General features: G+C 34.6%; 8 protein-coding genes across 8 annotated transcripts; 3 read left to right on the forward strand and 5 right to left on the reverse strand.

The window, feature by feature from the left end:
* Positions 1 to 823: 823 nt before the first annotated feature.
* LOC21409227 (protein GRIP) lies at positions 824 to 8,565 on the reverse strand. Its single transcript, XM_024177054.1, has 22 exons — positions 8,384 to 8,565; positions 7,580 to 8,077; positions 7,152 to 7,267; positions 6,780 to 6,949; positions 6,498 to 6,591; positions 5,808 to 5,894; positions 5,592 to 5,672; positions 5,245 to 5,370; positions 4,746 to 4,854; positions 4,585 to 4,664; positions 4,087 to 4,215; positions 3,874 to 3,974; positions 3,505 to 3,638; positions 3,294 to 3,391; positions 3,080 to 3,199; positions 2,913 to 2,940; positions 2,727 to 2,785; positions 2,392 to 2,463; positions 2,252 to 2,299; positions 2,035 to 2,140; positions 1,888 to 1,946; positions 824 to 1,421 (listed from the first exon to the last, which is right to left on the reverse strand). Exons 2-22 carry the CDS (start codon positions 8,019 to 8,021, stop codon positions 1,311 to 1,313), a joined length of 2,370 nt encoding a protein of 789 aa, XP_024032822.1. The 5' UTR covers positions 8,022 to 8,077; positions 8,384 to 8,565; the 3' UTR covers positions 824 to 1,310.
* Positions 8,566 to 9,590: 1,025 nt separating this feature from the next.
* On the reverse strand, positions 9,591 to 13,049 carry LOC112095325 (serine acetyltransferase 2-like). Its single transcript, XM_024177055.1, has 10 exons — positions 12,677 to 13,049; positions 11,845 to 12,042; positions 11,693 to 11,752; positions 11,215 to 11,310; positions 11,104 to 11,128; positions 10,868 to 10,962; positions 10,167 to 10,333; positions 10,001 to 10,074; positions 9,849 to 9,908; positions 9,591 to 9,679 (listed from the first exon to the last, which is right to left on the reverse strand). Exons 1-10 carry the CDS (start codon positions 12,959 to 12,961, stop codon positions 9,657 to 9,659), a joined length of 1,083 nt encoding a protein of 360 aa, XP_024032823.1. The 5' UTR covers positions 12,962 to 13,049; the 3' UTR covers positions 9,591 to 9,656.
* A 9,940-nt stretch (positions 13,050 to 22,989) lies between these two features.
* Positions 22,990 to 25,783, forward strand: LOC21409229 (probable acyl-activating enzyme 2). Its single transcript, XM_024177081.1, has 3 exons — positions 22,990 to 23,322; positions 24,013 to 24,406; positions 24,517 to 25,783. The coding sequence occupies exons 1-3, from the start codon at positions 23,008 to 23,010 to the stop codon at positions 25,581 to 25,583; spliced, it is 1,776 nt and encodes a 591-aa protein (XP_024032849.1). The 5' UTR covers positions 22,990 to 23,007; the 3' UTR covers positions 25,584 to 25,783.
* Positions 25,784 to 26,100: 317 nt separating this feature from the next.
* LOC21409230 (protein STRICTOSIDINE SYNTHASE-LIKE 4) lies at positions 26,101 to 29,364 on the reverse strand. The gene is made up of 4 exons (XM_010114951.2): positions 28,813 to 29,364; positions 27,286 to 27,593; positions 26,761 to 26,893; positions 26,101 to 26,535 (listed from the first exon to the last, which is right to left on the reverse strand). The coding sequence occupies exons 1-4, from the start codon at positions 29,221 to 29,223 to the stop codon at positions 26,257 to 26,259; spliced, it is 1,131 nt and encodes a 376-aa protein (XP_010113253.1). The 5' UTR covers positions 29,224 to 29,364; the 3' UTR covers positions 26,101 to 26,256.
* Positions 29,365 to 34,436: 5,072 nt separating this feature from the next.
* Positions 34,437 to 36,761, reverse strand: LOC21409231 (protein STRICTOSIDINE SYNTHASE-LIKE 5). Its single transcript, XM_010114952.1, has 4 exons — positions 36,318 to 36,761; positions 35,641 to 35,948; positions 35,323 to 35,455; positions 34,437 to 34,715 (listed from the first exon to the last, which is right to left on the reverse strand). Exons 1-4 carry the CDS (start codon positions 36,759 to 36,761, stop codon positions 34,437 to 34,439), a joined length of 1,164 nt encoding a protein of 387 aa, XP_010113254.1.
* Positions 36,762 to 37,700: 939 nt separating this feature from the next.
* Positions 37,701 to 39,846, reverse strand: LOC21409232 (mitochondrial uncoupling protein 3). The gene is made up of 2 exons (XM_010114953.2): positions 39,435 to 39,846; positions 37,701 to 38,428 (listed from the first exon to the last, which is right to left on the reverse strand). The coding sequence occupies exons 1-2, from the start codon at positions 39,795 to 39,797 to the stop codon at positions 37,886 to 37,888; spliced, it is 906 nt and encodes a 301-aa protein (XP_010113255.1). The 5' UTR covers positions 39,798 to 39,846; the 3' UTR covers positions 37,701 to 37,885.
* A 3,927-nt stretch (positions 39,847 to 43,773) lies between these two features.
* Positions 43,774 to 50,270, forward strand: LOC21409233 (probable acyl-activating enzyme 1, peroxisomal). The gene is made up of 2 exons (XM_010114954.2): positions 43,774 to 43,982; positions 48,654 to 50,270. The coding sequence occupies exons 1-2, from the start codon at positions 43,782 to 43,784 to the stop codon at positions 50,214 to 50,216; spliced, it is 1,764 nt and encodes a 587-aa protein (XP_010113256.2). The 5' UTR covers positions 43,774 to 43,781; the 3' UTR covers positions 50,217 to 50,270.
* An 8,563-nt stretch (positions 50,271 to 58,833) lies between these two features.
* Positions 58,834 to 60,177, forward strand: LOC112095323 (endochitinase 3-like). The gene is made up of 3 exons (XM_024177048.1): positions 58,834 to 59,329; positions 59,450 to 59,603; positions 59,735 to 60,177. The coding sequence occupies exons 1-3, from the start codon at positions 58,834 to 58,836 to the stop codon at positions 60,162 to 60,164; spliced, it is 1,080 nt and encodes a 359-aa protein (XP_024032816.1). The 3' UTR covers positions 60,165 to 60,177.
* The last annotated feature ends 246 nt before the right edge of the window (positions 60,178 to 60,423 follow it).

A 60,423-nucleotide genomic window follows, 5' to 3' on the forward strand; every position in this document is an offset into this window, starting at 1 on the left:
ATTTAAATTTTTATATATTTTTTTTTTTTTTTTTTTTTTTTTTTTCTAAATATAATGCAATGTCAAAAGTTAACACAAATGCACTTGGTTTGGAAATGAACACTACATGCGACTCGTCCAAAAAAGAAAAAGAAAAGTTGTGGGCGGAAAAATATCTGTTAATCTCACTCCTAATTGTTTTACGGAACTTTATTCGGTACCCTGACATATTAATATGTTATATTTTTCTAACAATCATATTTTTTAACTTTGGTTAATTAAATCTGTATAAAATAAAATAAAATGTGCATATTTAATAGTAAAAAAAATTTAGAAGATGTTTAGTTCATGAATTAGAATCATGATATTAAAATTATTTTTAATTTACGTGTATTTTTTATGAGAAAATATTATAACGAATTATGAATCATGATTTAAATTATGGTATAAATCTCCTTACTAAACATCTCCTTAATCTATTAATACATCAAATATACTAAAAAATCTCTTTTATTTTATTTTATTTTAAGTGAAAATATATGAGCAATGCTGCAATGAGTCCAAGAAGGCACTACCAATTTCAATGAAAACGATAAATTTATTAAAAAAGACTTGATTTTATTGCCATCGGCCACCAAACTCCACACCAAGATCTAGCAATTGACGTGATTGACCAATGCTCTTAGCATCCACGTCACTCAAAAGTTAAATCAGGACAAAACCCAAAAATAAATAAATAATAATAATAATAATAATAATAAAAAGAATCCACAATATATGCAGACACACAAACACAGAATTCACACCAAACCACATTTAGATTACACCATTGGTATTAGCCCTCCGGATCGCCTTTCTTGCTAAGTTGGTCTTAGTTCAAATACTAGAGTCTCCCAAAATACTACTATTCAAAATCATGCATTTTGACCTGCACTCTTATAATAATTGTCAAAAATCAAAGAATCAGCTTTATGACACTTCTTCTGGATAACATACCGAGTACTGCCAAAATGTTCTTGGCTGCCGTATACAAATTCTCTTTCGAAATGGTTCTTACAATTTCATGCGGTTTCACAAAAACAATGGTATAATAATATACTACAAAAGAATTCAAGTTACTTGGACCCACACGTCCGCTTTGAAAGTGGTAACCGAGCAGTTAACTTTGCTGCTGCACCTGCATCTAGATTGCTGCTGCACCTGCATCTAGATTGCTGCAGCAACAGGCAGTTCTGAAGCAACAGGGATCCAGCTCTGCTGCAGCAGGATTGCAGTAAAAGACAGTTCTTGAATCTTGAGCAACCAAAGAATCTTCTGCATCTTTTCTGCAACTATGTGAACGAGAATCTTGAGAAAAGAGAGTGAGAAGATCCCAAGGCGTCACTGGACGGGCTGGGAACAGCCTCTGCAGAAGTTCGATACGCTTGTTGACACTTCTGTATCTGCGTTGGCAAATGAACACTGTGATTAGCTTGACATAGGTGATAATCTATACGTTAAAACCAGGGGAAGCTTGGATCCTTCCAGAATGATCTGATTCTTAACGCTATTAGTTTTGTACGATGCAAATAAAACATAGAAGATTGACCTCCAAGCATGAACTGCATGCTCGTTCCATCATAATGCAGAACAGAATGATTACTGCAGCTAAAATAAGACATGCATATGCACAGGCGAAAAAAGAATTGCAGGGTTTAAGAATGTCACGTTCTTATGGCTTTTATACACTTGTAGAAAAGTCCCTCAGAATTTTTCTTCCACAATAAACAACATATTGTACCAGCAGATTTTTAAGATAAACCTTTCTGATCCCCGCATACTAGACGTGCATTGAAACTTTCATGCAAAAAACAATTGCATATTATAAGCAGTTACAGAAAGACCAAGTATTAGGATAGTAGATTTCACCTCTTCGGGACTAAATTGAAGAAGCATTCCAATCACAGGTAGTAGAGCTTCCACTTCACCTGTGTTCAGATAACAGCAAATATAAGTGTTTTTCATATCGCTAATGTCTCAATAGTTGAACACGAGAAGGAATTTTCATACAGATACCTGTTTCAAGAAGCTTTAAGATGACATTTTTCAAATATGTCATATCTACTCCTTCCCTCTTCTGTGTCCTGTCCATGTTGCGAAGCTCTTCCTTCAACATGGCTTCCTATAGTCATATGTTTGAAATAAATAAATAAATAAATAAAGACCAAGCAACATGGGCAAGCACCAAATAAATAAATAAAAGACATCTGCAGAAGTACAGGCTTAATATTACCTGTTGGCTGTGGAGGCGATTCTCACGTTCCAGCTCTTCAATTTCTTCCTGATATATTCATTAAAAAAAATTTGCTGAACTGAAACAAAACATCAGAAGTGGACAGCAGAAAGCTAATTGGTCTAGATTGGGGAACATACTTGAAGTGCTAGAATGTGTCGTTGTGACTGTGCAAGCTCCTCCTCTCTCTGGGCTTGTTGCCTTGCCAAAAGCTGAAATTTGTCGTATGAGTCAGCAAAAATATTTTAAGATTTAATTTATAAATGATGTGAAGATAACAAAATATCCTGGAAACAGGTACTGGGTCTTTAAAAGTCTCCTAAAATATCTCCAAGATGAAAGCGTAAACCATGTTGGACATAACTTGTGTTCAGATATGACAGAAACTCGTAGTCGTCCCCATTTCAATTGAATCCCTATCAGCTAATATTTTTCTAAATTCGATACAACAATAGTTTAAGAGAAATTAGCATACCAGAATCTGTTGTTCTGCAGCAGAGGTGCTCAAACCAGATGTATCCGGTTTCTGCGAGCCTAATCATACCAGTTTAATACAATATACATGTTAGAATCCAAAGTACCCCTACTTCTCAATATATGCTACTATTGTCTTAGACTAAGAAATGGAAAAGATGAAATGGCACTGAGACTGTCCTCATACCTGTGTTGTAATTGTCATTCTGATCAGCCTGAGATTGTTTTGTAAGGCCAAATGAAACAAATATTAGTCAGAAAATAAATAAATAAATAAATAAAGACCGAGTGAAAGATTCGGGATAATGCATAAAGGTTAGATGCACCGAGATCTAAAAAGTGAAAGACACCTACTTTTGGTCTTGATTCCAAAGATCGTTGAAGATTCTTATTATCGTCTAGAAGTCTAGAGATTTCATTGTCCTTTTCCCCAATCATCCTATCAGCAAGATCGCGAAATGAATTGTGCTCTTCCTACATATTAAGAAATCAGTTTAACAAAAGAATCCCAGAGAGGAACAAAAAAATGATGTCAACGCCATAAGGAGCATGATGCTAATTTAAGTACCTTCAATTTTTTATACTGTTGCTTGAGATCTCCTAATTCCTTCTCTAGCTCTTCACCAGAAGAAGCTTCATTTTGAACTTTCAGTGCATCATATCTTGCTGTAAAAGTTTTGTCATGTACAATTTTCTATAAAAATTTGACCTATGAGCAGTAGTTTCAAAGGAAAAGCTAGAGGAGAAAAAAGAACACAAGAAAGAGAGAGAATATTTACATTGCCACATTTCTTCTAAGTTACGAAGGTTCCTTTCCCATGCTTCTCTATCTGATTGATGGCGGGCATTAGCGGAATCAAGCTTTGCTTCTAAACCCTTGATCTGCTGCTTGAAAGCATTAAGAGCTGTTTCTCTATGACAAACATGGAATTGAAAGCTTCAAAATAATTGTTACACTTGACAAAATAATGTTAATATATTTCTTAAAAATTCGATAAAATGTTATTAAGAGCTTAAGCATTTCATGGAAAAAAGACTGGTAAAATCTGTTCAAGGTATACAAGGGACCTCTAAAAGAAAAGAATTTGTATTAGTGGAACTGAAATTAAATGAAAACTGATAATGAAACTTCTCATCAACAGTTTTACCTTTCTACAAGTTCTTTATCATGATTAGCTAGAACGTCCTGAAGATCTTGAAGTGCTCTGTCTCTTTCAGCACATGTTAATGATACTTCCTTTTCAGCCTCCTAAAGAATGAAACAAAATTGAGAAATAAAAGAGTTAGCATTTTCCCACGTCAACCCCATTTTTCTTTTCCTTCATAAAGAGAGAAAAATTAAGAGTTACACGAGCATGTACTTTAAGTGCTTCCTCAAGAGCTTTGACTTGCTCGGAGTCTTTAGCAGCAGCCAGCTCTGCATCCTTCTTTTGCAAAAGTGCATGGGCACGCACTTTATAAGAGGAAAATTCAGTTTCAAGGCGGTTGATCTGCAAGAAAACCAACTCAAGCAACTTCAGATTTAACACATGGCAGCAATAATTTTACGTGTAGCTAAGGAACATCTCGATTCTTGACTTGTGAATTTCTATCACGGAAACAGAAGCCATCAACAATGCCATGTTGATGCCAACTTGAAATCTTCTCTTGCCTATAGAATTACTATGTAATTCCAGTTAAATGCCAACTAGAAAAGGCTTGATTTTATCATTTTGCTGGACCATTGCGATGACTGTGTCACCCAAAATGCTGTACGTAGGCAGCTCCATTTTCAATATTATCTTTTCAAGAATCTTAAAAGAATCGCGAGTAAACAAGGAAGTTGGTTCAGCAAACAACGAAATGTAGTATCTTGATACCTCTTTTCTGGCAGCTGCTAGTTCAGCATCCTTCGCATTAAGCGCTTGGGTTTGTGAGGATACTTCTGATTCCAATTGGCCTGGCCAATGTAAATGCATGGTTTAGAATTATGCATACAATAAATCAGCAGATGATAACTATACCGGGGATAGAAGTATACTTCTCATTTTAGCTGCTTCGATTTCTGCACGTACACAGTTATTCTCAGCCATTTCCAATCTCGTTCTGAGTGCCTGAGATGTAGCTTTCCAGCTTTCCCTTTCTTTCTCCTGGAAGTACAAAATATCTCTTATGGCTTGAAAGCAAAGTAACTCTTCAAAAGGGTAGCATGTCCTTGACAAAGGAGGGCTAAACTTTACGTTAGGCAGATCAATAAATGACAGCCAATTTATATGTCTAGGACTTTTTAAGTATTAATTCAATTTCAAAGTACTCAGTTGATATCGTGAATAGGTAACTCAATATAACCCTTTCTGGAAAAAACCATAATTCAAGTTCCAAAAGCATAATGCAAGGATGATACTGAAATTAGTTTAAATGGCATGAAATACCCTTAAACTCAAACAGCCAATAATATAAATTAACAGTCAACGCAAAAATTTAGAGGGAATCAACCAACACATTGTGGTTTAATGGCAGTATAGAAGTCAAATCCATACGTGTTCATCTTTCAAGTGAGCAATCTCTCCTCTGACAGTTTCCACAGCAGCTCTAAGTCGTGCTGCTTCACCCGTTGATGCTGCATCCATTTCTGCAATCTTTGATTCCTTCTCGGCAACCAGCATCTGGAAAAAAGTTTCCCTAGCGTTGAAGATCATCTACTATTGAAAAAGTTTGAAAATAATCTAGAACGATCAAGCATAAAAAAGTGCGTGCATTGAAAATTTATAAATGAGCAAAATCATAAAATAAAAGAAACAAACCAGTAATCCACATTTGTTTATGATTTCTCACTTTTTAAGACATAAAATCAAGACCTCAAATGCCATATAATAACAATTCCCACCTGAAGTGAAGAAATAGTTTCAGTTGCTTTAGTTCGGTCTGACAGTGCATCAGCCAGTTGGGCTTCCAAGCTTTCCAAGTTCTGAAGGAAACAGAGACAAAGCATGGATAAGGCATGATTCTTGCTGAAATCAACGAAGGAAGAAGGAAAAAGAAAAGAAAAGGTCTTGTATTTAACAATAAAAAACCATATTTTTGGTGAGTGTCAAAAGTGAACCTTCTGATGTTTAGCAGAGATTTCGGCTATTGAAGCTTGTCGTTTTTCTTCAGCAGCCTGTAGCGACCCCCCCAAGTCTTCCAACATCTGAGATGAATGGAAGTTAATCCACACAAAAAATAATAATTATAATAAACAGATATATAAATAAATAAACCTCAAGATATATTTGAATATTTTGCTACATGGTTAAAAATTTTAAAGATAAAAGCCACAGAATGTAAAATAAAAAACTTGGAAACAAAGATAGCAAATAGTAATCATGACAGTTTAAGACTAATAAGCAATTTACTATTTTAGGATACTTAAATGAAAAATTTGTACACATAATAAGTGCCAATTCTCAATGAGTTTCCGAGTTCTTATATTACTGTTTCACCTTAGGACTTTTAAACATAATGATCTGGAGGTAGATAATGCATAGATTAACTAAAACCTGGAAAATAAGACGCCTTAAGAATTGTGTTCTAAAGTAGTCGAAGAGGATAATTAGAGTGTCTCTAGTTTCGTACGGCACATTGAAATTGGAATATCAACAAAGCATATGAAAACATCCAGAGACAGAAAGAAATATATGAAATGTTTATCTACGGTAGATACATGAGATCATGCAACTGCGGTTCAAATTCTTGGCAAAAGTTTTGAGAAGCACAGTTTCAGGTTCTTCAACATAAGCATAGGGACTCCTACCTGATCCTTCTCCAGGAGTGATTGCTGCAATGCCGCGATAGTGCTCTCTTTAGGTTGTAATGAATGTCGTAGTTCCTCAATATTGTCCCGGAGTCTGAGCAACAGCATCATGATAAATGGAAAATAAATGAGAAAGGCAAGAATGGAATTTAACGGTTGTCAGGTTACTAATTCTCCCAAAAGCTAAATTATTAGGCCAATATTAATTTCTATGCATGAAGGCATAGAGAAATAGCACAGATCTAAGATGTGTGAAAAAAATCAGCTGAACAAGAGATTTACTTATTGTTTGCGCTTCTTAATTGCTGTCGCTCTGCATCCATTGCTTTCAATGCTTCATTTGCTTGTTGCCGGGTCCGTTCCAGATCTTGCTGTAATACTGATTGTTGGGACAATGCTCGCTCAGCAGATTCATTTACCTCACGTAATCGTGCCTCGAGATCGTCTTTCTCCTGGAAATTACAATCTCCAAATGATGTCCAAATTTAGTTTATGCATAGAGACGGGCGATAAACTTTTGCAAAAATGTATTTGTGATTCACAGGTTAAGTCATATAAGGTCATCAAGACATCATTTATCAAGATAGCATGATATGCTGCAGAGAAATTTCTTCCATAACAAGCTGATGAAAAATGTTTGCAGCGTCAATTTACCTTTTGAACATCTTGAATGCGTTGTTTGGCTCTTTTATGAAGACGGTTAAATTTCGAGTCAAGCTCAGAGTACTTCTCCTCACGTTCTTTTATTTCTTGATCTAGCTTCTGCTGAGCTATGAGAATGAAACAATGCAATATATTCAGACTAAAAAAGAAGGGCAAAAACCTTCGCTATAAGATACATCTCTTTTTATAAGCTTCAATGATTTTGCTAAACAACCAACAACCAAGTTCTTATTTCTCTCTTACAACTTTACAAGGCAGAACAACTCTGACTCAAATCATCCATAAAATTTGATTTTTTTTTATTCTTTCAAAAATTATACTTGTAAATGTTATACAGAACAAATTTGCAAATGTATATGTGATGCCATAACTTTCACAAAGGTAATGTACATAAGAATAGACTCAAACAAAAATCTGACCTTCAATAAGCTTCACAGAGAGCTCCTGGGCCTTCGCATCAGCCTCCGAATGCGCCACTTGAAGATGCTTCAAGGCCTCCTCGGTCGCGACCCGCATGTGCTTTTCTTCCAAAAGCTGTTTCTTTAATGATTCCACCGTCTCCCGAAGCTCCCTGACACCCTCTTCATCCACATTTCCCTTCACATTCTCATCGGATACGCGATCCACGGCCTGGAAATTCTTAAAGCCTTCAAATTGAGACTTCAAGTACTCATTCTGAAACCTCAGTTCAATAACCGTTTGGAGAAGCTGATCATCACCGTCCGTCTGAGATAGGCCGCCATCGGAAACTCCATTTTCCGCGGCAATGCGTCCGTTGTTGGAGCCAGACAACTGTTTATCTTTATCAGGTGTAATAGTATCTTCCATTTGAGTTTCTAGGATTTCACCAATACTGTCCATTGATCAAAACTAAAAGTACCCACTTGACTAAATTTCCAAACTCAAGCGATTATATGCTGCATATATATACACACACAACATTAGTGAAGTACTAAAGCTAAATTCACAAGTCAGTAAGAAAATTTGAAGCTTGCCCAGTTGAAAAGAAAGGTTGAAGACAAGAATTTTCCTATTTCCCAATGGAAAATTGAAATAAACATCTAACCCCAATATACAAATATCTTTTTCATTCAAAGACACAGCCATTAAGAAAACAAAATTGGATGAATCTTGGTTGAAGGAGAATCAAGACAAGTTCGGAATTGGAATCGATCAGATCCCAACTTCCTTTTTTTTTTTTTTTTTTTGGTCATGGTGTTTACCTTTGAGCGAGGAAAAAGAAAGATGAATTAGACAACCATAGCAGCTTTTCGATTCAACTTAAAAAAAAAAAAAGCTGAAGAATGAAGAAGATGGTGGCCTTCCATTCGAGATCTCAAAAGCGGAACCCAGAAAACGACGTCGTTCCAAGTCACGACGGACGGTCCTCTGTAATTCTGTTGCTCAATTCAATTCATTGCCAACTTAACTTAACAGCCGGAGACGGACTTTTTTTTGGATTTCTATAGGAGTGGCTTGATAATTTTGTTGCTCGATTCTACATAGTTTTCTACTTCTAACGCCCAATATTCACTGTCGTTTGAATAAAAAAGAATTATACTTGCTGTCGTTTATGGTGCACTTTTAAAACGACATTATTTCACTGTTGTTTCTGAACTATGCTGTTGTTTATGGTGTTGTGGAACACTGTCGTTTAACATTCCCCAGTGTCGCAACTCTTGGATTAATCTATATCGAGGATGAAAATAATTTCCTTGATACATATAAAATACCGAAACTGCCAATGACAGCATCCTAATAATTCACAATAGCTAACCGATGACCGACGGTATACTGATATGAAACTGAAGGTAGTCTGCCGCAATACCATTCCAGCCACCAACGTCAGCCTCCAAAAATGCCAGTAACAGTGGCATCCTACTGGTTTTAAGAGATCCAAAAGCCATCCCTAGTAGAGTAATTTTAGATTGGAATAGAGCAATGGTTCACTACTTTGATTGATTGTTTGTTGTGTGATCGTACTTCATCAAACATTACATTTATATTCCATCAACAGTACTTTTTGTCTTACCCAGATGCCAAAAAACGTGGCTCCGAGGAATACTTTGTTTAAATTAAAAAAAAAAAAAAAAAAAAACAACTTTTTTGGAAGTGGGAGAATTCAAATTCTAAACCATTGCTTTAATTTTACAATTATGTTGACGATGTCGTAACAGTAAAAATTAGGAGAAGCTCAGATTAACGTTCCGGTGCTGAAAATGATAATAAGGAATTAACTTAAAATGGCCACTGATTATTTTTTTCTAAAACAATAGTGACAACAAACACATCATTTCCCTTTCCCCCATGCATTTCCTCCTTTTGACCACCCATTAACGGTCTATAACTATAAAGGATGCATTGCAACATTTAGGGGGGGGAAAAAAAAAAAAAAAAAAAAAAAAAAAAAGAAAAAAAAAAAAAAGAAAAAAAAAAAAAAAAAAAAAAAAAAAAAAGGAAGAAAAAAAGAAGGATGTCCAGGTCTGCCAGCATCTCTCAACTGCCTCCGTTTTGAGCTCCTGAAAAGTGCTATTCTCAATATATTGTTGAGTTGATAGAGTTGACTTCCTCAGACTAATGGACATCATGAGATAGAAGGCAATAAAAAACAGCCATTTCCAATATTTTCCTACTTAGAACAGGTTCTTCGTATCAAATAAACCGAAAAAACGGTCTAGAGTTGCTAACCCGCAGATCTAACATTTCTATAGCTATCTGCCGCATTTTTGAAAAACCCTTTGGTAGCATCTGTACAAATAATAACAAGTGTCGCATAAGATATCACTAAACCGAAAAGTAGATGATTATGCATGAAATTTTTGTTTCGGGGGAGGACATACCATGCTTCATGGTTAAAGAGGGGTCTCGCTCGTCTACAAATCCAATCATCTTTGCAGGTATTCCCGCTACCATGCTATGGAGAGTGAAAAAAAAAAAATCAGTTCGATAACATTATAAAGCCAGGAACGTACTTAATATGCTAATACGGATAGGTATAATGTTCACCTGTGAGGAGGAACATCCTTCAACACTAGGGAACCAGCGGCTATCATGGCTCCATGACCTATCTTTATGTTTCCAAGCACAGTCACGCTGGCTCCAATAAGGACACCGTCTCCAACTTTTGGATGGCGATCCCCAATTTCTTTCCCAGTTCCCCCCAAAGTCACCGCCTATTGAACAGTTTTTCGTGATGAGAATTGTGAACTAGAATCAAAGCTCATTTCAGAGAAAAAAGAGAGGGGGGGGGGGGAAGGAAAACTAAAACGACAATAGTAACTAAACAGAATGCACGAAGCCCCAATCATATGTGCCACAGTTTAATCTATAGAGCCTGTCATACAAATCATTAGTGATAACTGACATGAATATAACAAAGCCTTCTGAGTATCTGATCTCAGCTATTGAGGTTTATGGATCCTTTTCTACCATTAAAGCTTCTATACCCTCAAAGAAGAAAGAGGTTTGTATGAAATGATGATTTCAGTAAATCTGCCTCCTTTTGATACGGGATCAAACAGGCTTTTGATAAAAGTAAAAGGCAAAAGGGTTCATTTTATGATTCATTCCAATTTAAAAAGTAACAACTCAAATGAACAGCCCTGAGGAGGGGAATCGAAAAGGGTGTTTGATTTCAACAAGCACGTGGTTGCTCGACATGAAGAATGACCACACCAGAAAAAGGAATGGTAAAGAAATTGGCTTACATGCATCAATGAAACTCTATTGCCCACAACCGCAGTTTCTCCAATAACAACCCCAGTCCCGTGATCCAATAGTATCCCCTCGCCAATTCGTGCAGCTATAGAGATGAAAGCGAAGGAGGGAAAATGAAAAATGAAGTTATTAAATCTGGTTTAAGAAAAATGTATATTTCTTTATGGTTAAAAGAATTCACTTCCGTTTTAGGATGTTCGGGAATTGCAAAAGTCAAATGAAGTACCTGGGTGTATGTCAACTCCAAAAACCTGGAAAAAAGTAGCTTGAAAGTTAGGAACAGAAAAAAGAATGCACAATTCAAAAGTAGATAACTTTGATCATACAAGCAAAGTACCTCGCTCATTCGGCTTTGTAGTGCCAATGCCAATACTTTTCGACCTTGATTCCACAAGGTGTGAGCTACTCGGTATACTTGCAGAGAATGGTATCCCTGTAAAACTACAGCTTGCGTTACAAAAACGATTGATAAGCTCAAAATGTTTAAGCATAAAGTAAATACAACTAAAACACAATCAGAAGTCATCAATCAACAATGTGAAAGATGCCAGCAAAAAGATATCACCGGTTGAAACAATCCAAATAGACATCAAATATTGAAATTTTCTTTTCATCCAAACTTTCATTGTATAAGGAAAAGGAATAAATCGTCATTAATTATGCAATCACAGCAGATGTGAAAACATATCAGAAATGCCTCATAGCAGTGTTGGACCTGACTGCCGTACTTTTTTGCTGCGTGATGCTTCTCTTATGTTGTCACACGGGTGATGATAAATAACAACACAAAAAGTGGCAAAGCAGAGCAAGAGTACCTTGAGGTACAACAGGGCCGAGCAGTACGACAAACAAGCTGGATCCCGATCCTTAAGCGCCTGCGAAGCGAAGATTAAAAGTTGTTCACACTATTAGCACAACAATACAATGAAATTTTGATACTCTTCGGAAGGCCACTGAAGTTAGTAACCTGCACATCTAGGCGAATGGAACGTTGAATATCGGAATCATGAATCATAACATCATAAAAAATGTCCATCAATTGAGTAGCTAAGAGAGTAGGATTTTGGAGTCTGTTTGCAAGAACAAAACCCAAGGCTTGCTCTAAACAATCATGGGCAAGTATACTTGCGTACAAGAAGCTGCTTAAAATTGGTTCATTTTCTGCCTGCAAAAGAAATTATAATAAGTGACAACTTGTATAAGCGAAACTGTTCTATTAGTGTTAATCCACAAATAATATAAACAAGGAAAACAAAAAAAAGACAAAATTTAGCTGAAAATGGACTAGTGTTTATCTTTCCCATGAATTTCTTCGTTTAGGAGAAATCATAAAGGTCTCTCTTTTATAAGCAATAATTTAGGATATTTCTTTCCATGTTGCGGCAATAATTTGGGATATTTGCAGAAGTTTTTAATGAAGCAGTAAAGAAAAAAAGAAAAAAAAAACAAACAAAAGGCAAAGTTTAGCTGAAAAGAGACTAGTTTTTGTTATCGACCAAAGCTTACTCTTTTATAAATTCATGGAGATAATCAAAGAGAAGGTAATTTCAAGCCTTCACTTTTATTAATTAAAACAAAACCCCACGAAATTTTTAAAGTAAAAAAAAAAAAAAAAAAATTTGGGTTAGAACAAAAACACAATCTCATGTAAAATTAAGCTAGTTTAATTCGCTAATTAATTTTTGAAATATTTTACTTTAATAAATAAATTAAATGCGAGTGTTTTTCGAGAATAGTAAAATTTAAATTATAAATTCGAATGGTAAAATGAATGGGTTGAGGTTACGGAAAAAACATACCTCCAACTTGGCCTCATGTCTGACGGCGTCCCAGATCGGGTCGGAGTCGGATTCGGCGGCGGAGTCGTTGAGGGCAACCGGAAGGACCGGTTCCGAGGAAGAGTTGGGAACCCCCAAAGCGTAGACGGGGAAAACCTTCTCCAGCCGGTAGGAGGGGATTTGGCGCTTTACATCATCGTTTTCTCGGTCTCGGTCTTGGTCTTGTCGGAGAGATGAAGAAGAAGAGTGTTGTGAGAGCATTTTGGGTGGGAGTGGGACCCAGCTCTCGTCGCTCACACACGCCATAGCTGAAGCTTAAACTAAGCTTTAGCAAGTGTGAAGACGAGACGACCGCCACCACTAAACCGCTGCGTTTCGTTTGTCTGTATTTATAGTTTCGACAGGGGACCAGATACACACATGTCCCCTGATAACATAAAAAATGCTAAAAACACTTTTTTTTCGTAAACAGAGCCTGGTCAGTAAATCAGGTGTTGGTGGTTTGAATTAAAATTTAAGATCTTGTTATTTTTTATAATTTATAACAATTTAAATTTTATTATTACAGTATTTTTTTATAAAAATTTAAATTTAATTTTTTTATTATAATATTTTTTTTTCACATAAATTAAGTTATAAAATAAATATATTTTAAATTTTATGAGAAAAAATACTGAATTAAAATTAAGATAGTTTGAATTCAGTCCATCAAAAAGAACATTTTCATTATACGTCCGTGTAACACTTATTTTTATTCAAGTAGTAATACTTAACAATCTGTCGTCATATTAAATTATACTTGCTTCAATGCTATCTTGTCGAAATAAAACGTTCCGAAGCTAAACGAAAAATGTTACATCTACTATTACCGAATGGCGACCAAACTTAAAACAATACTTATATTTTCAATGCCTATATATTATACAATTCTTTTGGTATTAGTTTTACTTAAAACTAAATGTGTAATAAATTTGACGTTTAATTCATAAGATAATAACTTTTTTAAATATTAGAAAACTAAAACTAATCAAAAAATTAAAATTGGCCCTTAAAAAAATTAAAATTGAGTATAAACCCAAATGCGGAAAGAAATTAATAACGTTTGTGATTTGACCTTGTTATAGTTCAGTGTATAACTCTTTAAGAAAAATACTTTTATGTCGACAAGGATATATCACTATTGAACACGAATAGTGACCGGTCCTACTTAGTGGATGGAACCACTTGTTCTTTAAATTGTATAGCATTGACAAGGTGATTTTTTTTAATCTTGTAACAAAATTTTTCTATAATAAAAAAACTAGTGACTAATGTTGAGCGTATCAATTATATTGATGCAAACTGAGTTGTTATCTCCTTATTTTTTGATGTAATTTCTTGTAATTAACTAATATGATAGCTTTTTTCTTTTTTTAAAAGAAATATCACAGCTCTATACATGTCTATATTAAAAAAATTTAATGTGTGATTATTAAAAAATTAATCTAATAATAAATATACCGTTCTTACCGATAGAATAAAATAGTTTACTCCCAGTAAAGACTTCTTATAATACATTCATGTTTTGATCAAGACAAGATCTACATGTGTGATGGATTGATTCTGATTGTAACACTTTTGGAAAACGAATAAGAATATGGTCTTATCTGGTTCTACTCTTTTCAAATAAAGGTCAATAGCCAAAGAAAGCTTTGCCACTATCATTGCCCTCCGTCTATTTCTTTCCTCAATAATACATAATATTTCAATGTTGGAGAATTGAAGCATGAATATATTTGTAGGTGTGTGTTTTTTTAGCATATTATTATATGTGTAGATTGTCCCTTTAGTTGTTGGGATCAAAATTAACTTTATCAAATCAAGAAGAAAAAGAAGATGCGATTGATAGATTTAATAAGTAGAACCATGCTAATGGGGACTAACAAGTGGGTCCCAACCAACACATTCGATTTGATTGCTGAGTTTTATATTAAAAACAAGGTGCTTTGGACTTTTTTGGCCAAATGTTTATAGAGTGCGTTTGATTCAAAGATTCGTATCATAGTTTGAATCATGGTTCGTGACTTGTTATAGTATTTTTTCTTACAAAAAACACACGTAAATCAAGAATGGTTTGATTCTGAATTCTTCAATCAATACATAATTCGCATAAAATAAAAAATAAAAAAATATACAGAATTGATAAATTTAATAAGATTTTAATAAATATCTTATTGCTAAAGATGAAGTCTCCATGGAATATTCTTTTCATGCCCAATACAGAATCCTCATAAAAAGTGTGGAAAAAGGCATTGCCAAATAAAAAATAAGACTTTGTAGAGTGAAATGTAAGTGGTAATTATGTTTTATTTGGACTCGACGGTTGAAAAAACATTTGTCCACAAATGCAATGTGGTGCTTTTTTCTAAATATATATATATATACACATAAGTGGAGATTGGTCTTTATATCTCTTAGGTTCACTTTTTTACGGTCGTTGCTTAGCAGCCCTTTATTGATGGCGGCTCAACTAAGGGGTTAATTGAATTGGTCACCACTTTGGACATGGAGAGATTTTTTTTACGGATAATTATTTGAATTGGTATTCGTTTTATGATTGATTACAAGAATATCCCCTAAAACCCTAAATAAACCCTATATAAATCTTAAAAAACACTGAACACAATAAAAAGCCCTAAAAATGCTAAAACCCCTAAAGAAACCCTAAAAACCAGAAATAAACCGTACAAAAACCCTAACAACCCTAAAAAACCCTATATTCCCTTGATGCTGAACTTCGTTGCACAAATACGTGAAAATTACAATTTAATATGGTATAACTTGAATTTCTTTGTAAATTTCTTTGTAAATTTCTCTCATGCCAATAGTAAGATTTAAAAATTTCAATGTTAAAATGCTAGGTCACTCTCTTTAAGCTTTATGAGAATACCTAATTATTTAAATAATTAATACTTATGTGATTAAAGTATTGTCTAATGATAAATTCACACTTTTTTTAAAAAAAATTTGAGGTCAAGAATCTAATCCTCGCAATTCACAAAATAAATAACCAATAAATATTTTGTATTAGTTCATTTAAAAAGGGTTAATAATGATTGTGTTTTGAGTATTAATAAAAAAGAAAATAAATTAACACTCCAAGTTTGCCATAAGGACATTGAGCGTTGCTTTATGCGTGTTTGGTTATTTGACATTAACGGCCTTAGGTTACTTAAACCATGATTCTTATTCTCATGTGTGAAATTAAATTTTTTTTTAGTGATAAGAAAATATTGTAATAGAATCAATGATTTAAATTTAAATATATGAAACAAACATGTCCTAAAAATCTTGTCCTAAGCTAACACACATTAGTTGTCTAATTCTTAAATCACCTTGTAACCTAAAAAATCAAACTACATAATAAAAGGGTATTAGTGGTGACTAAGAGCATAAGCATACTATAGAATTAATATTAACAACATTGGTCTTTCCACTAGAAATGTTTTATTGGGATTCATCAATAATTGTTGTCCTTTGGCTGTACATTATAGAATATAGACTGGTACACAAAAGTATTCAAGGCCACTGTTGGCCTATAGTGTCCTCTATCCCTAAGGTGGAGTTGAAGATTGAATGTGGTCCATATTCAAGGCCAGAAACATTCGCAGTTGCTTTAATGTCAATCCCATTTGCTGCTAATCATTGTTCCTCAAAAGCATGATTCAGAGTTGTATTTCTTTAGAATATAAATATATTCAAAAACAAAAAAAAAAAGGAGGAGAAATGGCTTATAGTTACGATGGACGAGTACGACTACAATACAATTTTTTTAAATGTATATTTTTAATTAATATTTTTCAGTTTTTTTTTCTCAATACAATTTCTTTTTCTATTCAATCAATCATTTTTTTTCTTTTTTTAATACACTTATTTTTTTTTTCTTTTCTTTCTTCTTCTACACGTTCTCTTTTCTTTTATATTCCTTTTTTTTCTATCTTTCAATCAATCAATCAATTTTTTCAATCTAATATACTTTTTTTTCTTCCTTTTTTTAATTGTTTATGCGCTTCACTGCGTGAAAATGAAAAAAAAAAAATAGAAATAGAAATCCTAGGCTCAACCTGCAACATGGTACATGGGCTTGATATGTCACAAGTCACAAAACCCTTCAATCCTTCAACAGAGATGTGGCAGTTCAGCGACTTGGCTAGAGAAAGACTGCACGATGATGGAATGGCTGCACGGCAACATGAAATAGAACACGGCCCGATTGTTCAGTGGTTCTGTGAACAAGGGTCACAGCACGATTAGTGGCGTTGCAATTCAGATGCTTTTGGTCAGGTGTGGCGGAAATTTGTCTCGTTCGTTTCGCTGATTTGAGTTTAGAATTCGAATTTTGTTACAGTAAAAAGCTCTCACAAACAGTCACATTTAATTTTTTTGTTATAAAATCACATCTCAACTCGAATTCTAAACTCGAATCAGCGAAACGAACGAGATCAGTATTTGTGTAACGAACACTTTTTTTTTTTCATTTTTGTTCTCAAGCCCATAGGATTCAACGTCGGCTATGATACTATCTTGAAAATAAAGAATAAAAGGTACAAGGAAAAAAAGAACAAATGAATTTTTACATAATTTAATAATTTATCTACATCTATTTATCATATAATTTTATTCATTCAATCATTCTCATTGTGATGTTTTACGATGAGTATGTATATGACTATAAGTAGAGATATCTCTAAGAATATTCAATGAATTAAACTATCAATCAATCTCCTATAATTAATTCTTAGGATGTATTCACACCAAATTGACAACTATTCATACCTAATTGACAGATCCTAATCGACAACTATAAATCCCTAAAGATGGAAAGCAGATAATTACAATAAACAAAAATAACAAATCTCAACAGTATCATTTAGTCGATATGCTTTTTTTTTAATCGTTCAATAGCTAAAAGGTAAGATGTATATACCTTCCAAAATATTGGTATGTACAATAATTCTAGAAACAACGTATGGTTGTAACACTTGGTTAGAGTGATGTCCATCTGACATCACACTTTATTCTTTCTTTCCTTTGGTTCTTCAAACAAAGACAATTAAATAACATAGAAAACAACTAGAGACGTTAAAAGGCCCTGACACGGCATATGGTGGGCCTAGGCCGTGTCAGGGCTGGGTACGAGGAGAAACCCTCAGATTCAGCATTGACTCTCGGTCCTATTCTATGAGGGTCAGAGCCAGGTTTGGGCCCAAGTCCTTCACGGGCCGACCCTAACCCTTTTAATTTTTTTGGCAATATTAATTAAAAAAATATATCATATGTCCTTAAAAAATGTGATTTTATTGAATTAAGATAATATTAATAAATACACATAAATGATTGTCTCATTAAAAACCTTGCCAAGTAAAATCTGTGGGGAGATCGGGACAAAACCTTAGCGAAAGAAAAAAGAGTGCAGTATTCTAAAATGGTAAATTACACTGTTGAAGAATTGCCTCCAGAAGATTTTGCTATGTCTAAGTTTAAAAAGTATTCTTGAATTGAATAATCTGTATAGTGTTGTTTTCATCTTCTGGCATCTTCTCAGTCTTTAACGCACATTAGCCCCTCCAAGATATCCAGATACATTATGCTCCTTTTCTCGTCAAGAATTCGGCTGCTTGCTCTGATGCTACTGTTGACACTGGAGTTGTCAGAATGTCACGTGCTATTATGGACAGTGTTGGAAAACGATCGGTCTTGCTCATCCACCACTGTAAGATGTCCAATTTGTCGTCATCGATTACAAAATTTGATTCAAAATATTTAACTAGTTCGGTAGATGCTTATGTTGATGATGATCATGATGCTTTCTCCTTCTTCTTCAAGAAGCTCCACGATGAACCTTTAGGCCCCGATCTGCTTCTTGACGTTAAAATTCCATGTTCTTTTTTATCTGTTCTATATTTTGCTTTATACAAACCAAATAATTTTTATAACATTTTCCTAGCATCGACAATAGTTAGTTGTATATCAATATTTAAATTTTCTGCCGTAGCAGACATCAAAGATTCGGTCCCACCTAATCCGCATCTAGCATCTAAAATGGTTCCTAATGCATATAACATAGGACAACCGGCCCAATAACTTTTAAATTTAGTTTCCATTAGCTTAACTATGGTTCCAAAAAGTCCAGTATCCTTATAATAAGAAAATGTTTTCGAAATATTAAATAGTTAATGCAAAGCTAAATGTGCAGTAGGACAATAAACTCCAGAAAGTAATTCAGTAGTATTGTAGAAAACTTCTAAAAATTTAAAAAAAGTACTCACCAATCTGTATCGAAAATTAAATGCTCACCGTGCTTACTGTTCACGTATGTTGTGATGATCTGTTGATACGGAAGTACAGTCTTCAACATTAAGTACGTGGAGTTCTACCTATGTCTCACATTTGTTAAAAATTTTTTTTGGGCGCATTTGGCTATTCCTGCAATATTGTTAGAATTCTTGGAGCCTAATAAGGATAAAGATTCTCTAATATTTGTTAGATGAGAGGAAATATGTTCAATTCCTGCTTGTACTACTAAATTTATTATGTGACACGCACACCGTTGATGAAAAATTTCACCACCAAAAGGTGGTTTCAAATTAAGTTTAAACATGTTAATTGCATCCGTGTTAGCTGACGCATTATCAAAAGTAATAGTTAAAACTTTATCTTCTATCCCATAAAACCCACAAATTTCCATTATTGTTCCAAAAATAGCATTTGCATTATGAGAAAATGGACATAAATGAAAACCTATTATTCTATTTTGTAAAACCCATTCCTCATCAACATAATGCATCATGATGCATAAATATTCAGTTTTATTATACCCCTCCCAAAGATCAAAAGTACAAGATATAATAGCATTAAAAGACCTAAAATTATCAACTAGAGATTGTCTGATTGCATAAAACACTTTCATGCAATCAGAATGAGTTGTGTTTCTACTTACCCGTTTAAATTGCGGGTAGAAGGCCGACTGTATGAATTTTTCAAACACTGCATCATCTGTATAATATAGAGGTAATTCGGCATTAGCTAAAAATTTAGCTAGTGCCTCACGCGCACGTTGTGCATCGTATGTAAAATTTTACAACCCTTGTGATGTGAGTGATAGTGTTTGTTGGCGGGAGTCTACACTCCCACCTTGGTGCAACGGTATACATGTGATCCAATAGCTATCCAGATGACTAGTACCCCCACCATTTTTATTAGAAAAGTGTTTTTTACAATATTTACATACCGTACGAATTTTCATTTCACCTGTTTTTAGATTCGGTCGGGGCTCCTATGTGAAATGCTGCCATGCAGGAGCAGTTTGCGGTATTTTTTCCCTATTACGTTCTCCAACTTCCTCGTTGTGCACTAAAGCATTATCAACCGGAACAGTTTCCGGTGCAATGGGGTTGGAGTTGTGGGCCAACATTTCATCCTCGTAAAATGGCTCATCACCAAGCTCAGGGAGCATAGTGAAATTAGGAAAATTTGGTGCGGCCATTTTCTGAAAAAAAAAACAGAAACTAATGTTAATTCGTTCATTTATAAATAATAAACAATATAAATAAACTTGAGTAATACAATGTTATGTAACAAAATTGATAAGTAGAATACTTTTTTTTTCTGAGATTTCTTCAAATTGATTGAACTTTGTAAGTGAAAGAGCAAGAAAATGAGTAATCGAGAGAGAAAAGCTTAGAATCAATATCAAAGAGGCAAGATGAGAGATAGAATGAGAGTGAGATGAGAAGTTGAGAGTGAATTGTTGTGGTAAATGTTGTGTGGGATTTAGGAGTATTTATAGGAGATTTTTTGGAGGATTTTCGGCAAGTGTGTATGGCCCGTCACGGGCCGACCGTTGGGTACGTGATGGGCCCAATGGTCACTTGCTAGGCGTGCCTGGCGGGCTGTCTAGCGGGCCGAATACGAGCTTGGGGTGGGCTGAACAAGGGCCGATCCGCGCTTGGGCTGAATCAGGGCTTGGGTCGGGCCGCGGGCTTCAAGAGCTACAGCTGGGCTTGGGCTGCGAACTAAGAAGCCGTGGTCCAACCCTAGTCCATCTAACGTGCCGAGCCAGCACGGCCCGTAACAATACCGTCCTGGGCCGTGCTGATCTCGACACTATTACGGGCTGAACGGCCAGCCCATTTGACAACTCTAAAAACAACATATTAAGAAGCTCAACACTGGTACCATGTTTTGATGATAATATTATATAAGACAACTTCTTATTCTCTTCTTTCACATCAAAAGAAAATCCATTCTCATCAAGTTGATAATGCCATCATCTATACCTGGAAACATGCAATATTCAAGAATGCGTGTTTCATAGTAAATTGATACTTTTTTTTTCCTCTCACTTAAGTCAACAAAGTAAAATACAACAAAATAAAAACAAGAACTATGTTTGTTGACTCTTCTTCCAATGTCTCCCCTTATAATCCATGGAAAACCATTTTAAATTTTTTCTTCAAATTCTTTAACGGTTACCCATGCTCTCCTTAGAGAATAAGATTGTGTCTGGGCCACACGACCCATGGACATCTTGTGGGCCGATTGAAGAATTTACATCAAATGGCCTTTCTTCCAATGATAATTGAAGGGTAGTAAATAACCTAACGGGGAATAGGATAAGGGGAATCTTCATAGAGATTTGAGATTTCTATATGTTTCATACATTAAAATAAAAACTAACTCATGGTTGAAACACCCCTAAAAATGGTAACTAACCACAAACTAGCACCCTGGACATTAGATGATGATTTCCACCTGGTTGTTTTGTTCTTTATTGTTAGGTCGTGCTTTCAGCTTTTCTGAATTATGTCATTATAATTTTTTTGTGGCCTTGGTATTACATTTTTTTTATTTCAATTGATCATATATGTTTTATCGATTATACAGAATTTGTCAAAAAGCCAATTCTTAGTGTATCTATTTGAATGTCCATTTTAAAACTCAATAGTACTTTTTTTCCTCTTTTAGCTTTCCATTCGAATTTACTGATCGAATCAATTGCTTTTCGAAATCATGATTTTCCTCTAATTTGAGGTCATAACTCATATCGATTAAAACTTATGTTTGTATTGTCTTGGTCCCGTTTAGTTTGCCGATTCGAGTTTTTAATTCAAGTTGAGATGTGACTTTATGTGAGAGCTTTTTACTGTAACAAAAAGTTAAATATGACTGTTTCTAAGAGCTTTTTACTGTAATAAAACTCGAATCAGTAAAATGAACGGAACCTTAATTTGAAATATATTTTCCCTTTTTCTTTAACATATATATAATATTCGATTTGAGATAAAGCCTATTTGTGTGGTGGAAAAAGCTACCATATAATGATATAATTGATAGGAATGCATAGGAAAAGGAAGAGAATGAACAATAGCCCCTTGTCTTCGTAGGAAAAAGAAAAGAATTTGGGTCCCACACGTGAAATCTCTATCTCTTTTTTATTCTAATGATAATGATAATATCATATATTTTTACTAAAACACAAAAAAAAAAAAAAAAAATTAAGGGCACTACAGGTAATAAACATTATTAATATATAAAAAATAAACTTTACACATTACGAGACTCATATTTTATTAGTAAATGGTGCATATTGACTATTTTGTTTTCAGCATTGCTAAAAAAATACCAATATTATGGGAGAAAGAGAAAAATAGGCCAAGACCTGAAATACATTAAAATTAATAGGCCAATAGTTTACATAAGTTAATAAATAGGCCAAATTATTATTTTTGTCCATAACTTGTCTGGTTATGAACCATAACTTGACAAGTATTGTCCATTTTTATCCATAACTTGTCCGGTTATTAATTATAACTTGACAAATTTATCCATAATTTATCTGATTATGAACCATAACTTGACAAGTTATAACCTATTAATTTTTATAACTAAAAATTGACCTATATACTTTCTTAAAATTTTTATATTGACCTATTTTATACTATTTCTCTGCAATATTATTAAGCACCATACTTAACAATACTGGTATTTTGTAGTAATACTGAAAACAAAATAGTCAAATATCATATCAATACTGAGAGAATCGACGGTCCCATATAATTTTATAGTACGATCTGAAGTACCATAGGAAATCTCAACAGTACTGTGTGACATGTTCTCTCGATTTCTTCATTTCTTGTCACAAATACACAATTTACGAGGCTATGTAATTACGTATTACGTAGAGTAGCTAAAGTCAAACGTATGGTTCTCCTTGGTTGAATATACATACATAATAATGATAATGATCTTCCTTTTCCAAACTTTGGTTGGTTGGTTAGTACATTTCATTCCTTTATTATCTCTCTGCCACTATGAGGCAATATAGTTTCCTTATCAAAAGGTCATGGTCTCGCTTCACTTGTGCATTCAACCAAAATTTTCGCTTCTTCTCCGGCGGTTTCGACCCGCCGCCGGAGTCATGGAAATCGATGGAGGGGTTGATGCGGTGCCGGGCGAATCACGTGCCGTTGACTCCCGTAAGCTTCTTGGAGAGATCATCAAAGGCTTACAGAGACAACACATCACTTGTGCATGGCTCTTTGAAGTACACATGGGGACAGACTCACCAACGTTGTCTCAAGATTGCTTCTGCTTTGACTCACTTGGGAATTTCCAGAGGTGATGTGGTCAGTAATACTTGTACTACTTGATTCCTTTTTCTTCTACTTTGGTCTTCCGCTGAATAGTTTATTTTCTTTGCTTAATTGATTCTGTTTTTTTTCCCTCATGTTGTTTGGTGCAAATGAAAAAAAAAAAGGGCCGATTTGGAGACTTTTTTTTTTTTTTTTTGGGGATAGATTTTGAGAGTTATTACTTTACTTAAAATAAGTTCACCATATCACGTTTTGTTTGAATTTTCCTTTTTCTAAAAAAGTTCTGGTTTAATTACAATTATGAATGGACTAAAACTAGTGATGGGGTCAACTAGATTTTTTTTCTTCTCTTTCCATTCAATTTTAGAAAAAGGACTAGTAATTAATAACTAGTCTTGGTCTTGTTTGTGAATTTCCAGAGTTGATGTGGTCAATACTATTAGTACTTGCGTGAGTACAAATTACGAATAGACTAAAATTAATAATGGGTTCTACTAGTGTTTTCTTTATTTATTTTTATTTTATTTTATTCCACTCGATCAAAATTTAGATACAAAAAGTCACTGATCTTGATCTTGTTTGTGAATATGGTGTAAGTGAATGAAACACATATATTGGAGGAGCAATATTTCAGCCATGCCTTTTCTTTGCCTAATTATTTCCTGATTTATTTAATTTCGAAGATACAAATTGTGATCTGTATATCTCTACAAAATTAATCAGGTGGCTACGTTTTCCCATAATCTGCCAGAAATATATGAGCTCCATTTTGCAGTGCCAATGGCCGGAGCAGTTCTTTGCACACTAAACGCACGCCATGATTCAGCCATGGTCTCAACGCTTCTGAGACACTCTGAAGCCAAACTCATTTTTGTTGATCACCAACTACTCGAAATTGCTCTTGGAGCTCTAGATCTTCTCTCCCAATCAAGTACAGACATAACAACACCCCCGATTTTAGTCCTTCTCACCGATAATCCCGAAGCCTCGTCTCCTCCGACGTCCTTACCTTCAAACGAGTACGAGTACAAAGATCTTTTGAGCATCGGGACCGACAAGTTTGAAACGAGACCGCCGGACAGCGAGTGGGATCCGATCAGCATAAACTACACCTCAGGCAAGGCAGAGCAAGAAGTTATTGCATGAACATTGATACTTTTTATAAGATTAAAAAAATTTCATATTGTCTCTACTGAAAAAGTTCTCTGACTCCGTCACTGATTTCAGGTACAACCTCATGCCCGAAAGCTGTCGTCTACAGCCACCGTGGTGCCTACCTGAACAGCTTGGCCACAGTTTTGCTTCATGGGATGGGGCAGATGCCGGTGTACCTATGGACGGTTCCTATGTTTCACTGCAACGGTTGGTGCTTAACATGGGGCTCCGCGGCTCAAGGCGCCACCAACATATGCATTAGAAAGGTCTCTCCAAAGGCCATTTTCGACAACATATCCCTCCACAAAGTGACTCACATGGGGGGTGCTCCGACAGTAGTGAACTCCATCGTGAACTCCCCTGCCACCGATCGAAAACCGCTACCCCACAAGGTGGAGTTCCTGACAGGAGGCTCCCCGCCACCGCCCCAGGTACTCGCTAAGATGGAGGAGATGGGGTTTCGGATGAACCACGTTTACGGTCTCACAGAGACCTATGGTCCCGGGACTAATTGCGTGTGGAAGCCCGAGTGGGATTCTCTCCCGTTGGAAGAATGGTATAAGATAAAATCGAGGCAAGGGGTGCATCATCTAGGGTTAGACGACGTCGACGTTAAGGACCCGATGACATTGGAAAGCGTGCCACCCGACGGGAAAACTATTGGGGAGATCATGTATAGGGGAAACACTGTGATGAGTGGATACCTCAAGGACTTGAAGGCAACACAAGAGGCTTTCAAGGGTGGTTGGTTTAGGAGTGGAGATCTTGGTGTGAAACATCAAGACAATTACATACAAATCAAGGATAGAAAGAAGGATATAATAATTTCAGGAGGAGAAAATATAAGCACAATTGAGGTAGAGACTGTTTTGTATGGCCATGAGGCAGTTCTTGAGGCTGCGGTTGTGGCGAGGCCTGATGACCATTGGGGAGAGACGCCTTGTGCTTTTGTGACATTAAAAGAGGGATTTCATCATCATGTTAGCGGTGAGGACATAATTAGATTTTGTAGGGATCGTTTGCCACATTATATGGCTCCTAAGAGTGTCGTTTTTGGGGAATTACCAAAAACTTCCACAGGGAAAATTCAAAAGTTTATTTTGAGGAAAAGAGCAAAAGCCATGGGGAGCCTTTCTTGAACTTGTATGGAGATCATCAAGTTTAACTAGTGTGGTAGGTATCCTGTTGCCATAGATTTGTTCCTTTATTTAAGTGTAATTCCTCTGAAAATAAACACACCAAAGTACCAAAGTGTGCATTTGTTGCAATAGATTCAATCATTCTCAATTTCTTTTGTCCGCCTTTTATTTATTTATTTATTTATTTTTCAATCTCACAGGACCCAATTGAAAGATATAGATAGTTCCATTATTTAAAATTTGTAAGATTTGTTATCCTATTTGCTTTTGTGAAATAGGTTCACCTTCCTCACTTGGTTCTCAACTCTCCCTCACTAGTTAGGCTTCAATCTCATTTCAACCAAGGTAGAATGAGAGAAGGAATGAAATCTTCTTCTCTTCGTTCTCAGATCTCCCTCATCATCTAGGCTCCGACCTCGTCTCGGTCGAGGTAGAGCCAGTAGAGAAGGAATGTAGTAAGTTTTTCATAGCGGTACAACAATTTATATGTCTGATTTTTTTTTTAATTTTTTAATTTTAATTATAATAACTCATAGAAAGATGGAGAAAATTTGCAAATAAGCCTTTTTATTGCAGTCCTCTACATGAAAGTTAGATAAAAAGATCTTTAGTACAATCCTACACTTTGTGGACTTATTACTTGGAGGTTATTATATATCTCTAGCGATCATGATCAAGTGGTGGGACGTGCAGGGTAATCTTGGAGATTAAGTCTAATGATGTAGGGATAAGCAATTGAGCCACAATAGAGATGATTTCCAATCTTGGCACCACTAGAGATCAGTGACAAGGCAGGATCATAGTAGTGGAAAACAGGCTTCCCTTCTAAATCAACAGCAAAAACACCGCCATTCTTCTCCATGTGTGGTCGACCTATGTGCCTTACTATGATTGCTATTGCCTTTCGAATGAAAGGAAATTTCTGTGCCAAATTCCAAGACCAGGTAGCTTCCTGCAATAATGCAGTTTCGAAACGTCAAAATATGACACGAGAATTGTATCAGAGTTAAAAAGCTATATCAAGTTTAACGGAACCTGATGAAAATTTCACATGAGTTCATAGTTGCATAGCATCAATAAAGTTCCTTTTTTTTTTCTCTCTTTCTTTTGACAGTGTGATTAAAATTTTCTTTCAAAGAAAAGTAATATAATCCCTCAAACAAATAATTGTACATACCGTAGACAATGCAATCCAATAGAGGCCTTCCCCGTCATAGCGGATATTGTCAGGCATGCCTGGTAATCGTTCGATAAAGGGATCCACGCTACCTTTTCGCTCTCCTTTCAGATGATATTTTCTACACCTTCTCCTGTAGCATTATCAATGCAAACGAAATCTACCAATGTTAGATAACACAAATATGAAGAGTAATATTTCTCGCTATGCAATTGTTATTATTTGTTTATTTATTTATTTATTTATTCACGTGTTAGTTTTATTCTGTCGTCACATGAACAGTGATACATCACCAATTAAAGATGAAAATCAATATTTTGGTTCCCAACAGTTCAAATCAGGCTAGATATCATCATTTAAACATGTCACAGAGATTATAAAGGAAAAAAAAAAAAGAGAATTGTTGGGTTGAATCCTGAGTGAGCCCCACCGACGGGTTCGACAGGGTGGGGCCCAGCCAGCATGAAAGGCTCGATCAGGTTCAACCCCCATCTTGCAATTAGGGATCAAGAAATTACAACGTACATAACAGTCTCACAGAAGATGACGGAAGACTGATCGGGTGAAACCGCAACTCCATTGGCAAAGTAGAGGCCACGCACGAGCACTTTGGTCTGCTTGGTGGAGGGGTCATAGCTCAGCAATCTGCCGTGGGGCTTACCCTCCAAGATGTCCCATATGAAGTCTTTCAAATGGTATTTGTGTGAAGCATCTGTGAAGTAAATCGTGCCATCTTTTGCTATGTCCACTCCATCTGTCAACTTGAATTTTAGACCCTCCGCTTCATCACTCAGCACTTCTATAACCCCGTCTTCACTTATGCTCAACAACCCCTGATGAATTATTGTGCCACACAAATATTATGTCGCTTCTTCATAAACCATATATACACAAAAAAATTTTAACTTTTTTATTTTTTATTTTTTGTTTTCCGTTTTGGTAACAAATAAGGACAACTCTAAACTCTTTGTGGTAAGACATACCATATCATAAGATATAAAAAGGTAAATAAAGTACACAAAATTTTAGTGGAGATCAACGTAAAAAAACCTTACTTTTGACAAAATTGGATCGAATGTAAGGTCTGAAAAGACCCTTTAACGTACATGATCAAAATACTTTAAGTTCGACTAATCTAGTCAGCGTTGTGGTTAAATTGGTCTTTTAAGTTCCACTAAATTTTGTCAAAAGGAGAGGGTCTTGAGATGAAATTAAAAACACCGAAATGATTATTGTATTTTTTAAAATATGATAAATATTAAAATATAAAATTATTATTGATCCACTTTTCAATAGTTTAAACTTAACGTGACATTTTGATAAAACATCAAGTTGAGGAACTTATCTCATAATTTTCCCTATAAGATTAAAAGTCAGGTCGTGGTATTCCGTGTAAACTGTAAAGCAGAAATTTCCTCTTTTTTACTTTTTTTTTATTTCAGTATTACACTATATATATATATATATATATATATATAAATATATGTATTTTCTTTTTTCCCTTTACCACACTAAATTAAGATAGGTTGACCGAGGCAAAATAAATGTCACATGGCTTTCCCACTACCCAAAAACAAACAAACAGAAGATCAATACAGCATATATATATATATATATATATGGACAATCAACTCCCTAAAATATCATTGTAATTTCAAATATCTCTATTAATAACTCCAAAGAAATCCAACTGGGATAGTGTTTTGTTTTTTTTTTGACACACATCTTTAGTTTTCATTTTCATCCGTAGGAAAAATCCAATCAAATTAAGTTGAAATAGGTGGAAGTGAGATCATAGTGCGTAATTAATAATTAATTAATCAATTATTAAATATGCTTCGAGGGGACACATGGTTCCACCACTAATTGAATTTGCTGTTGCATTGTATAATTTAATTAAATTAATAGAATATTAACAAATATAATCAGTGGAGATGATTGCTAATATCATTGATTCTTACTTAGCCATGAAATCAGGTGATCATCATAATTAATCCTAAAAGTACTTATACGTGTCAATTTCTAATTGGTTTAAAAAATTAATCAAATTACCTTTTCTGCATCAGCAACAAGAAGTTTATGATTGGCATGGTCAACGGCCAGGCCGAGCGGTCTGCCTCCGGTGTTAATCCAGCTGTCGACCCCCGAGTCGTTCAACCTGACTCGCTTGACCCACCCGTCGACGCAGCCGGTGTAAATAACCCCCGATTGCGCATCATACGCCACGTCCTCCGCCGCCACTAGAGCCCCAACGCCGACGAGCTCCGACCCCCTAAGAAGGCGGTCGTTGCTCGCCGGCGCCCGCGCGACCGCTCCTATCAGTTCATGGACAGGCAAAGGAACCGGCTCAAACGGCTCAAGTTGATAGACAAGCAAAGCCAACACCACGGAAAAGATTGCTGAGAAGAGAAGGAAAGTACTGAAAGGCCACGAAGTCTTTGTCTCTGTCTTTTTGTCCGCCATTAGAGTTGGTTGGTGATGTGCTGAAGATAAGCTGATGAGCTTCAATAATTTAGTTCTTTCAAATTAGTACAAGCAAGATCAGAACAAGTAGTAATAGCTTTAACATATAATAAGACTTTGACTCTTTCTTTGTGTTTTACAAATGGGCCACGTATGTAGACTTACGCAAGTAACATTTATGTATATATTCAGCATGCATTAATGAGAGACTATCGTTCGGAAATAATATATATATATATACATATATTTATAGCTTCGAGGGCGACATTATTTTACTGACAGATGTTAGCTCTTACATATATCTGCTGTGCGAATTTCTATGAAAATAATTTTATGTTAATATTAACGTAAATTCCGTTAAAATCATAGCAGAATAAAATATAATTACATTAAGATAGTAAAATAGAAAAGAAAAGAAAAAGAGAATAGTCCTTACTAAAAGAATTCTCTTTTCAAGATGATAAAAGAAAAAGGGTGTCTTAAGATGAAATGTCAAGTAAATGTGATATTCTAACGTCTAAAGGGGGTCCAAACTCAAGAGGGTCTGATTTGGTATGTCAAAACCAAAAGACATCTAACGCGCAAAGAATTTAAGGTACACGATTAGACTTGAAAAAAAAAAAAAAAAAAACCGATGGCACACATTTTTAATTGATGAGAGAATGTAATATGTATACACAGAGTAAAGTAAATTCCAATCTAATTTAAACAATTTAAACTAAAAACTTATCTCCTAATCTAACTCAAACTAATAATTATAAAAAATAGTTCAAACCTTAAAGTAAATATAATTACTAATATAGCTAAACATAAAATAAATATCCTACTTATAGGATAAATACAGAGTAATTAAATCGTTTTCGCGTTTTGAAAACAATAACAAAAGATTACATTCCTAATAACACAAGCAATTAAGGATAGACAAGACAACGTTACTGAATGATGTAGACAACAAAAACAAGGAATTCACGCCAACAAATTAAAGAGAGATTTTCTGGTACGCTTGACATATCGGTAGATCAGATTTTTCTAACCGTTGAATCTGCGTATTTTTTGACTTTTACGTGATTTTATGCAGATCTGACGGGTATCAAATTTAACCTACCGATATGTTAGCGTACTGAAAAAGGTTCCCAAATTAAAACACAATTAAGATAGTAAAATAGAAAAGTAAAGAAAAAGAAAATAATTATTACCAAAAGAATTCTCTTTTCAAGATAAAAGAAAAGGATGTGTCTTAAGATGAAAGGTCAGTAAATGTGAGATTCTAATTCTTACTTAAAAGTAAAAAAGGGGTGGCCAAACTCAAGACTTCATATACCAAGACCAAAAGAAATTTGACGTATTAGCGGTTGTTTTGTTGTTTCTACACTGAAAGGTCCTCTTCTGTTGATTCATCAAATCGTTATCGCGTTTTGAAAATAACAAAAGATAAGTTCTTAATAGCACAACTTAACACATGGAATTAATGATAGACAAGGCACATAACCAGAATGGCGTAGATAATAAATACAAGGAATTAGTCACGCCAATCAAAACACAATTAATAAGGACAACATCTTAATATATATCCAATCAAAGGGGGAAAAACACAATTATTATAATAAGGATAAATGAATTGTTTAATTTAAATAGCTTGTATTTAACTAGCAAAAAAAAAGTCTGTATTTAACTAGCAAAAAAAAGTCTGTATTTATTTTATAATTATTTAATTTAATTTATGTCTAGTATTCAGAAAGTAGATTAGCATTTATCTTATTATTATTATTATTATTATTATTATTATTATTATTATTATTTATTCTAGTTTATTCCTAGTATTTAAAGACTAAATTAATATTAGATTCGAATTCATACGTAACTATATATATTAAATTCTCATCAACAAAAAAAAAGAAAAAAAAAACTAGTACCATTATTCTTCAAAGACCAAATCTATTAACAACATAACAGTATATTTCAAGACGTTTTAATCACATTTTAAATCACAAGCATTGCATGTTTACAGAATTATAACAGTATATTTCAAGATGTTTCAATATTAGTCCCAACCGCAATTAATATGATTGCTTGTGAACTTGATTAAACATGTTATGTCTCCATCACAACTTATCAGCTTTTTGGATTGCTTAAAACTTAAAATAGGCGCAATAATGCAAAGTTTTTGCCTTTATTTTTGGGCGCGGATAGCAATAATGATGGAGATATAACATGTTTGATTAGGTCCGTGGTACCTCCACAAGAGAGCAGTACTGACCTTGTACTAGTTGCCTTATTAAGAGCATTTAAAACTAAGGACATGTTTGGCACAGATATGACGTTTAGCGAACTATATTGACTAGATAAGTAAGTGGACGTTTGATTTATAAATTTAGAATTATTTTTATTTTACGTGTATTTTTTGTGAAAGAAAAACACTATAAAAAATCATGAATTATGCTTCAGAATTATAGACGAATACAGAAAATAAATGTCTGCTAAGCCGTTGATGACAAAAAAGACAGTCTCCTATTTGTGCAATTAGCAACTCCTCAATAGAGGTGGTGTTATTCGTGTTGTTGGAAAAATCAATTGGCTACGCTACGGAGTTTTAAATTTTTGTTTAATTAATTGCTAGGAACAAACTCATGTTACTATGAATAATAAATTACATTTAAATAATTCGTACTTCTTGAACGTTTTTAAAAGATTCTCAACCAACTGACCTTTTATGTTATTCTCATTTCTGCAGATCGGTGTGTGTGAGCACAACTTAACAACTCCTCTTCCTACCACTAAAGAGCTATGGAAAATTAATTGCTAAAGGTAAACAATTAATATTCTCTTTCAAGTGCTCTCAAACAGTGTAAGAATAAATAAAGCCCCATGCCTCTATTTATATAACTTTTTTGAGGAGTCTGAAGACTATCAAGAATAGGAATTCTAGTCCAACTGAGATACCGAGAGATTTTCTTGTAGCTGGCACCATACAGTCTATTTTTAGACTGAAAATTTAGCTAAGTCAACCCGTGGAATTTGGCCAGTATTGATAATATGCTATAGTCCAATTTTGCATTATCCTACTAATTTTTTTTGAAAGAAAAACTTGTATTCAAACAGAAGCAAATAAACAAACAGCACAATACAAGACTAATGACTCGACAAAGAGACGGACGTACACTTGAGGCTTGAGAACAAAAGATAAACTCGCCACACTAAGATCGAGCACATTTAAAACTCTATTTAGAAAAATCCTCCCATCAAAATAAGCTTCTGAGCGCTGGTGGGACAAACACCAACCCCTCACTCAGAGGGGACATCAGCATCACGACACAAATAAGATTCTAACTTGACCAAACAATCCATACCGTCAGTGAACAACTCAACCGGATGGGAGACATAACCAACACGAGACGGTAGGAAAATCACCTTCGTTATTACAAAACAACAAACAAAAAGTGGTGACAACAACACCATCATACCTTTATTACAATCTAAAATACAAAGCAAAGCAAAAAGAAAACTCAAAGCATCGTTGGCACAAGCCTTCGACGACGACGCAGCCGGTGAGAGGCGGTGAAGCCGCTGAAAAGAGACTATCAAACGGCAGTGAATGATTCACATTCGCCACCGCCGCTAACCTCCGAAGATGGTACCACCCTTGCCAAGGGAAGCCCTCCATTGCCAAGACTGGACCTCTTTAAGGACCAAGCCACCCAACGTTAACAGTGTCAAAAAACGCCTCCCAAACGACTGGTTTCTAACTTCTAATTGAAGCTCAATATGCCTTAATGAAGCCACCACATGACACACTGACACCACCATTGAAGAGCCCTCGACAATACGAGTTCAGGGATTGATTTTCATGGTAGGGAGTTCAGCGACGTGCCCAAAGGTGGTGCCGGAACTCCGGCCAATACTCAAGCTTCTTTTCTCTCTCTTTTGTTCCTCATTGTCAAAAGACGATTAGGGTTTCTATTATCCTGATAATTTTAAATCACAAGATAAATCCTACTTTGCTTAAATAATATCATTTTGATAATTACCGAATTAAAAAAAATGTGACATAATTATCTATATATCAAATTTCAGTAGCGTTCAAACACATATGATCAATTATCTCAAATCTTAATTTAAATTGAATTATAATTATCCAGAATAGGATATTGATCAAAATTTAGTATTTAATAATTATTTTTACAATTCATTAATTAATTCTTCCTGATTGCCGTACTCTTTTGTTCCTTTCGTGTATCGGTTGTATTTCAAAATTAATCTAATCTGTTAATTATAATTTTCTGAGCTAGCACAAGATCCGATAGACATATATAATCAAATATTAATAATAACTGATAAATTAATCAAAAATTAATTTTTGATAATTGTATTTAATTTAATACAGTCTAGGATTATTTTTCCATACATCCGATATAACAACTTGCGAAGTACATGACATTAATCCCTCCCAGACCAGTCTTAATCCCAAAATCCTGTCCAATCCAATGTGTCAAACAGGGCCTAAATGTACCATAGTTGCCCATATACATCATATAGTAGAACTTGAAAGTTTGTTGGACATGGTATAAAAATCATTTGGGCATGATATAAAAATATAAGAGAGTTTTTTGGTGAGATTATATAGTAAACATTTCTTTGTCATGATTCTCTGCACCACTATCATCATTTTAGTGGAGTTTATGTGTCAAACAGTAAATGTAAAGAGTAACAGAAAGAGTAATGGTAGTATTTCTCTTTTGGCCACTAAATGATGGTTAAAACAATGAAGACTCTTGAAATTTAAGATGTTTTTTACTGCCAGATTTCACGGTATAAAAGCTATAAAAGTTTCAACGATATAGATTGCTTTTAACCACCGTCCATTCAATGAAATTTTGATATGCATGTACAACCAAAGAAATAGATTAACTATAATTCTCATCTTCCTATTAGATAGGACGTAGTTACACGTAATTGATCATTTTTCAAAGAGGGCAAATTATAACCTTTTTTTATTATTATATAGGGCCTAACTAAAATTTTATGAAAATCACACAAGTGAGACTCAAAGTCTGAGTGATCAAACATGTGCACTTAATATTGAAGTACATAAAATAGCTTTTGCATGGATATTTCTATTAATCAATTTTCAATGAAAGCCATGCTACAGATTTATACTTATACACTTGCATATAAAATTATACATACATGCTCCTGATGAGATGATCTGTTTGTGGTTATACTAATATTGAAGAATAGTTTTGGAGATTGTTAATGCGGACCATGTAGAGATTAAAGAGGGAACCACAGTAAACAAAGTTTCTAATCTTGACCCCACTTGAAATCAATGAGAATTGTGGGCCATAATAGTGAGAAGTTGGATTTCCTTTGGTGTCTACAACAATAACCCCACCAGTTGTAGTATTTATACTCTCTTTCTGATCATTTGGTTGTCCATTAATGGACCTTCTTAAGCTGTATTTATGTGCTAACTCTGAAGAATTGCTGCTAGATGCCTGCATCCAATAATAGACAAGAGGAAGAAGATTAATGTGAGCTATATATATATATATATAGCTAGTAAAATTAAATACAACGGATATTGTCGTTACGTTGCAAGGCTTAACCTAATAGTGAATCGAAATTTATTTTTAATATTAAGATTTAGTGTTCAGATCCTCCTACCTTCTATTCAAAAATGATTTTTAAATAAATATACGACAAATATTGCTAGCGAACGCACTATAAAACTCCTAATTTGAAGAATATTGTAATTAACTTGCGTACCATAGCGACAAATCTACATCCTCTTCTAATATTGAGTTCTATAGTTTTATCTATGAAGAAGTAATGTACTAATTATACAGTCCAACACAAAACGAAATAAATAATCTATACCCGTTTTTAACACTGAGGTCCAGAGTTCAGATTCCTACCCTCAAGATTTGTTTTTTTTTTCTTTTTTGCAAATTTCTAGCAAGCTAGCTAAGATGCTGTGAACTCCTAATTAATTTGAACAAATATTGACCTTGATTAAACACGCAAGGTTTTTCTTTAATGGGTATTATGTAATTAAATGAAAATGAAAGGAAAATTTTAAAAAAATATGAAATGATTAAGCACCATTGCCAACGCAATCCAATAATGGTCTTCTCCAATGTCATAATGAATGTTATCAGGAAAGCCCGGCAGATCAATGAAGTCTTTGACACTTCCTTTCTTCTTTCCTCGTATGAAATACTTTCTACATCTCATCCTACCAACAAAAAAACTTTCAAATTAACCTCAAATAACACAAAGAACACAACTTTTTTCATAAATTACGAGCGGAGATAACTGATATCAAATTAAGTTAGCATCCACTAACAACCAAATCCCCTATCGAATTCCCTACTCGAAAATATACAAAAACTTAACCAAGTTAATTATCATTTAACCTACATGACGGTTTCGCAAAAAACCACCGAATTTTGATCGGGCGAGATGGCTAATCCGTTGGCAAAGTAAAGGTTGCGGAGGAGCAGCTTGGTCTTTTTGGTGGATGGATCATAGCTCCATAATCTTCCATGGGGCTTGCCCTCCAAAATGTCCAACACAAATTCATCCAAGCTGTATTTATAGGAAGCTTCTGTGAAGTAAATCACCCCATTTTCTGCTACATCAACGCTGTCTATCAACTTGAACTTTTCATCCTTAGTCCCTTTTGTCAGCACCTTCATCTTACCAGCTTGCGTTATATTCAACAGTCCCTGTATATAAATATATATATATATATATATATAATTCTTAACGAGTTGAAATTCCTGGCTATCTGATAATTACTATAGATAATTGCTATTACATATTAGGTAAGTTTGTGACTAATTTAAGGATTAAATTACCAACAATTATGTGATTTGGGGATGAAAGTGCTATATTACGAGAAGGGTAGGGTTATGTAAAAAATCATAATTATTCTGTCCAAAATTGAAGTCTCTTTTGATGATTGCTGTTAGCGGTTATTATTTTGTAAATTCGAGGACTAAATTTCTAAGTGAAAAAAAAAAAAAAAATTAAAGACGAAAGGCAAAACCTTGAGAAGTTAAAATTGATACGGGTGCTATAAAAAAAAAAGTGACCTTTTTAGGATCGGTGACTATAACTTCATTGTGACGTCCAAAGGCGATTCCGAGGGGTCTCCCACCTGTGTCTACCCACTTTTTTACCACTGTGTCAACACCCGACTCGTTCACCGTGACCCGCTTGATCCACCCATCCACGCAACCGGTGTAAATGAGCCTCGACTTCGAATGATAAGCCAAATCTTCCGGCCCTTCCAAGAGTGCCAACCCCACCAGCTCCCATGGCGCATTTATAGCTGGCTCATGCTCACCCGCACTGCTTGGTAGCCTAATGAACTGGTCAAGGGGTACTACTTGAGAAGTTTTGAAGACAAATATGGCTACCACCAGGAGAAATAGTACTAAAAACAGGGTAACAATGAACCATGAAGAAGACTTGGTTGGAGTGGGGATAATGGGGCTGGCTAGGGGAACCGAGTCGAGGTTTTTTGACTCGGGCATCGATTATTATCCGGTGGTAGATTCAGCAGAAAAAGCGGTTTATTTCGGAAGCACACAATTTTTCATTTTGTAGAAGTAGTTGTATGTTATAAGTTTATTACGTATAAGGCTTGTACAACAACTCAGTAGTGATAGCATAGTAAAGATCAACGTCCATAGTCTCACAAGCAATGTATGAGGATGGTCACGTATCAGTTCTTCTAACTGTCTTGTTTACAAGTTAATTTCCATAAAAAATTCACAAGGATTCACACTAATCCCATTATGCCAAGTTTGATGTGTTTTGTGGAGAATTGATGCACCATAGAATGCCATCGAAATACACACGGCAACAATGAATGCAAAAATAACGTAAATAAGATTTCTTACATATTAACTTAGGTACCTCTCCCAATCTCCCAATCAAATTTGGATTACAAAAGACTTAAAAAAAAAAAGTGATCTTTACACAAAGTTACAGAGTCATATAATCTCTATTCTCTTTTTTAATCACATAACACCATTTATGTTGGCAAAATATATAAAAAGTAAATGACGTACCCATCATCTAGAGCTGCAAGTTTGAGCTGGGCTAAATGAGCCGGCCCTCGGTCTATTACTATTGATTCAGGCCCGGCCTTAGATTTTTTAAGTTTAAGACCCTCTCTCTTTTAAGGCTAGGCCGAGCCGGATCAAATATCATATTTTTTATTTTTTTTTGAAAATACCTTATAAAATTTCAGGTCAGGCCGGGCCAACCTTAAACTTTTTGAGTTTAAGGCCGGGCCAGGTCAACCCTCTCTCTTTTAGGGCTTGACTGGGTGGCCCAAACTTACACCTTTACCAGCATCGTAATTTGAAGAATAGTATTTAAGGAAGAAACGATTACTTCACCTTTGAATCTTGGGAAAGGGAATCCAAATGGCAGTGGATTCCTATTAAGTGAGTTTGCACCATGAATATTGATCCAGTTCCTGTAGAATCTATCACTAAAATAGCTCTAGGGCTAATCAAATTATGAGTAAAGATTTCAGCAAAATAAAAATAGTAGTAATAATTATAATGAGCAAAGAATATCTGTTTTCTGCTAAAGAAGATGTATTGAGCTCATACTTTTGTTGAAAAAATAAAAATAAAAAGAATCATCAGAAGGAAGATAGCCCCGCTATATGCCTCAACTTCTCGTATGAAACCCAGAACACAAATTGCCAAGGACCAAGCCTGGCCCATGTGGGGAAGAATCCCTTCCACAGTGCTCTTATTCCTTCAACTTTAACAGTCTTAACCAGACAATCATAAGAACTCTTGTACAGAACCTTCTCATCCTTTCGAACCGCTTGATTCATCATTCTTGTCTTCACTACATCGGCCGGACAACTTAGAGTTGTGGCTGAGAGACCAGACATAACAGAGGCTAAGGTGTGGGCATATATGTTATCCTCGGATATCCAATTCCGAACAATGAAATGCTTTGTATGATCATAGCAGGCCAATTCTCCCATGTTCACCAAGAACGCTCTTTGGACATTCGGAAAAACACCTTTCCAAAGTCCTCCAAACCCTTCTGAACGGACAATCTTGTTCAAAGCATCAAAGGGGCCGGAGTACCTAGGCCGTAGGCCTTGGCTTACCATTCGACCGTCAGCTTGCATCCTCACCTTGACAAGATCAGCAGGGCTTGCCACTACCTGTACTACTAGCCGCAAACAAAAACGAACACTAAAATTATCAAACAATTAGAAGAACTGGGAAAAGTATTAGGCTTCATAGATCATTGGTTTAATTATTGGTCATGGAATTCACAATGGATACTTTTCACACATGCAGATACAAAAATGTAGCATAAAATATTACCAAGTCCAGCTAATTTCTTATGTCAAAGGTGCATTTTGAATTTTCATTGCTAATTTAAATGAGATTATATCAAGCTATCAACTAATTCGGATTTCCAAATAGCACCATCTTTGTAAACCAGAAAGTCAATTAAGCAAAGTAGAGTTAGATCTAAGAACCGAAAAATAAGTGATGATTTTCGTAGAGCTAATAACACTTTAAATGTATCTTTGCACACTGTTAAATCAATCAACAAAGCTTAACTATTTCCTAATTATTAATTCAGACCTTATAATAAAAATAAAAAAGTAGACTTTTTGCTGAATTAAAACTGAGCTCCATAAGAAACTATCTTTGTAAAGTTGTATACTAATGATTCAACCAACAAAGCTTATTAATCTCCTAATTATTACTTAGACCGAAAAACCAAAAGAAAGATCTTCTTGTTTTTTTCTCACTAATCCATAAAATTAAGCTTATTAATATCCTAATTATTATTTACTTAGCCCTAAATTCCCAGCGTAAAACGAAGCCCTCAGTCCATAAGAAAACAGAATTACATGAGCCATAACGAATCAATTAAGCTCGTCAAAAGGTCTTCTTTTGAGTGATAAGTGATCAATCAAGCTCAGTAATCTTCTAATTAAGCTCAGAAGTATTCTTTTTGATATTTATATTAAAAAAAAGATAAAAAGAAGTGTTTAATTGAAAAGAAAACAGAATTACCAGAGAGATAACGAATCAATTAAGCTCATTAATATCGATTAATCTCAGCAAAATGTCTTCTATTCAGCGATAAATGAATCAGTTAAGCTCATTAATCTCCTAATTAAGCTCAAAAGTATCGTTTTTGATAATTACCTGAGCGAGAACGCCGGAGAGTCCACCGAGGAGAGCTTTGGAAGAGAGTGAAAGAGAGGAACCGCCATCGGAATGTGGAATTAGGGATCTGAAATGCTCGTAAGAGACGATTCGAAGAGGAGTGTAGAAGAGGTGCCTGAGAATCGCCGGAGAGAGGCCATTGTAGAGCCCTAGGAGGCCTTGCCGACGGACGATCTCCGCTGCCACTCCCATGGCGGAGGAATGCGGCTTCCCGTGAAGCTGGAGCCTCGTCTTGGTCAAGTCCAGGGGAAACGTTGTCGTTTCGGCCGCCATGGCCGAGAGTGAGGTCAGTGCGATCTTGGTGCTGGTTCGCTCGTCACCTCCATTTTGTGGGATCTTCATCTTAGAGAGAGAGAGAGAGAGAGAGAGAGAGAGGACACTGTAGACGACATGAGGGAAATGGGCAGTATTTGACCCAATTCATTTGAGTTTTGTTAGGGTAAATAGTTATAAAAAATAATTACATTTAATTTTTTTTATTATAATAAAATTTTTTACATAAAATTACATCTTAATTTAAATTAAAAATTTAAATCAACAACTAAACATGTCATTGAATTAAGCGTCGAAAGACATGTCTTTTAACGACAACAACGACAATATGCCATTTATAATTTAAATGACATGAACGTGCTCATAGAGCACGGGAGGTAGGGGTGAAAGTCAGTTAGGTATGGTCGGTTTTTAGATTTATTTTGGGCCGGCCCGCAATAATCGGCCTGAGAAAACGCTGGGCCGCAACATGTTAATTAATCACAGAATCTGTATACCATTTGGTTACCTTAGGTAACATTGGGTCGGCCGGGTTACTTCGGGTAAACCAACTCCAAATTTGCTTATTTTAGCTGTTTTTCCACCAGTAAAACAACTCCAAAATGGGTGATTCTTTGCGGAATTGGTGCTTTTGCATGAGACCATGGGTAAACTATGGGAAAGATTTCACATACAAAAGCAATGAACAAAGAGTCTAGGTTGGGCTAATTCAGACCGGGTAGGGTTAAGCAGGGTAATGGAGCTTGGGCCCACGACCCTACCCGCCCATTGCGGGTTGGGCTAATTTTAAACCGAAAAAAACCCTATATTTTCGGGTAGAGTAAGGTTAGATAGTCAAGTTCGGGATGATTTCTTTCACCTCTAACGGGAGGCGTGAAAAATTTCCCCTTTATTAAATTTTTACTTCTAATGTTGCTGTTAAACGCCATTTATGAACCTCAGGTCTCTAATTCAAGTAAATTAAGGAGGAAGTTAAGTATAATAAAAATAATAATAATAACTTTTACTGTATAATTATACTTTCATGTAGAAGTTAATATGATAATTATTTATTAAATTGTTTGTTCCTTTAAAAGTAATAAAGTACTGCTGGAAGCAAACTAAAACAGAGAAGAAATCATTTAAATTGATTCTTTTTTGTTTTTTGTAGTTACTTTTTTTTTTTTTTTTACACAACATTTCCTTCTTGATACTCATGACGTTCAGATTGATATTCACAAACAAAAGGGATTCGAGTGTAGTCCTTTTAACATGTCATCCAATTTTGAAAAGACGTTTGGTTGGAGGATTTAAATCATGTGATTCGAACTATTTTCAATTTATGTATATTTTTTGTGAGAGAAAATACTGTAGCGAACCACGAATTATGATTCGAATCAGGGAACAAATCCTTTTACCAAATAACTGATTAGAAAAGGTTCATTGATAGTCTTGTGTAAGCATTATTACTTTTGAATTGAAAACAAAATTCTTGCTTTGTTCCATCTGATATAATATAACGATTTTATTATGTTCACCTTTACAACCTACTTTTTAGAAGTGAGCTCTGGTATCTGTCTCAAGCTGATTATAGTGTCCCAAACTACCAAGACCAAGCAAAGAAACTTCACTTGTATCAACTACTCCATTAATTGGCCATTCCTTCAAACTCAAATCAAATACAACTAGCATGTGCAACGCACATGTTAATTCTTACTAATAATACTTTATATATGCTACAATTTTTTTTATAAAAATGATCAACAAGGTTCACAACTTTTAAATATTGGGGTACAACTTTTAAATATTTTAGGTGATGAGACCTGAGTATTGGGGTACAACTTTTAAATATTTAAATTGTTAGTAACTATACTTCTTTCAAGAACCATTTGAGATAAAATTTTTTATAGAAAGCTAACCTTTAAAGACAAATTAGGGATGGTTAAATGATAACTTTCTGATGTGGGACTCCTAATTTTTTTTTTTGCTTTGTTTTTTTTTGGAGTTTTAAACACAGCCAAAATATTTCGACACTAACTAAAACAAAACACTCTTTTTAATAATAACAAAAATCTACCCTCTATGTTTTTATTTAATATCGTGTTTCATATGTTCAGTAATGCTACATCTGTCTCACGTGTTTTTAGTTGTAAACATTTCCTACAATGTATTTTGGTCAAAATAACTGTGTGGAAAGATACTTTTAACCTTCTATAAATTTTTTTTTTTTCAAATTTTAAATACAGAAGCCCAAAACTTTCTAAACAAATTTGAAATTTTTTAATTTTTTCCCTAAAAAGAGAGAACGGGGAGTTAAAAATAAAAAATATTTATTTATTTTTAAATGTTTGAATTCTAATTCGGGCATTTCAATCATTTTGAAAAATTTTATAAGTTATGTGAAATATTAAAAACTAATTATAACCTTTGACCTACAGGTCCATTTCCCTCAATCGCCCTAAAAATTGCGTGCAAAAAACACGATGTTGTTTCTCTCCCAAAAATAAATGGCATGTCGTTTATATGAAGACCAAACTGAATATATATATATATATATATAAATTTGAGGAAACTGTACAGATGATACCTTTTGTTTTTTTTTTTTATTAAAAATATGCCTCTTTGTCTTTCCGGACAAGTGTTTTTTTTTTTTTTTTTTTTAAAATATAAGAAGAGAACATGGCGTTTCATATCTTGAAAAACAAACGACATGTCGTGTTCCAGTTGAATTTTTGTTTGACGTCGTTTTTTACTTGCTCTCTTCTCCCGTTTAATATTTAAAAAAAAAAAGTAAAAATTTTAAAAATACTGTGAACCTAGAGGTGGCAATTTGTGTCACGTGTCGTGTTTTGATCGCTTTTTTTAAATTTACAGTCAATCCGAACACGACCCGTGGCACGAAATTTTTTAAAAACCGCAACACGAACACGACACAACCACTTTACGAGTTGACACGACACGACTCAAAAATGACCCGTGAATCCGAAATTGACATGCAAATTGTATATTTTTATTTACTTTTTTAGATATTAGAAATAACTTAAAATTCATAACACACTAAATTACAATAACATCCATTGAAATTAAGCAAATAATATTATAAGATTTTGAGTATAACTATCATAATATCACAAGTTCATAATAAAATTTAAAATATGAAATGAAAAATATATGTATTTTTTAGTTTTTTATGAGTTTCGTGTCGTGTTCGGGTTAGGCGGGTCAAACCCGAAATTAACCCGTATTTTTCGTGTCAATTTTAGGTCGATCCAATTCTGATCTGAACATCTTTTTTCTCAACCCTAACCCGTAAAATTCGTGTCATTTTTGAGTCGTGTCGTGACCCATATTGCCGGCCCTATGTAAACCTACTTAAAATCAATTCAACCGACAACGAATAAAATATTAAGATAAGACCTATACCAAGTTGGGGTTGAGCTGGGCAATCTTGTCGGGTTCTTCATCAGTCAACACCCTAACTAAACGTCTTTTTAATTACAAAACTTACAATTGATTTTCGATTTGACATTAATAACCATCACATGTCCCGGCCAACCATATAAATACTTTTGAAAAACCATGGTAGTGCAGCTAGCACAAAGATCAAATGGTTTGATCAATTCATGAAATAATAAGATACATATATATATATATATATATATATATATTACATTTGGCGAGTTTTCTCTGATATCACAAAAGATAAAGATCAAAAAAGGAGAAGAAGAAAAAGGTCATGACTCATGAGAGTGAATAATCGTTTGCCATTAGCAATAATATTAATTGTTTCATGGTTATCTCTAAGATGATCTCATCATCATCCGGCCGGACACGTAAGCTAAGTCAATTCTTTTTACATTCATTATGTCTTGTGCTCTTCTGAGTCAGAGCTCATATATTACATATACATGATTTGGATTCTATACATATATATATATATATATATATATATATAGACACAAACACACACATATATATATATATGGAATATGTATTCTGTATATAGAATATTTATATATATATGTATATGTGGAAGACCAAGACCTTGGAGGAGTGGTTAGAATTATAGACGTAATGAAGGGTCTTGTGAACTGTTCAGCAAACTACGTACCCTTAACACCAATTGGCTTCTTAGAGAGAGCAGCTCTTTTTTATGGAGATGAGACTTCTATCGTTTATGGTAATTCGGTTAGATTTTCATGGAAAGAAACTCACCAAAGATGTCTCAACTTTGCTGCTTCTCTCGTCCGGTTAGGGATTTCTCGCCATGATGTTGTAAGTACTTGTCCAATACTATATAATTAATTACTCTTTTTAGCTCGTTAATTTGGTGCTTGATCGTAGTATTACTTTCTAATGTTATATTCCAATTTGATGAAATATTTCCATGAAAATGAATATGGTGGAGTTCTTCGTGGTTTTGATTTACTACACAGTAATAACAATATCTAGGCATATATGTGTGCACTCTCGCAGCGATCTAAAGATATACAGACACATGATTTACTTTCTTTCCCAATTAACTATATGTATGTATTACACACACATATTGTTTGTTTATATTTATGTCAAACTTAGGTTGAACCGACCAAGCCTAGAAATACGTAATTTTTTAACGAATAAACAAGATGAATCAAAAGGAACAAAACATCCCAATTAAGAGAAACATAAAGGGCTATTTTGGAACTCGTTTCAAAATAATTTTATTTTTTGTATGAAAATAAAAATGAAAACGTTTTCAATCTCAAACAGCAATCATTTTTAAAAATGCGTTTGGTAGTTTTATCAAGAGATTGTTTTCAGTGTAAAAAAATCTATTAATGTCTCTCTTTCTCTCTCTGCGCGAGAGATGAGAAAATGAAAATAAAAAATGAAAAACAACTAAAAGTCGTTTTTCATTTCTCTCTCATTTTACACTAAACCAAAAATTGTTTTCATTTTCATTTTTATATTTATTGCGCCAAACGCTGTTTTGGAAACGTTTTTATTTTTTCTTTCTCAAAAAACGTGAAAAATAAAAACGGGATCAATTCCAAATATGGCCAAAGTTTTCTTATATCTTGCATGTTGCTGCATACATATACTATATTCATCGTTTTTTTTCTTTGTTTTTTATTAATGATGAATAGAGATAACTAGCTACGAAAGAAAGGGAGTACGTGGGTCCATAAAAGAGAAAAAAACTCATCTTACACTAACTAAACTTCTCACCGAATCTTATTAAGAAAAAAAAGATATACAAATTACAAACTAAAAGTCAAGCTAAAATGCAGCAAAAGTCAAACGCAAAACAAAAAGAACTAATACAAAACAGTTAGCAAAACTATCTGCTTTGTTTGAAAAACTAAAATTAGTGGCCTCATTAAGTCAAGATTAATCCAGATTAATCTTCAACTTTAAATGCAAGCATTTTGAACTGCCACATGCAAAACCATTGACTATCTATATCACAGCTAGGTTAAATTTTGCAAGTTAACAGTCTGATATTAATTATTAAGTACTAATTCGTTAGATATTATAATTAAAGTTTCCGTAAAAATTTGTTTGATACTACTGTATCAGATTGATCACCTAAAAAATAAAGTCATGACAGAAATATGGATGTATTAATTTTTGGCAGAGAGAGTCAATGGTCTATGTACATGCATATTATATTATAATTAACATGTGGTCTAGGATTACTTTCATTAGCCGTCTCGTTATTAGATACATATGCACTTATCTAATTTTAACCCCAAAATACATTCAGAGGTTGTTTAGACACCCTGATGTTTGTTAATATACAGGTTTAGCTCTTCTATTAATAAACTGTCTATTTTCGGACGTAATATAACACAAGAATGACATTTAAGGATTTCAAAAAAATAAATTAGTAAAAAAAGAAAACGCCACACGGTTTCATTTTGAGTTCTTTTTTAACTTTATTTTTGGGTTCCTTCTTATTTTTCAACCACTTTATTCTTTGAAAACTAGTACCATACTCATGATACATTTTGTTTGAAAATAGATAATTTATTAACACAGGGAACAACGTTGTATATTTTAAAAATGTCAGGATAGATAAATCTTTAAAGTGAATGTCGAGGAGTCAAAATGAGACAACTGCGTATATATTCCCGCGGTTATAGGTATAAACAAGCCTGTATTCTAATATGAAAAGAAGAAGACGTGATAATAATTTAAATTTTTGTCCGGTAGACTTTAACTTTGCTAGAATTGCTGGTGAAGAAGGAAAAAAAAAAAAAAAATTCATGCTAGATATCCATCTAAACTAACGCATGCTACTTGCGACATTTGTCATTGTCCCCGTGCGTGCAGGGCCGATATTTGTGGAAATTAAACATGCAAATGATAATGAAAAAGAAAACCCACTTTATTTGAATTCAATCAGAAGATATAAACATGCTACACATTCTATTCTATCTACACATGAAAACCGCCATATTAAATTAGCACAGATGGCTATATATAGCTACCACTGATAGCGTCAAGTCAAAGTCTTTATAAAAGATTCATACTCATTTATACAAGATCATAAGTATTTCATGCGTTCACTACAATACACACACGTATGTTTTATTGGTGGAGTTAGACGTCAAGCTAATTAATTTCATCACTTTTAGTACAATTTCATTCTAGTGCAATATGTGCGCGCTCACACACAAAAATTAAAGATTTCTTTTTCAAATAAAATAAATTACTTTTTTCATTTTTTCTACTTCGAAGTGCTTGTATTGGATATGTGAAAACGCACTAACAAAACAGTCAGGCACGCGCGTGTGGATATATTTTGAGAAAAGAAAGCATAAAAGGAAAAAAGTTACCTCCTTTTTCAATTTTGTTTTGTTGTGTTTTTCCATTTGGTATGATACCTTTTGCTTTCCACTTTCTTTGGCTGTGGCAACAAACAAGGAAGATTCAGTGCATGACTTTGCTAGTGGCTTCAAATCATGTGCAAGTCTATATATTTGCATAGTCAATGTGTACCACTAAAAAGAAAACAAAAATATATGTCGGACAACAACATTGAATATGGAAAGATTTTCTTAGACCCGTAGTAAGGGGCTCACATACGTGGACTCTTTAGGTGGACCTCATTAGTCATTACTATGCGAGTGATGGGTTCTAGTCTCATCAGACTATTTAAGATCCGTATAAGGGTTTGAATCAGGATTTTTAAATTTTTGGATTTGAACTATGTGTGTTTTGAATTGTGGAGTTTGAACTTAGGACTCAAACTATAAATTTTTGAGTTTGAACCATATGTAGTTTGAACAAGAGGTTTAAACCAGTCAAAAATAAAGAGAGTGGTGGTTTTATTTTTTAGAATTCAGAAAGATTAAAATATCACATCATGGTTCAAATCTTAAAACTTTTCTTTTTAAACTAAATATTAATTTTGTTGAATTGGTTTCGAATCATTTTTTACTTTTTACAAATAAGTGCTGGTTTAAATTAAAATCATAATTCAAATAATGAGAATACTTATATCAAACCGAGCCTTAGTATTACTCCTTGGGAGTCATTGATATACATGAGTGCATATTAGGGAGTGCATCCATGTGGAGGTTGTTCTTAATGGGAAAGTAATTGATGCAATACGGAAATAATAACACTTCTTCACAGGGGAATGCGTCGTCTTTAGTGACGATAAGTGGCCTTGTGGACCCGTAGCATTCCACCAATCTTTTCACATACCCAAAACAAAATATTATTCCTCTGACGCCATCATTGTGACAGAATAACATTACATGATTCCCAAATACCACTTGGAATTTGTCTAGACCAGTGATTTGTCTTATAATATATATTTATATATCCGCAGAATATATCCAAGCTAACTAAGGTGCACTTTGTGGACTTTCTTTTATCTCCCTGTATCACGACTAACTTTTTTCATGCAAATATTTCCAATCATAACACGTCTCTCTTGGTCAAAAAATAGCACTCTACATCCCTAATTATTCTATTGCACAATATTGAAGAATAGTGATCGTGATTTCTTTGTCGTCTTCTTCTTATGATCACTCTTCTGGGTGTACTTTGTTGATCAGTCATAATCACTTTTGGGTTCTTATCACTTCTCGGCCACTTTTGTAAGTTGAACATTTATTGCAAGCCAAGAGATACAAAAGTACGTGCAATCTCAAATTATATGAAAAACACAATCCCAATAAACAATTGATTCTACTAGTAAAATAAAATAAAACGCTCACTATTGAGTTTTATTAAGTGAGTTTTATCGATGAATGAGATAAGGACTTCTTTTTTGTGTTTTATTAAAGTTGGTTTGTTATGATGGATTGTAATGCTTCAATTTAGTTTATTGCCGAAAGCTCAAATTTAATTGAGTTATAACCAGTTAAATTTTGAGTTGTGAGGACTTTTGAATTGATAACAAATTGAAATTTTCCCAATCGGAAGGTTATGAGTTGATTTACAAATTCCCATATTTGTGAAACTCAATCTATAATTAACAAATACCCCTACTTTCCAGCAATGATTACATGCCTTGTATTGTTAAATAGACCTCTTGAATCTCATAAGCTAATGATTTCATGGCACAATATAGTTGAGTTAATGCTTTCTTTGTTGTCTTCTTCTCTCACTATTCGTTCCAATCAGTTAACATTCTTATGTAAGTTAAACATAACTCAGTAAGGAAAATTACATCATTTTATTTTTCTTCTTCGCATGACTAGTTAGGTTGTTTATCAAGATTATGATTAATCATATGCTTTTAGATATATTTGTGATGATCAGACGAACGCCTCAGGTTAAGACGTTATATGTACCATTCTCTACAGCAATATCTAGTGATATTATCGAATTTAGCTCCGAGTGATTGATACATATATATTTAGATCAATACATATATATTGGTCAATCATAATATTTGTACGTGGAATTATTTAGAATTAATTTTTCTAATTTTTGTGAGAGCAGGTTGCGGCTTTTGCACTTAACGTTCCGGCATTGTATGAGCTGCACTTTGCCGTTCCAATGGCTGGGGCAGTTCTATCTGCCCTTAATTTCAGGTTAGACGACACCATGTTGGCACTCATATTGCAACAATTGGAGCCCAAATTCATTCTTGTCGACCATCAATTTGTTCATATCGTCCTCAAAGCACTCAATACCATAAGTCAAACTGTACCAAATTGCAAGCCGACCCTTGTTCTAATTCCTGAGTGCGACCAAAAGACATCATCGTCATTGTCGTCGTCATCGTCATCGTCATCGTCATTATCATCTAATAACAATATTCTCAACTATAATGACCTGATTGAAGCACGAGATCATGGCGACCTCGAGTTTGAGATTATAAGGCCAACCGATGAATGTGATCCGATTTCAGTGAACTACACTTCAGGCTCAACAGGAAACCCTAAAGGTGTTATATACAGCCATAGAGCCGTCTATTTGAATTCACTGGCCTTAATTCTGAACATGGACAAGAGACGGGTGCCGGTGTTTCTATGGACGGTCGACATGTTTCGGTGCAACGGTTGGTGCTACCCTTGGGCGATTGCTGCCCTCGGAGGCACCAATATCTGCCTCAGGAATACTAATCTCTCCGCAAAGATTATCCTTGACGCCATTTCCCTTCACAAGGTGACTCACTTGTGCGGTAAGCCCATCATTCTAAACATACTCGCGGAAGCATTGGATGGTAAGCCATTGGCATCAAGGGTGGACATTGTCATCGCAGGCGCGTTGCCATCTCACCAAATTCTCACAAAGGTCACGGAAATGGGATTCAACATCAGCCATGGCTATGGCATGACGGAGGCCCTTGGTCCGCAAATTATCGAGCCTTGGAGACCTGAATTGCCACATTCTCACATAGCAAACGGCGATAACAAGGGTGATGATGATGATGATAAAAGTACTAAAAGATGTCGTGGAGAAAGCCTAGGCCGGTATCATCACAACCTCATGATAATGGAAAGGTTTGACGTGAAAGATCCAAGCACAATGGAAAGCATCCCAAACGACGGGGAAACAATGGGGGAGATAATGTTCAGGGGCAATACTTTGATGTCGGGGTATGTGAAGAATTCGAAAGCCACAGAGGAAGCTTACAATGGCGGATGGTACCGAACAGGAGATGTCGGAATTAGGCATCAAGATGGGTCCATACGAATGAAAGACAGAGCAGAGGATATAGTGATTTGTGGAGGGAATGTCATAAGCACACTTGAGGTGGAGGCCGTGTTGTTGAGCCATCCAAATGTGCTGGAAGCGGCTGTTGTGGGGCGTCATGACGAATGTTTGGGAGAAATTCCATGTGCTTTTGTCAAGTTGAAGAAGGGTTGTGAAAGTACTATTACTAGCTCTGAAGAGATTATAGAATTCTGTGGGAATAATTTGCCGGCTTATTACATGGTTCCTCATGCTGTGATTTTTGGGGATTTGCCTGTTAATTCCACGGGAAAAGTACAGAAATTTGTTCTCAGGGACAAGGCCAATGCCGCGAATGGTAGCTATCAGCCTAGATCTAAATAAGTAGTACTGTTTGATCGGTTTGTTGTTTTAGCCCTTTTATTATGTATCATGAAATGAAAGACTAATTACTCTAATTATGATAATCAGTACTGTTTGATCGGTTTGTTGTTTTAGCCCTTTTATTATGTATCATGAAATGAAAGACTAATTACTCTAATTATGATAATCAGTACTGTTTGATCGGTTTGTTGTTTTAGCCCTTTTATTATGTATCATGAAATGAAAGGCTAATTACTCTAATTATGATAATCAGTACTGTTTGATCGGTTTGTTGTTTTAGCCCTTTTATTATGTATCATGAAATGAAAGACTAATTACTCTAATTATGATAATCAGTACTGTTTGATCGGTTTGTTGTTTTAGCCCTTTTATTATGTATCATGAAATGAAAGACTAATTATCAATTAAACTTAATTTTGGCCATCAGTGGATGATCCTATATTCACTTTTCCTTGTTAATTATTGAATTAATTGATGCATTATGATGGACATAACGACATAATATAAACCTCATTTGGTATATGGGATAAAACACGTGGAAAGTTATTATTGGCTGGGAGAGAACCGGCCCAACAGCAATATACATATACATATACATACACACACACACACACACACATATATATATATATATATATATGTATATATATTCCGTCTTCATCTACTTTTAGGAGGAAAACCCTATTTTCGTTCATTTAATTAACACCCAAAATGTAGGCAAAATTTGGATTAAAAAAAAAAGGTAGACACAATTATATAACGTGCGCTAGATGTGTAAATAGCTAAATGAAGGACAAATTAGTCAAAGTAATAATGGTTAGAGGAGTAATTATATTTGGCAATATTTCCATCTATTTTTAAGAAGAAACCCTAATTTCCTGCCGACTAGGTATTCCTCTGTAAAATCCTTTTTCTTCTTCTGGAAGTACAAGTAAATTAAAGAGGAAGAAGTAAAGAAGAGAAAATGGAATATGATAACAACAACAACAACAACAACAAAAATAGAGAAAACAAACACGACAACGACAGAAGAGACTGTCATCTCTTCCGGAGGAGATTTGGTCAATAATCCTTGACCATGTGGTGTCGTCCTGCCTTCTGAATCTCCTCCGGTTACGCAACATCTGCTCGTCGATCGTCCACTTTTTCTTGCCCTCATCAAGGTCCAACAATAAAACCGCAATTCCCTTCCCCTTCCCCGGCCCCATCCCGGCCGGTCGTTACGGCGTACCACGACGACCGAAGTTCCGCCTCTTTGACGTATTCTCCTCCCCGAGGGACAAGTTCGACCTCAACGAGGAAGCCATCGCCGGAGGATTCGACCTCAACTCTTTCGCTTCACAGAATTGACCACCTCTTACGCCCTTATCAAGTACGTGAAACTCCTATTTCTTATAATTATCCTTTTTATTATGTTATTGTTGTCTGTTCAGTTCATTGTTTTAATTTTTTTTTCGAATCTCGTTTTGGTTCTTTTTAAGTGGTAGTTGTTGGTTTTTTCCAAATATAATGTTATAAGTTGTCGTTTCTAGTTTACTTTCTCTTACTAATGACCGTCGTTTATCTATCTAGCTGACATTGTTTTCTTGGTATTACCTTATTTGCTGGGTGCCATTTTTATATATAAATCACACACTTTATTTTGTTAATTTTTTTTTTGTCCTTTTTCTGCACTGGACTTGTTATTTTGAATTTTGATGTTGATGTTTTCACATTACCGTCGTTGTCGTTTTCTTGTTACTGTCGTTTTGCGATGGTTTTCCAATGAGAACTAAAGGAAGGATAATATGTTTTTATATATATATATATGTATATATATATATATTCTTGTAATTTTGAGGCTTTAAGAAAAGCAAGATTAGAGGAGGATTCTAGAGTCCTTTGTAGTTCTGTTTTGTTTAAATCAATTTATAGAAGTATGTTTTCTATCAATTGTCTATGTTTGTTTTAAAGAGCTAGTTGAGTGTTCGATACTTAGTTTGTCTATATTTTTTTCCGCTGAGGAAACTAGATGTAAGTTCTATCACTTTTGCACGTCACTAGATTATACTGTGGAGCCAGGAGGCCAAATCTGTTGTCCTTTGTTGGACGTCTTTATTACTCTCCCCCCAATCAAAATCTGCCCCATCATGTTTGACTTTACTTAAAATCGTAGCAGTGTTAGTTTAACGAACGGGGCTGGCAAACCTTCTTCTCTCTCTCTCTTTAAAAATAACTTTTTTTTTTTCCTTCGTGCTTTCCAATGCGCCTCCACCAAGATCAGTCCTCTCATATTTCACAAGGTTCTCTTCTATAAGGCTAATAGATATTTTTAGAAACTTGGATTTTTCAGCTAAAAAGTTGTCGGAAACCATGGTTAAGTCGTCGAAAAGAAGCTACAATAGATCTGGACACCAGTCGCTTGGTGTCATTATATACCGAGGTCATTATTAGTGTGTCTTTCTTTAATATAGTATTTTATTGATAGTTATTAAAACACCCTTAAATTTAGAACACATGAATTGCACGTGATGTATTTTGTTAAAAGACTAACGAGAGTTAACACAAATGTGTTAATTGCTAACAAGTGTAGGAGGATGGCCCACAGCACCAGATGGTCCATACACCTGCGGATATTGCTTCAATACGGAGTTAGTTCCAAGTGACTATTGTGTTCCTAGCATTGAATGGCCCTGTGTCCTGGTCAACAATATTATGGCCGAGGACCCATCCAACTCAGTTAGCAAGTAGTAATTACTATATTAATTTTGAAATAATTAAGTCGTCATTGTTCAAAAATATTTAATTACTTTTTTTAAAAAATCAGTTATTTTATCTCACTCTTTTTTAAAAAATTAATCTTTGAAACATTCAACAAGCCGAACTTGGATTAAACCTGCTTAGCAATCTCGATCTAGTTGCCACAGATGCCATTGTATCATTCGAGGCAGCCTTTTAGTTTTGGATGACTCCACAGTACAACAAACCATCGTGCCACGAAGTTATAGTCGGCGCATGCATGGAAGCCAACTCCAGCTGATATAGCAGCCAACCAGCTTCCAGTCATCAATGGAGGTCTAGAATGTGGCCATGGTCCTGATGATAGGGTGAAAGATAGAATTGGCTTCTATCTGAGATACTGTCACTTGCTGGGAGTGGATCCTTGGGATAACTTGGATTGCTATTGTTGTAGGGTAAAAATTCTAAACCCTAATCTGAATATTAGATGGGATTCATGTGTCATAAATGAGGACATTTAATGATCGGAATAGTTTTGTCTTAGTTGCAACATCGGATGAAGGTTCTTTTGGGAGCAGAACGCAAATAAGGAAAAAAATGTATGAAGGCAGTCGATCGCTACGAGTGGTAGAGGGAAACAAGAAGTCGACTGCAGCAGAAGTTGTAAGCGGAGATGGCTCTAGGAGCACCTAGGAAGTCGAATCCATGCAGATAGAGAGATACGGGGCCTGCTTGAAATTTGTGTCTTGTAATTATAATAAGCGAAGTAAGTGGGGAAATAAGTGAGAAAATCATACTGATTGGTAGAAATCCTAACCTGCCGGGGATATTATCCCAAAATATGAGAAAAATATCTCAGAATAAAATAAAAAAAATTACAGAGAATGCATGAGAGTATATATGTAGAAATAACAAGTCTAGAAAGACTTCTTGTAATCTCATTCTAAAAAACATAGTGAATTTTTCTTCCCCTTATAATGGACGTACCTCTCGAATAAAAGGATAAGTCACTGTATATATGGGACGAGAATATATAAATCATAATATGATTAGCTTTCAGCTGATCGTATCAGGAGAAAGCTAGTAATTTGCTACTATTGTGTATGTTGCGTGTATGAAATAAAACAAGCATCTCAACTGCATGTAATAATAAAATAATCACGTCCTCAACGTAGTGTTTTATATGCTTATTATCATTATTTATACATGTTTGTATGATCTTTCCTTTTCTTTTCCATTTAATTTTTGCTTTATTATTATTTTGTTTGCAAAAAAAAAAAAGACGTTAAGAGCACTAGTACATTGTATTGGTCGGCAGTGGAGACCTTCAATTTCGTATATATATACACACACATACCAATCCACACTTGAATGATATGAAAACATTTTTCTCGCCTTCAAATAATTTATTGAATAAATATATAACCAGAAAGATTGGAAAATTAGGAACAACACATTTCAACAATGTTGGCATCTGTCAAAATACTCTATCAACAAATTACCAGATCATCTTTACTGATTTAGGAAAATAAAGAAGACATTAAAAATAGAACTTTAAATCCATAAGAGGGAGGGTATTATGCTGCTTCTAATAAATCTACAGATTGGCAAAGAACAGAGGGTGCGTACGTGAGTTTAAATCTACAGCCAGCAAAATCCTTTTGCAGTTACCACAAGAAAAAAAAAAAAAATTATATAGCTTTACTACATATAGAAAGCTCAAAATGACTTACTGTACACGACTAAAACTTCTTTTTTTTGATTTTATCTTTTCTCTTTTTTCCCAAGGTAAGATTTCCCTTTCAAAAGTTGAGAATCATAAACCTTTCCAATAATGAATTCACCGATCTTGTACCTGAACAATATTTTGATGGTGTTTTGGGCATGATACATGGAAGAAAGCTATAACTAGATTCTGTAACGGTGACAATAAATTGAGGATTCCACAATAATGTCGTAACGATCTCGTAAGGATAAAGAAATGTTCAAAGGCAATGATATCTCAAGTAATAACTTCGCAGGCGAGATTCCAAAGGAGATTGGAAAGCTTAATGCACTCAAAGGTCGGCTCAATTTTGCTAGGTATGTTTATTTCATGACTCAAGTTATATTGTTACAGTATTTTTTTTTACAAAAATTTAAATTTAATTTTTTTACTACAGTGTTTTTTCTCACATACACAACTCAAGTCATGTAACATTTAAAAGTTAATGTTATTACCTTGTTAAATTTTTGTTTGGTAAAGGTTATTGACACCCAAAATTTTTATTATGGCACCTTAACATATTTAAAAATTTAAATTATTCTCTTTTTCAAAATTAAATCCCTTATGGTTTCAAAAATACCCTTATATACGCCCCATACTTTTCAACTTTTAAAAATTGGTTACTTAAAAAGATTTACTTTTCCTTTATTTTTGGTGAGATATGATTCTTCCTATTTATGAATATATATATATATATATATATATTATCCTGAAACCGAATATTTACTAAGGGAGAAAATGAAAATGAAAATGAAAAGGAAAATGAAAACGGATTTCATCCGTTTTAAAAAAAATGAGTTTTTGGAAAAAAATTTAAAAACGTTTTTATTTTTTTATTTTGGTACGGATTCTTCCCAAACACATTTTTATTTCCCGTTTTCATTTGTTCTTCTGGAAAAACATTAAAAAGGAAAATGAGAATGGAAACAAACGGGCCCATTGTCATCTTCTCATTTCCCATTCACGCAAAAATTCTCAATGTGTTTCTTCCTTTTCATCCTATAAAATATAATTAAAAACCAAAAATAAAAACTAACAACTTCGATAAAACAAAACACAAGCAAGAAAGAAAAAAATCTATGCATTAAAACTTGATAAAACTTTCTCATTTTGCTCCATAAGTCCTTGGTGAATAGAAATTTTTTTTTTATTAAAGTTTGGGGAAAAAGATAGAGTAGATGATTGTTTCAATTTCGTTTAAGAAAATAGAAAACTCTCTGCATTTTAGATTTTCAACTTTAGAAATTACGCGGAGGAGAAAAGATTCAAACGGAAAGTTTTTTTTTTTTCAATACGTTTAAATGAAAATATTTAACAAAAAAAAGGAAAGTAAATCTCTTAAGAAACCGTTTTTTAAAAGTGAAGAAATATAGGGTGTATATAGAGGTATTTATGAATTATAGGGGATTTAATTTAAAAAATAATTAAAATAATTAAATATATTGGGGTGCCTTAATTAAATCTTGGGGTGTCAATAAAATTTCCCTTTTTGTTTTAATTGTTAGCCCGGCCACTGACGAAAAGTTACGACTCCATTGCTATCTTGTCTTGTTTCTCCATTGTTGAGAAACTCGAGCTATCTTAATGGTTAGATGTCTCCTTGAATGAGTTTTCCGGAGAATATTCCGTTACAATTTGTTAGTTTTCCAATCCTCACGCGTGGGCTGGACAATGGGCAATCGTGTGGGTAAATTAATTGAAAAGCTCAACACGTGAATATTTAAGTCCGAGATATATTAAAGACCCAACACGTGATGATAATTTAAATAGGGATAAAGAGTGTAATTACGGGGGTTTGAACTCAGGACCTCCCGCTCTGATACCATGTTAATTTACCAATTCATCCCAAAAACTTAAACTATTAGGAGGTGGGCCAACAATAATTTTATACTTTAACACAATTAACTCGAAATCTTACACCTTTTCAATAACAAATTGGCGGGAGAAATACCTCGCGGAAAGTAATTTGATACATTTTCAGTAGTATATATGAACGATTCATACGGTAGAAACGCGGGCTTATGTGGATTTCCCAAGTCTAAATCATGCAGCAATAATGAGGTAAAACAAGAGATCAAGGTGTGATGATCAAGAGCATACTAATGGAATGATTGATTTGGAAGGTGGTGATGCAATATGTGAAAGTGCTGTTAATGTGGCGACTTTATCCTAATATATATTCTTCATATATAACATGTAGTAATAGGAGCACTTTCTCCTATGAATTAACTTCATTACCACCAAAACCAATGTATAAAAAATTGATTAGTAAAATTAGATCACTGGTGATTAGTGATTCTCGTGATATTCGAGAATATATAGAAAGACTTATATGCATGTGACCATTTTCTGGAGTAATATATATTATCCAGCATAAGAAATTCAAAAATAAAAAATAAAAAAATTGAACCCGTTTCCAATGTTTGGTAGGCAGAAGTAGAACTGATCATCATAAACCCCATCTAATCCACGACCCTAGTTGTTGTTGTTATTGTTGTTATTATTATTGAATATGGCTCCTATTACATTCTACGGTTTCCAACCTAGTTATTACTTTGTAGTAAGATAATATTTTTCTTTTCTTTTTCGTGCTTACAAAGATTAAATTAGAAACTAAAAAGACAAATCAACTCGCGCTATACTTGTGGTACATTGTTGTCATCTAATTATGCCTTGCCTTGTTGCTAAAAGCCTCTATATTGCCGAACAATGTGTAAGCTAATGGGATATCCTTGTGCAAGTCATGTTTAAGTACTCTATAGTCTATTCCAGATAAGTTAAGGATTCACACACAAAAAGCAAAATGTCACTATATAAGTTTGACATAATCTTATTAAAGTGGGGGATTTTGTCAACATATAAATATATATATATATATATATTCTAATTAATATAATTAATAAATATTAGCCTCTATATTGCCGAACAATGTGTAAGCCAATGGAAATCCATGTACAACTCATGTTTAACTCTATAGTTTATTCCAGATAAGTTAAGGTTTCACACACAAAAAGCAAAATATCACTATATAAGTTTGACATAGTCTTATTAAAGTGGGGGGCTTTGTCAACATATAAACACACACACACACACACACACACACACATATATATATATATATATTCTTTGCCGTTGTCACTGGCCACCTTGCAACATTAATATTAATTAACATCTCATGAGCATCCCAGCTAGTTCTTTACAACTGTAAGTCCACTACATCACTACTATTCAATTAATTAACTAATTAGTACCAATACTAGCTAATTGATTTTATCGTGTTAATTGTTGAAAAATTTTAGTCGCTGAGAATGCAACTTCTTAATTATAGTAGCATATATAAATTAAGCGATCACTGTATCTGGTTAACTTATGACTAGTCTATGCGAAACCGTGCCTTTGGTTCTACCGGTACTACTGAAAAGCTAATATTGATTAATTAGCGATGAATCGTGTTTCTGAGCAGTTAATTGATAAGATCAAGAATATAATAAGAGAGTATTAATCACTACTCCTAATATTTTGAGAAGAAAGATTGTGAGAATATATTTTTACTTGTGCGAAACGTGATCAGCATTGACTAATCCACGTGCGAAAACGTGATCAGCGCGCTTGTAGATAGGAAGGAGACGATAATATTGATTAATTAGCGTACGTAGAATCATGCATGTTTCCAAGCAGATAATTAATTAATTGATAAGATCAAGAATAATATGAGAGAGCGCAACTTCTTGTAATAGCATAATAAATTAAGCGAATATTGAGATCAGCGCGCGCTTCTAATAGGAAGAAGACAATGGTGTTTTATTAATTAGCGTGGAATCACGTTTCTGAGCAGATAATTAAGAAATAAGATTTAAGAATATAGCATTAATTGTTACTCTTTGTTCTAAGAAGAAAGATAGAGAACATATAATTCAAATGAATGAACATGTTTTAATATTACAGTTCGTACTTATCAAAACGAGGAAAAATTGCAGTAAACAAATGATATTAAAAATTGGCATTAAAAAAAAAAGAAAGAAGAAAACGTGGTTTGGATTGGAGGTAGGTAGGATTCAAAAGCTCTCTATATATATACGCGATGAAATATCATGCATAAACCAACTTATTACTACGTATTATAATTTAATCAAGATGATGATCACCTTGGGCAGTACGACTGTTATTGTAATCTTGTCCCTTGGCTTGTTGCTTGGAACATCTGTGGCTGAACAATGTGGAACACAAGCAGGGGGTGCTCTGTGTCCGGAGGGGTATTGTTGTAGCAATTACGGATGGTGCGGCACCACCGACGCCTACTGTGCCCCCGGAAACTGCCAAAGCCAATGCCCCTCTCCTACTCCTCCACCACCACCGTCTCCACCGCCTCCACCGCCTTCACCACCTCCTCCCTATGTCCCGCCGCCTCCCCCTTCTCCCGACGACATCACCAATATCGTTTCTGAGTCCCTCTTCAATGAAATGCTTCTCCATCGAAACGATGATCCGAATTGTGCTGTAGGCTTCTACACTTACGACGGTTTCGTTACCGCCGCCAGACGTTACCCTGAGTTTGGTGCTACTGGCACTCTTGAAGATCGTAAGAGAGAGGTCGCGGCTTTCTTCGGCCAAACTTCTCATGAAACCACAGGTATGCAAGCGCGCGCGCGCGCGCGCACACACACACACACACATATATATATATAGTGTGCTTATGATCTAATTTTGTGCTATCTAGTGCATCACTCTCTCTGTTTTGACGCACGTGTAGGAGGATGGCCCGACGCACCAGGTGGTCCATACACTTGGGGATATTGCTATAATAGGGAGCTAGGAACCCCACCTGGCTATTGTGTTCCTAGCACTGAATGGCCTTGTGTTCCTGGTCAAGATTATTACGGCCGAGGACCCATCCAAATTAGTTAGTAAGTAGAAATCTAGAAATTGAATTAAGTAATAATTAAGTTATGGTAATTAGTTATTTACTTTTTTGAGAAATATCAGTTATTTTCTCTCATAATTGTTTGTTAAACAATTAGTTTTTGAAACATATCAGCAATTACAATTACGGGGTAGCAGGAGCCGCACTTGGATTTGACCTACTTCACAATCCCGATCTGGTTGCCACAAATGTCGTACTATCATTCGAGACGGCCTTATGGTTTTGGGTGACTGTACAGGCCCCCAAACCCTCATGCCACGATGTTATCACGGGCCAATGGACGCCAAGTCAAGCTGACAAAGATGCCAACCGACTTCCTGGCTACGGTTTACTCACCAACATCATCAATGGAGGTCGAGAATGCGGCAATACAGGTCCTGATGGTAAGCTGCAGGAAGATAGAATTGGCTTCTATCTGAGATACTGTCACTTGCTGGGAGTGAGCCCTGGGGATAACTTGGATTGCTATAATCAAAGGTCTTATGGGGTTACTCTTAGGAATCCAAAATATGGGATACTCAAAATGCCTGTCGACAAGGCATAATAATGTATATGGGACGAGAATAAATCATCATATTATTAGCTTTCTCATATCAACATAAAGCTAGTAATTTGCTATATATAACTATATATGTTGCGTGTATGTAATAAAATAAGCACTCCTCAACTGCTTGTAATAATAAAATAATAAGCACCTCAGCTTAGTGTAGTGTGCTTTTTATATGATTTGTAAAATAATATTAGCTATCTAATATCAAGGTTTTTTTTTTTTTTTTTTTTTTTTTTTTTTTTTTTTTTTTTTT

Source organism: Morus notabilis, unplaced genomic scaffold (genome assembly GCF_000414095.1).
Source record: "Morus notabilis unplaced genomic scaffold, ASM41409v2 Scaffold384, whole genome shotgun sequence".
NCBI lineage: Eukaryota > Viridiplantae > Streptophyta > Magnoliopsida > Rosales > Moraceae > Morus > Morus notabilis.

Bases quoted from the DNA above. Each gene is read 5' to 3' on its own strand.
- LOC21409227 (XM_024177054.1), bottom strand. From the start codon at position 8,021: ATGGACAGTATTGGTGAAATCCTAGAAACTCAAATGGAAGATACTATT. The intron at 6,950-7,151 runs GTAAATTGACGC...TGTAATTTCCAG, and splicing joins GCATTCAAGATGTTCAAAAG to GAGAAAGACGATCTCGAGGC. The intron at 2,141-2,251 runs GTAATATTAAGC...ATATGACTATAG, and splicing joins ATCGCCTCCACAGCCAACAG to GAAGCCATGTTGAAGGAAGA.
- LOC112095325 (XM_024177055.1), bottom strand. From the start codon at position 12,961: ATGGCGTGTGTGAGCGACGAGAGCTGGGTCCCACTCCCACCCAAAATG. The intron at 10,963-11,103 runs GTACTTCATTTG...TCATCTCTATAG, and splicing joins TGGAGTTGACATACACCCAG to CTGCACGAATTGGCGAGGGG. The intron at 9,680-9,848 runs GTTAGCAACTCT...AGCACTTTTCAG, and splicing joins TAGAAATGTTAGATCTGCGG to GAGCTCAAAACGGAGGCAGT.
- LOC21409229 (XM_024177081.1), top strand. From the start codon at position 23,008: ATGAGGCAATATAGTTTCCTTATCAAAAGGTCATGGTCTCGCTTCACT. The intron at 23,323-24,012 runs GTCAGTAATACT...AAAATTAATCAG, and splicing joins GAATTTCCAGAGGTGATGTG to GTGGCTACGTTTTCCCATAA. The intron at 24,407-24,516 runs GCAAGGCAGAGC...CACTGATTTCAG, and splicing joins CAGCATAAACTACACCTCAG to GTACAACCTCATGCCCGAAA.
- LOC21409230 (XM_010114951.2), bottom strand. From the start codon at position 29,223: ATGGCGGACAAAAAGACAGAGACAAAGACTTCGTGGCCTTTCAGTACT. The intron at 27,594-28,812 runs GTAATTTGATTA...ATAATTCATCAG, and splicing joins TTGTTGCTGATGCAGAAAAG to GGGTTGTTGAGCATAAGTGA. The intron at 26,894-27,285 runs GTACGTTGTAAT...ATAATGCTACAG, and splicing joins ATCTTCTGTGAGACTGTTAT to GAGAAGGTGTAGAAAATATC.
- LOC21409231 (XM_010114952.1), bottom strand. From the start codon at position 36,761: ATGCCCGAGTCAAAAAACCTCGACTCGGTTCCCCTAGCCAGCCCCATT. The intron at 35,949-36,317 runs GTCACTTTTTTT...ATTTATATACAG, and splicing joins TAGTCACCGATCCTAAAAAG to GGACTGTTGAATATAACGCA. The intron at 35,456-35,640 runs GTAGGTTAAATG...TTTTGTTGGTAG, and splicing joins GTTTTTTGCGAAACCGTCAT to GATGAGATGTAGAAAGTATT.
- LOC21409232 (XM_010114953.2), bottom strand. From the start codon at position 39,797: ATGAAGATCCCACAAAATGGAGGTGACGAGCGAACCAGCACCAAGATC. The intron at 38,429-39,434 runs GTAATTATCAAA...CTAGTAGTACAG, and splicing joins TCTCCGGCGTTCTCGCTCAG to GTAGTGGCAAGCCCTGCTGA.
- LOC21409233 (XM_010114954.2), top strand. From the start codon at position 43,782: ATGAAGGGTCTTGTGAACTGTTCAGCAAACTACGTACCCTTAACACCA. The intron at 43,983-48,653 runs GTAAGTACTTGT...TTGTGAGAGCAG, and splicing joins GGATTTCTCGCCATGATGTT to GTTGCGGCTTTTGCACTTAA.
- LOC112095323 (XM_024177048.1), top strand. From the start codon at position 58,834: ATGATGATCACCTTGGGCAGTACGACTGTTATTGTAATCTTGTCCCTT. The intron at 59,330-59,449 runs GTATGCAAGCGC...ACGCACGTGTAG, and splicing joins AACTTCTCATGAAACCACAG to GAGGATGGCCCGACGCACCA. The intron at 59,604-59,734 runs GTAAGTAGAAAT...GAAACATATCAG, and splicing joins GGACCCATCCAAATTAGTTA to CAATTACAATTACGGGGTAG.